The sequence below is a fragment of the Jatropha curcas genome, chromosome 3 (genome assembly GCF_041381405.1).
Source record: "Jatropha curcas cultivar XTBG-Jc1 chromosome 3, XTBG_Jcur_1.0, whole genome shotgun sequence".
Classification (NCBI taxonomy): Eukaryota; Viridiplantae; Streptophyta; class Magnoliopsida; order Malpighiales; family Euphorbiaceae; genus Jatropha; species Jatropha curcas.
The window spans coordinates 7,693,464-7,754,411 of NC_143153.1; the positions used below are offsets into that span (position 1 = coordinate 7,693,464).

The 60,948-nt window shown below is 32.9% G+C and overlaps 1 protein-coding gene, 1 long non-coding RNA gene and 1 pseudogene across 2 annotated transcripts; 1 reads left to right on the forward strand and 2 right to left on the reverse strand.

Moving 5' to 3' along the window:
* Positions 1 to 29,106: 29,106 nt before the first annotated feature.
* LOC149497459 (2-alkenal reductase (NADP(+)-dependent)-like) lies at positions 29,107 to 39,422 on the reverse strand. Its single transcript, XM_089719370.1, has 6 exons — positions 39,119 to 39,422; positions 38,191 to 38,374; positions 37,308 to 37,474; positions 30,498 to 30,580; positions 30,272 to 30,398; positions 29,107 to 29,636 (listed from the first exon to the last, which is right to left on the reverse strand). The coding sequence occupies exons 1-6, from the start codon at positions 39,362 to 39,364 to the stop codon at positions 29,385 to 29,387; spliced, it is 1,059 nt and encodes a 352-aa protein (XP_089575496.1). The 5' UTR covers positions 39,365 to 39,422; the 3' UTR covers positions 29,107 to 29,384.
* On the forward strand, positions 31,812 to 34,090 carry LOC149497460 (uncharacterized). The gene is made up of 3 exons (XR_016320108.1): positions 31,812 to 31,974; positions 32,842 to 33,764; positions 33,851 to 34,090. It is a non-coding gene; the product is annotated as an uncharacterized LOC149497460 (long non-coding RNA).
* A 17,959-nt stretch (positions 39,423 to 57,381) lies between the features above and the next one.
* On the reverse strand, positions 57,382 to 60,252 carry LOC149497461 (uncharacterized; annotated as a pseudogene).
* Positions 60,253 to 60,948: the final 696 nt, after the last annotated feature.

Here is a 60,948-nt window from a genome sequence, read left to right on the forward strand (position 1 = left end):
CAATTAACAAATGGTTTTAAGTATAAATAATGGTGTGCATTTCATTAAAAGTTTCAATGCAACAAGGAAGGTTTTAAACACTATAATTCACCTTTAACTCGAGAATTTAATTCCTCTCGGCACTTATAAATTTCAAATGATTTCGTGGTAATCCTCGACCTATATTCACATTTAACACATATTGCACATTTAGTTTTGTTTCTAGCTCTTTGCTGACATTTAAGGTTCTTTAATATTTTTATTTACCAAATTTGCATTTGAAATTTTAGGGACAAAAATTACGCATATTGAGCTTTATGTTCATAGTCTATTCACATATATTTCAATATGCTCAATTTAGTGCAAGCTAGTGAAACACAATATTTTTTAGCACACCACGAGTCTATATTCATTGGATTTTATATTTACTTTCTCAAATCCATTTGTGCTGAAATTTTATCAAGTTGTTTCCAACATCTCAGGAGACTTCCCTGTAAATTTCTATGAATTTTAGAGTTCATTTAAGTAGTCAAATAGCCTAAATACAATAGTGAAATTTGTTTAGACTGTCACACTAAGTAGGCTACATTCACTCAGTTACAAATTCACTTAATTTCATCTTTTGGACTTGTACTTTTACCATAAATTTTTACACATCCCAAACTAGCTCTCTATAAAATTTCATTAATTTTGAAACTCATTTACATGTTTAATTTAACAAAACACTGTAGCTGATTTTAAGTAGCTTTATTGAGACAATTTTGGAAATTTGAGTTTCTAGCTTCTCTATGTTCAATTTCTTTCAATCCAAACCAATTAATAACATCCTAAATGATTAATTAACATGTTTAGAAGATAAGTTTCAAGTTTTGATTCTTCCTATAAAAGATTTACACTTAGTAAAATATGAAAATCAAACGCAGAATTTTGAATCTATACTTTTCTTTTAGTTTCATTGTTTTCTCTTCTCTTATTTTCTTGTTAGCTTAACTCTTCCTTTAAATCTCTTGTAGAATCTTGATTTTTAGTTGTGGATGAACTTAAGCAAATAGGAGAATGATAGAAAGAAGGACAAGGAAGAAGTTTATGATTTGGGGATGAAGAGGAAGAGGTGGGCTTTGATTGCTTAGTTTTTATCACATTTTTCACTTGTCATTCTTTCCTTTAGTTTGGAGATGAGTCATCTATTTGTTGTATGTGATAAGTATTATTTTGATAGTATTTTTCACATAGTAATTAAGAATTTTAGTAATTTTAATCACTTTAACTAATTTTTATTTTATTTTATTTATGTTTTTGTTCAAAGCTTTCTTGAATCATAATCTACTTGATCTTAAAGAAATTTGCAGGGTTTTGGCACAGAAAAGAGCAAAATAAAGCAGAAAACTCAGGCCTTAGCATGCCCTGCCTGTGCACATTAGTACGCCCGTGCTGATCTTAAGAAAAATCAAGTAGAGACTCAGACTCTAGCACGGCCCGACCGTGCTATCTGGCACTCCCGTGCCTGAAAGGACCTCAGGCCGCGATGCATTTCATAATGGAAGATAGAGGCCTAATACGCCCTAGCCGTGCTATGGGGCACGCCCGTGCCACAGATTCTTCTCTGGACTTGTTGCGCAGCACGGCCCGTGCTGAACCATCCATAACACTTAGGCTCTGGCACGCCCAGACCGTGCAAAACAGCATGCTCGTGCTATGAATTTGATGTTGTCTTGAATCAAGAAAGCCAGCCAGTTGCTATAACTTACATGGGCCCACCTCAGATACTTTCCTGACGTACAAATCAAGACCTAATCCTACTTAGGGAGATGAAAGAGTCCTAATTGAGAAGAACTCCAAAGCCTAAACAGTTTGTGATCTCCAAAAAGATTTCGTACTTTATAAGGATTCTATTTCCTAAACGGAGTCGGATTTTCTCTCAGGAAGTCTATATAAAGAGAGGCGCCATTCATTGTAAGGGATATCTCCGATTTTTGATAATTTGTGCATATTGTTTCTTTTCTCTCTTAAAAACTTCAAGCATTCAAGATTAGTGCCAAGATTCAAGGAAGTCGTCCATGTATCTGTTTCCTAGTTTTTATTTCTAAACTCTTAATCTTGTTTTACTTTTCCTTATTCACATTGATTATGAAGTTTTATTCAAGTATCATTGAGTTTTATTTAATTACTATATCGAACTAAATCCTCATACTAGGGATTTGATGTAGCTTGAATTCTTTTCCAATTTATAATATTAGATTTGTTTTTCTTTGTTCAAAGTATAATTTATTATTGAACTTAATGCTTCTAGGCAAAGTTTTTCCCCCGGATTGATTTATTTCATTAATTACTATCGTGAGAAGGGTTTTTGATATGAAAAAGATAATAAATTACATGATAATAATAACTTGATGCGGAATCTATATGGTTTGACTCATAAGGGAGTTTTCATAAATTAATGACCTTAGGTTATGAATTCATAAAACAAACCACAAAACTTAATGATTTAATTCATGTTTGATTACACTATTGGAAGATAGGTAATTAAATGGAATTAGAATAGCTAACAAAACATCGGGAGAGCTTATTAGTGATTCTATGGTTGTTTCCCCGACTTGAACAATTAAAATTGATTAACAAACTAATAAAATAAATTGGATAGAGTTAAGTGAAATCAAAATCCCTAGTAGTTTTAAAATCCTTGATTTCTTTCCTTCAAATACTATTGCTTGAGTTATTTTTGTTCTCTTTTAAGTATTCATTCTTCTTACAATAATTCTCCCTTATCACTGTCAGTATGAGAAATAGGTCACCATTTACATGGATAAAATGTCCCTTTTATCCTTTTTAGCCTTTTTAGTCTTTTTAGTTTATTGATAGTCTAGGTGGCTAACTTGGTAATTTAGAATGATAGAGAAAATTTTCATTTAGGTTATGGGAGGATGACGTTATAAGCGAATATACAGAATTGGAACACATACATCGATTTACTACTCCACTACTGGTCAATGTGTGACATTTGCTTCATCTCCAACAGTGGAGACAAGTGACTTGTCCCATGCTCAGGCAAAAAGGATAACCGCACTAGAGATATTATTGCAACGATAGCTTGATATGCTTACACAAATTTATCAGCATCTTTAGATGGAGCTGACACAGACCTCCACAGCTCCTCCATCTGATTCCACTTCATCTACTGCTCCTTTGGGTTAGATTCGATCCCATTCCTACTGTTTCTGCTACTGTGATAATTGGGCCTGATGGGTGTTTTGATGCATTTACTGTCACTGGATTCCATGCTGATCGTACTCCAAATAATGCAGAGAATGGTCAATATGAGGGCCTTGATTAGTATCCATCCTAATAAACTAGTATCATCTCTATTTAAATATTTAAAAAATATAACTAAATGTTAGGGGACCTTTTTTTTTGTCCCTTTAGCTTTGTAATTTTAATCCAGTATCTAACATGTTTGCTAAATTGAATTGTGAGATATTATAAATATATTAGAGCTTTATTATAGTATGTGTGTTGAATTAGTATTGTTGATAATTATAGATTTTAATACTGACAGTGCTTTCGCAAGTGTACGAAATCGCTACAAGTAATATATGATGATTAGAGTATCGTTCCCACGAGGATTGTATACCAATTACCAAAATTATATAACCTATTATTATTTAAACGATAAATGAAGAATTTGTTTCAAGAATTTAAATTCAACAAATAAAATAAAAAGAAATCAAGCAAGCAATATTTGATTAAAGAAATCAAGGATTTAAAACTACTAGGGATTTTGATTTCACTTAATTCTATCCAATTTATTTTATTAGTTCATTAATCAATTTTAATTGTTTAAGTAGGGGAAACAACTCTAAAATCACTAACAAGCTCTCCCGATGTATTGTTAGCTATTTTAATTCCGTTTAACTACCTATCTTCCAATAGAACAATCAAACATGAGTTAAATCATTAAGTTTTATAATTGTTTATGAATTCATAAATTAAAGTTGTTAATTCATGAAAACCCTCATGAGTCAAACCATATAGCTTCTGCATCAAGTTGTTATTCTCATGTGATTCATTAACTTTTTCATATTAAAATTCCTTCTTCCGATAGTGATTAATAAAATAAATCAATCCAATGGATAACCTCTGCCTGAAGCATTATGTTTATCAATGAATCATAACTTAAACAAAGAAAAACAAATCTAATATTTTAAATTGGAAAAGAAGTTAAGCTACATCAAATCCCTAGTATGAGAATTTAGTTAGACGTAGTACTTAAATCAAACTCAATAATACTTGATAGATATTCCATAATCAATAAGAATAATGAAAGAAATAAATAAGATTAAGAGTTTAGAAATAAGAACTAGTTAACAATTGTCGAATGGCTTCCTTGAATCTTTGCACAACTTTTGAATATTTGAACCTTTGAAGAAATAAAACTATGTACAAGACTAAGAGAATGAGATGGAATGGAGTAGAATGATATGAGATATGATGGTATGAGATCCTTTCTCTCTTTATATAGACTTCTTGGGAGAGAACTTCTACATTGTTTAGGGAATAAATTCCACCTTGTTTAAGGAATAAAGTTCTCATTAGACCTTAAATTTCTCTCAATCATGTCTCTTCCATGTGCATAGATTAGAACTTGATTTGCATGTCAAGAAAGTATCCAAGGTGAGCTCATGAAAATGATAAGGAATGGTTGGAAATTTTGACTCAAATCAGCACTTGGTATTTAGCACGAGCATGCTAGGAAGCACGGTCTGGGCATGCCAAGTTCTGAGTCTATGGGGAGTTAAGCACGGGCCGTGCTTAGAGGCACGCTTGGATAAGGACTTATGGCACGGGCGTGCTAGGGAGCACGACTTGGGCGTGGTAGGCTCTGAGTCTCCACTTGATTTTCCTTGATTCCAGCACGGGCGTGCTGATGTGCAAGGCTTGGGTGTGCTAGAGCCTGAGTGTTTTGCTTTATTTTGCTCTTCTCTATGCCAAAACCCTACAAATTTCCTTAAGATCAAGTGAATTATGATTCAAGGAAACTTTTATATGAAAACATAAATAAAATTAAGATAAAAACTAAATAAAGTAATTAAAAATACTAAAAACTCTTAATAAAACTATATTGAAAATACTATAAAAATAACACTATCAAAATTCCCCAAACTTAAATCATTGCTTGTCCACAAGTAACAAAATTAAAAGCTAACAAAGCTAGCTTAATATAGTAGGGAATAATTATTCACAATTTCAATAAGTATCAAAAGTCATTAACATTAGAATAGATCATGTGTTTCCTATGCAAATTATATTCTAGCAAAAATTAATTTTCAATAAAAACACATTCCTTAATTTAAACATAAGTTAACAAGATTTTTAACACCAACAATTATTCAACTTATGACAAATAGAGTATGAATTTTCACAAAAATCATTTAACCTTTAAATAAGAGGTTTAAATATAAGTTCATCATTCCCATAGGCAAAATTAGTCATCCCTTCTCCACAATTATAATGCATACAATTTAAAAAATCAAAAGGTCTTTATTTAGGTTGTAGTGGGATTTTAGGGATAACATGGTAGATAAAAGTACAAAGAATGTTTAATATCAGGATTTTCATTTATATTAAAAATGAATTTTGATTTGTAAAGGGAGATTAAATTGAAGTTCCTTACTAGCTCAAAATTAGAGGTAATTTTTGGCAATGTCTCTTCATAGCACTTTTGATAATTTCTCCCTTGCTAAAGTTCCTCAAACTTGAATTCTTGATTAATTGCTTCTCTTATGGGGTGTTTCTTTCTTTTCATTTTTTTTATTTTTTTATTTTTTTATTATTACTTTTTTTTTTTTTTTTGCTTTCCTCATTTGCTAGTATTAATGAAATTTTCTCCCTTTGTTGCTATGTTTTAACAAAAATCAAATCCTTCAATTACACATTATTGCACTTAGGGTAGAAAATTAATTTGGTTTAATGACTAAGTTTAAATATGGGTGAACAATAAATTTTTGATATAGGCTTCAAATTGGTTGCAAGAGTCATATTTTAACTTAGGTGGTCTAGGCTAAATATGAAGTTTTAACAAAGAATGATAAATCATCTCTTTATAAATGTAAGCATTTAAAATTTTTGTCTTGAAGAGAATTTTAATTTGTTCTGGGAATACGAAAGTTAAATAAATTTTGATTAAAACACATCTATATATCATAGAATTCACAAATTAGTGTTTATAATCTTAGAAACAAATAGTTAAATCAAAGAATCATGTTAAGTCAAAAATTAAAATTTAAGCTAAAAAATAATTAACTTGGAAGAACAACTAAATTCATTGCAAGTTAATGAATTATGATAATTTTTAAACTTGCTCACAATTATTCCTACCATATTAAACTAATGAAATAAACAAACAAAAAAAAAATAAAATTTTAACTAAAATTTTCCTTTCCCAACTTAATCTAGCACATTGTCCCCAATGTGTGCAAAAATAAGACAAATTCCCTAAACTTATCATAAATCATCAATGCAAGGTAAGAAAACAAAAAGAAAGTGGAAAACACCTTACCACCATTGTATTGACAAATACAATAAAAGACAAGGAAACAAAGGGCATGGTTCTAATGGCTAAATTCTTAAAATGGGAAAGAACAACATAAACTAATAATAATAATAATAATAATAATAATAATAATAATAATATAGACCTAATTTTTAGGGAAAGGGAAACAAATAATAAAAAAATGGAAAAAAATTCTATAAAAATAATTAAAAGCAAATAATTAAAAAAAAGTGAACGTAAGAAAAAAAAAGAAAGAAAGAAAGAAAGAAAGTAAAAATAGGTAGAGTAGGACAAAAGAAAGAAAGTAAGAAAGAGAAAGAAAAAAAAAATAGAGTAGGAAAAAAAAAGTTGCACAGCCAAAGTAAAAAAATAGAGTAGGAAAAAAATAGGTAGAGTAGGACAAAAGAAAGAAAGTAAGAAAGAGAAAGAAAAAAAAATAGAGTAGGAAAAAAAAGTTGCACAGCCAAAGTAATGAGGTGCACCTGACCGTGCTGCCTGGGAGTGCTAGGTAGCATGGGGGTGCTGAGAAGCACGCCCTGACCGTGCTAGAGTCTAAGTATGGACGTATTTTTCTCTAAAAACAGCACGGGGGTGCTAGGCAGCACGCCCCACCCGTGCTAGAGCCTGACCTTGGCACTTCCAATCAATTTTGCAGTCTCTTTAATTCGTTTTTGACCTGCAATATGAGTACAAAACACTAAAATAAAAGAAAATAATGATTTAAAGATGGGAGAACAAAACGAAAAATACAAGTAATAATAAAATAAAATAAAATAAAGATTGCAAAGGAAGAGAAAGAAAATGATGGGGTGCCTTCCATTAGCATTTTGTTTAAAGTCTTTAAACTCGACTTTCGATAACTTTATCAAATAACGGCATTCGCCCATAGTATGTATCATGTAGTATCACACATGGGTCTTGGTTGAAAATGCCCTCAAGATTGGCTAGTTTGAGAAAATTTTTGCTCGTCTTATCAACAACATCTCGCTTTGAATGATGAACTTGGGGAAAAACCTGTATTAGATCATGGAGAACACAATTTATTAAATGTGATATTATTGGAAATAAAGGATCTTCCGGTGGTGTATATAAAAAGACCATTGACGAGCTCAAATCAATAGTCTCAATTATTTTTTCATTCACCAATATTGTTTTCTGCTTTTTTTCATTTGAACTCTTACCCAAAGTCCCTTCCAACTGTACCTCACTGTTTTTATGGTCATTAATAATCATGTCTGGAAACAAGAAATTGAGATTTAATCTGTCTTCAAAGGAATAGGATTTTTCACATGTAGGCTTTACTTCTTCTAAATATGCAATTTCCCATGAAGTTTCCTCAGAATTCACCTTGCACTCATCATCCTGATATCCATTAATTGCCATGGTTATCAATTCCGTTGCTTGTACCTCTAAATTCTTTATTGCTGATTGATGGATCTTAAAACTCTCCCGAGTTTCATTTATAAATTCAATGTGAGAATTAGTAAGGGCAACAATCAAATCCTCTAAATTCTTTTGCTTTTGTTCTTCATACTCAAAATTTTGAGGATATTGGTGATTCCAACCCTGCAGTGAATGATCCAATGCCAACGGTAGTCAAAATCTGTCATATCATTTAACATGTAAAGTACATCTTCATAGCTGCTTTCCAGAAGGTGAATACCGGTTGCAGAAAATCCATTATCTACCCAATTTCTAGTTTTTTCATTTAATCCACAATAGAATATGTAAGTGAGATATTTATTTGTAAAATTATGACAAGGAAATCTCTCCAATAATTCATTAAATCTTGCCCAAACTGCATAAAATGGCTCTAAATGTTGTTGAATAATTTGCGACTACTTGTTGATGAAACATCTCAAAATACTTCGCAAGAAAGATAAAAAAAATCGATAAAATAAAGAAAAACTACAAATAATATAAACAGATAACCAACAAAAAAATGTCTAAATTAATAATAGATTAATTAATATTGATATTGGTAACGCCATTCCCCGGCAACGGCGCCAAAAACTTGACAGTACTTTCGCAAGTGTACGAAATTGCTACAAGTAATATATGATGAGTAGAGTATCATTCCCACGAGAATTGTATACCAATTACCAAAATTATATTAACCTATTATTATTTAAACGATAAATGAAGAATTTGTTTCAAGAATTTAAATTCAACAAATAAAATAAAAAGAAATCAAGCAAGCAATATTTGATTAAAGAAATCAAGGATTTAAAACTACTAGGGATTTTGATTTCACTTAATTCTATCCAATTTATTTTATTAGTTTATTAATCAATTTTAATTGTTCAAGTAGGGAAAACAACTCTAAAATCACTAACAAGCACTCCCGATGTATTGTTAGCTATTTTAATTCCGTTTAACTACCTATTTTCCAATAGCACAATCAAACATGAGTTAAATCATTAAGTTTTGTAGTTGTTTATGTATTCATAAATTAAAGTTGTTAATTCATGAAAACCCCCATGAGTCAAACCATATAGCTTTCGCATCAAGTTGTTATTCTCATGTGATTCATTAACTTTTTCATATTAAAAATCCTTCTTCCGATAGTGATTAATAAAATAAATCAATCCAAGGGATAACCTCTACCTGAAGCATTAGGTTTATCAATGAATCATAACTTAAACAAAGAAAAACAAATCTAATATTATAAATTAGAAAAGAAGTTAAACTACATCAAATCTCTAGTATGAGAATTTAGTTAGACATAGTACTTAAATCAAACTCAATAATACTTGATAGATATTCCATAATCAATAAGAATAATGAAAGAAATAAATAAGATTAAGAGTTTAGAAATAAGAACTAGTTAACAATTGGCATTGGATGGCTTCCTTGAATCTTTGCAAAACTCTTGAATACTTGAACTTTTGAAGAAATAAAACTATGTACAAGACTAAGAGAATGAGATGGAATGGAGTAGAATGATATGAGATATGATGGTATGAGATCCTTCCTCTCTTTATATAGACTTCTTGGGAGAGAACTTCTACATTGTTTAGGGAATAAATCCATATTGTTTAGGGCATTAATTCCACCTTATTTAGGGAATAAAGTTCTCATTAGACCTTAAATTTCTCTCAATCATGTCTCTTCCTTGTGCATAGATTAGAACTTGATTTGCATGTCAAGAAAGTATCCAAGGTGAGCTCATGAAAATGATAAAGAATGGTTGGAAATTTTGACTCAAATCAGCACTTGGTATTTAGCACAGGCGTGCTGGGAAGCATAGTCTGGGTGTGCCAAGTTCTGAGTCCATGGAGAGTTCAGCACGGGCCGTGCTTAGAGGCACGCTTGGATAAGGACTTGTGGCACGGGCGTGCTAGGGAGCACGGTTTGGGCGTGCTAGGCTCTGAGTCTCCACTTGATTTTCCTTGATTCCAGCACGGGCGTGTTGATGTGCACAGCTTGGGTGTGCTAGAGCCTGAGTGTTTTGCTTTATTTTGCTCTTTTCTGTGCCAAAAACCTACAAATTTCATTAAGATAAAGTGAATTATGATTCAAGAAAACTTTTATATGAAAACATAAATAAAATTAAGATAAAACTAAATAAAGTAATTAAAAATACTAAAAACTCCTAATAAAACTATATTGAAAATACTATAAAAATAACACTATCAAATACCACATTAAAGCAAGTTAATTATGCAAATTTAGGCAAAACTTTTTAAGTTTTTTTATGGAATTACCTACAAAATGGCATTAAGTTAGCAACGAAGTAAATTTATTTTATTGAAATATATATTAAATTTGATGAAGAAATAATGATAATTTAACATAAAAATAAATTTATTTTATTAAAATTTATATAAATTTTAATGAAAACAACAATAATTTACCAACAAAACAGTGACAAAATAACAAAAATAGCAATAAAATTAATAAAAAAATTCAAAAAAAAACACTGATAAAATTTATCTAATTTTTATAATAAAATTACCACCACACGAAACTAATTTACCGATAAAATTTTTTTTTTTTTTGGCTAAAAAAAATAGCGACAAATATTTTACTAACAAAACTTGTTTATCGATATTTTGTAGGTAATACTGAAATAGCAATAAAATTTTTTTTTGCTAATTTCTTTTTTTCTTGTGGTGTAGATAACAAGTTAATATGTGTAATATTGAGTTTTTAAGATGAGTGTATGAGGTTAGGCATGGCCACGGTTCCGGAACCGGCGGTTCCGGTTCCAGAAAAGCTGGAACCGGAACCGAACCGAAATTGGCCGGTTCCGGTTCCGGTTTGGAACCGTCCGGTTCCGGTTCCGGTTCCGGTTCCGATCCGATTACAAAACCGACGGTTCCGATTGGTTTTCCGGCGAATCGCATAATTTGAAATTTTAAATTTTTAATACCGGTTTAAAAAAAAAAATTATATTAACATAAAAAATTTAAAAATACTGTTAAAAAATTTTAAAATATCAAGACCAACTAAAAAAAAAATTATTTGAACATAAAAAATTTAAAAATACACCTAAAAAATTTCAAATTTTTAAGACCGGTTTAAAAAAAAATTTGAACTGATTTTTTTTTTTTTTAAGTTTGAACATAATGATTTTTTTTAAAAAAAAATTTGAATTGATTTTTTTTTTTTAAGTTTGAACATAATGATTTTTTTTAAAAAAAATTTGAACTGAATTTTTTTTTTTTTTAAGTTTGAACATAATTTGAAAAAAAAAAAAAATGGGCTTGAACTTAATTTTTTAAAAAAAAAAAAAAAATTAAGTTGCCTACGTATCCTCTTGGGGTTTAGAGGAATCAAAGCCCACGTAGTTCTTACTTACCTTATATCAATATCACCCCTTTTACCTTAATCGCTATTTGCACCACCGGTTGATGTTCCCGTTGAGGACCCATCGTATAAATCAAATAAATCTTCATTTTCGTTTGGATTTTCTTGGGCTCTTAGTTCGGCTTTGGTCCAATCATCCACGCACGCTTGTGCTTCTAATGAATCGGGTGTCATACGAGATCGTGTTTCATCAAGTATGTTACCTCCTTGACTAAAAGCTTGTTCAACCGCAACAGTGGAGACCGGAGCTGCTAAAATTTGTTTTGCAAGTAAAGAAAGAATTGGAAAAGTATTTGCGTGACGACTCCACCAATCTAAAATTGGAAAATCTGCATCTGCATAATCATCACCAAACTCAAAAGAAGTTGTTAGATAATTATCAAATTCTGAAATAGAATTGGATTCCCTTGTTCTTTTTTGTCTTTGCAATAAAACTTGTTGGGCAACACCAACACCACTTACCCTTTGTGTTGAAAATTGTGGAATATTAGATTGAGAAGAAGTAGAAATAGAAGTAGATGTAGATGAACTAGAAACTTGAATAAATTCATTATATAATTGCATAATATTTTGTTTAACTTCATGCATTACTACATTTATATTAACATTATCTTCTACATCAAGATTTAATACATCATAATAAATAGTCAAATAATCACATAATACATCCATTCTACATCTAGGATCAAATACAATAGCAACAAGATAAAGAGGTGGTATATTTTTAAAATAAGATAACCATTTTTTTTTCATTGAAAAAATACAATCTTTTAATAAATCATCATTTTGAAATTCTTGGAGTGCAGTAACAATATTAATACACATAGGTAAAAATAAATTAGATGTGGGATAATAAACCCCACTAAATTTATAGGTAGCATCATTAAAAATTTTTAAAATATCTAAAATTTTTGCACAAATCTCCGAATTTTGTGGATATAAATTAATATCCTCAATATTATTAGTAACAAAAAAACATAATAATTCTTTATAAGAAAAAGACTCGTTTAGTAATTCATATGTTGAATTCCAACGAGTTGGGACATCCCTTGGAAAACGTTTTGGTCTTTTATTATTTTCTTTACAAAATTTAGCCCAACTTTTCATTACTTGGGGATGTGTCCATAAATATGAAATAGCTTTTTTAATTGGAGAAATAAAACAATCAATAATTTTTAAACCATCTTGTACACATAAATTTAAAACATGGCATGCACATCTTATATGAAAAAATTTACCACCAATATTTGGTTCACAAATTCTTTTAACTTCAATAATAGACCTAGTATTTGCAGAAGCATTATCAAATGAAATTGAAAAAATTTTTTTTTTCAACTTATATTCATCTAAAATTGAAACAATTATTCTATAAATATTATTTGCAGTATGTTTATCATCAAAAACACGAAAACCAATAATTCTTTTTTGAATTTTCCAATCATCATCAATCCAATGACATGTAATACCCATATAAGAATGCATTTGCCAATGATCACTCTAAACATCACAACAAATTGAAACACGAATTTTCAATTGAGAAAATAAAAGCTCTAATTCTTTTTTTCCTTTATTATACAAAGAAATAATAGTTCGTTTTACTGTATTTCTTGGTACTCTTTTAGCACAAGGATTTAAAGCTTTTTGACAATAATTATTAAAACCTACTTTTTCACCAAAACTAAAAGATAAATGTTCCATAGAAATCATTTTTGCTAATTCTTCTTTTTGTATTTTTTCAGAATATTTAAATAAAGAAAGGTTAGAAGTGTACCCGGAAATTTGTTGTTGAGACCGATCAACTCCTATTTTTGTTGGATGTTTTGCCTCCAAATGCTTCCAAAATGATCCATAGCCGCCCGCTTGTTTAAATTTATAAGATTTTCCACAATAATTGCAAATTACATCATACATTTTCTCACCTTTGAATTTTTTTGTGAAATGAATGGAGAATATGTCGGAACTTTGTCTTGCTCTTGTAACAATTTTTGCTCGTTGCTCTTGCTCTTGCTCTTCATCTTCTTGAAATTGCTCATTAAATTCGGATTCTTGAGTTGGAATATCCAAATTTTCATTTGGAAAACCCTCAAAATTAAATTGGTCGGGAATCATATCATAGATGTCGTTTGTAGGGATAGATGATTCTCCAATTTTTCCCTTGCCCTTACCCGAATTTGAGTTTCCTCCACTTGCCATTATATGATAATAAAATATAATTTGGAAAATTGAATAAAAAAAATTAGAGAGAATAATTACCTTAATAAGAGATAAATGTTGAGTAGAGAAAAATAAATGAATAATATAGAGTAGAGTGTAGTATATTGTAGAGAGAGTAAGTAGAGAGTGTAGTATATTGTAGAGAGAGTAAGTAGAGAGGGTTGAGATTTTTTTGTAATGAATTTGTAAATAAAATGAGGTATTTATAATAAATCCAAAAATTCATTTTTCCAAAAATACCCTTCAAACTAGCTGTTATGTAGCCGTTTATGACAGTTGGGAGGGGTAATTAAGACATTTAACAACAAATTAAAAAAAAAAAAAAAAAAAAAAAAAAACAAAAATCTGACAGTTACAACGGCTAGAACCGCCGGTTCGAACCGGTTCGAACCGGCGGTTCTAACCGGCCGGAGAACCGGCGGTTCCATTCCGGTTCCGACCGGTTCTATGGAACCGCCGGTTCTGGTTCCACATTTGCTGGAACCGGAACCGAACCGGAATTTTCCGGTTCCAGTTCCGGTTCGTCCCGGTTCCGGTTCTCACCGGTTCCGGTTGCGGTTCCGGGCCGGTTCGAACCGACGGTTCCGGTTCCCGGAACCGCAATATGGCCATGCCTGTATGAGGTGGACCGCTGGTATGGATTAATCTAATTAGATTTTTAATGTTAGGCTTCTGTTGTAATTTTTTTAAGTAGTAACATTTCATTATTCAAAAATTAATTTTTTACTCATTCCATTCTTAAATACTTGTTACATTTGAAAAAAAAAATATTATATATGTTCCCAAATATTTTTAGAGGTGTATTTCTGCATTAGTGAGTGTTTGAGTTTGTAAATGTGAATTTCTATGCAAAATACGGAAGGAAATAAATGTAGAATTTATTCCTTAGATCCCATTTTTTGTTTCTTGGTGTTGTTATTCGAGGAATAAGAAGGGTTTTTATTTGAGGAAGAGTAACGTAGAAAGTGAGTTATTCTGATTATATTTATTCTCTGGACTCCTTTTGAATTAATTTGTTATTTTTTATTATTTTATGTCAAATAAGTTATTTTATTGGGCTAAAAAAATTTAGAATTGTCATGTTTATGACAATTACCGGTACATTAGAGCTTTTTTTCCAGCTCATGGCGAGTACAACTCACGTGTGTAATGTTAGCCCAGTGAAATATGTAATATATACAAAATAAAAAAAGTATAAGGTTATAATGGGTCATTAGCAAATTATAGGGGGCCACAAGGTTTTTTTAACGAAAGTACAAAGAGAGCAAATTATGCAGCTGGCCATTGTTTTTCTTTTTTATTATTTATTAAACTTTTGGAAAATCTTGTTTCCTCCTAAAATGCAATGAACTTTTCTAAATTTTCATATATTAATTTTTTTTACATGACACTAAATTAATATGAGATATTTCTATTCATGTGAAAGTGGATGATTAAAACATGATTTTAATATAAATGGTAGGATACTTAAAATTATTTTATATGTATAAATAATATAATTTGTAATTAAATCTGATATGAAAAGAAGTTTTGAAGTTATATTTTTAAAGCAATTGATGGTTTTTATGAATTTTATAATAAATTTCTAAAAAGCATAAATATTAAATTTTAAATTAAAAATTAATGGGAGTAGTGCAAATTCAATTAGTAATCATTATAGTATTGAGATAATGCAATTATTATTAATGTGTTCGATTAATGTTAATATTGTTTTGAAATCTAATAGATCGATAAAGTTGTTTTTATATAAAGTCAAGTTTATTATAGATAAATTCAAAAAAGATTAAGTTTTAAATTATTTTTCATAGATCACAAATAGAGTTGAAGTCAAATAATTTAAATTACATAAACTATAAAATAATTTTAATAAAAAAAAGTTGAGTTATGTATATATTATAACTAATAATGTAGGAGTATATGAAAACTAAATTATGAAGTATATTATGATCATAACTCAGCAAACTTAAAATATTATTTACGTAATGATCTTATAAGGTACATATATATTTTTTAATTTCATTTTAAAAGGTAAATATTAGCTCAATAATTTTTTTTAAATTAAATAAACATTTATTTTAATTATTTATGAAAAGAATATAGAATATTTGATAATTTGTTGCTGAACTTCTCACATTGATGTCTTTAGATTGGTAAAATAGGTTTTATTATAAAATAATAAATATAATTAAATAATAAATGAATAAGGAATTACTGATTTTATAAGTAGCAAATTATTAGATATTTTTAGATCTAATGACTCATATTTAAATAGTTTAAATCGAATAAAAGATAACTAACTATTTTTACTGATCTATACAGAATTTCTTGTTTCGATACAGAAGGTTTATCCATTTTTTATAATTAAAATTAATTGTTGTCGAAAATAAATGATAAAATTATTTAATTTATTTTTCAAAAGAAAATGATGAATTTATTATTTAAATTAAATAATCATTTACTCTTACATAAATTAAATTAAATTTACGGTTTTTCTAACAGGTGCATCCTTCCACTCGTTGACTCTCCTTACTCAATAAATCCCAGGTGAAACTGCAATTTTAGATACAGAATATTATTTTGAAGGAAGAGCCATGTTGTCTAAATTTAAAAAAAAATCTCCGCCTTCTATTCTTCTTCTTCTGTTTTTTTTTTTTTTTTTTTTTTTTTTTTTTTGAAATTTTGAAACCGCCCTTCTCTTCTTCATCTCCTCTTTCTCTCTTCAATGAAAATTAATCATAGCTGTGTACGCAGAACCAAAAGAAAACATTCGGCTAATCACTCTCTCATCTTCTTTTATTTTCCTTCTTTTACCTTCGACAAAAGAAAAAAAAAAAGGAAAAAAAACAAATCTGGCCTCTATCACCAACGCTCGGTCTCTTTCTCCAGTTTATTCACCGACGAAAATCATCAAGTGTTAGGAAGCGAGCTAAGTGAAGCTCCTCGACTAGCCATCAGAAAGGCCGTGAATAACCGCCATATCTGACTTCTTTTCCAAAATAAAGTATACATTTGAGACTAATTTCTTCAAACTGGTAAGAACTTTCCCTTTTGATCAAATACTTGTAGTTTTGCTATTATTAGCTGAAAATTTGTATGTAAATTAGTCGCCGTTTGGCTATTTTACCTGAATTTGCTTTTGCATGTGCTGCTTATGTTTGCCGTTTTGTTTCTCTTCTTCTTTAGATTTTGCGAATTTAATGTTTGTTGAGGCGGAGGTGCAAACTTGGTTTAAGCTATGTAGACAATGTCATGTTGTTTAGAATATAACAAAACTATATATTATTTTTAAATGTATCATCTAATTTTTCATAAACAAAATTGAAGCTTGGATATCAACTTGAACTGTATTAGCACACCATATCTCAATTAAAATAAATAAGTAAATGAAAGTACTTAGTGATTCATAATTCACTTGAGGTTCAAAGGACCGATAACCTCGGAGGCAAGAGATTCATGACGCTATTTATAAATTTACAATTAATTATTATTGTAAATTGATTGTATTGGTTTGATTATGATATAAATAAAAAAATATAAAAAAGCTTATTCATACACAAATAACTAAACAGCTAAGTTATTAGGATAATTGAAACTTGAATTTTCAATGTTGCACTGACTATTTTTATGTACGGCATCTCAACATAACGATAGTGGCTATCTATGTTTCTCAAAAAATCTGAAAGGTATTTTTTTTTTTTTTTCACCAAAGGTCACCGGTGGTCACCATTTTTCCTTTTTTTCAAACAATTCTCAAATTTTTATACAGATTTGAGTTATTGTTATCCAAATATTAGAATTTATTATAGCTCATATTTTGAAATTTTGTTTTCAAATCTAGTTTTGAGTTATTGTTATCACTATTATGATGATTTTGTGTAGCGTCTTTTATTATTTGGATAGTTATATAGAAAAAAGTGTGGGTTTCCTCTCCAATAGAAGTAAGAAATTTAAAGGTAATCAGATTAGACTTGTAGAAAGACTATGGAGTCTAACAGTATCCATGAATAGCCACTAAATAGAGTAAGCGATTGCCGATGACACAAATATTATGATTTGTCAACTCAATCAGATATTTGTATAAATGATTTATTATTAGACTTTCTATAAAAAAAATATAAAAATATATTGATCTGTTTATTAATGAAATTTCTAATTTGATTTCTTCTAAGAAAAAACTAAACACGTAAGTTAAACAAAAAGTAGAATCTCAACTAAAATAGAAAGTTAATACATTCCTAAACTTATAAAAATACTTAACCTAATACAAAAGTAATTTTTAATAACCCATCAGCTACAGAATGTTGACAAAATAAATAACTGCGGTTTTAACCAGAACCAAACGTGATGCTCCTGCAATTTGTATCAATGATATTTTTGTGAATCGGCAAGACTAATAAAGGTATTTTAGAAACTCAATATTAGAGACTCGCAAGCTGAAAGGAAATCGACATCAAGAGTATCTAGTGCAATGGAAGAACCTACCGCCGTCAGAGAACACCTGAGAGAAAGAAGAAGACTTTCACCAATTTCGATATATGAGTACCATCAAGGTACCATTTCCTATAGAAGAACGCTTCAAAAGCTAGATTCTTAGTGACAAGTCGACGAGGGCGTCGACCGTTTGGGTGGGGGAGAATGTAGGGGAGTAACGAGTGGTCAAAGTCACTTGGATGTTAGAGTCCTTGTCCTGGCCCTTCATAGGTGCCCCTATGCCTATGAAAGGTGCCATTGGTTGCCTTGATATAATATTTGATATATAAATAAGAATTACCATTTTGCTCCTATGTGTGATGTTGTACTATGTTTTGCTATGTGTTCCTCGATGATGCTTGAATTGTTCTTAGATCCGAACCCATATGATTAGATATTGGTATTATGTTGTTCTAACGCCCATTATTGGCTTGTAGATAACTAATTGATATTCTTGGCTAGCTTGTTTGAGGGTGTGCCAAGCAAGCGCCACACGGTCCGGTCTTGGTGCGTGATATGGGACCATGACATTTCCTCATCAGTACTTTTATATATAGTGTAAATTGTAAAAATATAATATCTATAAAAATTTAATTTTATTGGTTAAAAAAATAAGGAAGTTATATATTTAAGGAAGAATAATTGTTCCTATGGTAAAGTAAAAAAAAAATAATAATAATGTTTCCTTAATATTATAAAATGAAAAATAAATTGTGATAAAAAAATTTATTTAGAGGAAATCAATGGAATTTCTTTCATCGAAATTTGTGATGGTTATATATAGCCCAATGGACCACAATAACATTTTGAGCTGCACAATAGGGGTAACATTCCATTTTGAATAACCTTCACTGTAGAAAACACTCCAATTCAAAATATCACACTCCATATATATTCTACAAGACGTAAGAAAACCAACCTGATTAATTAATTGCATCAGTTTATTAATTTGGGCCTAAGATATTTTTTCATCCATTCTATTGCAATTTAACTTTAATTTAATCTTTATACAAATTTCACCTTGAATTTTGACATTCTGTTGTAAATTTCGAAATAATTTAAAATATAAAAAACAAAGCTGCTATGGTTGACTCATAAACTATTAGAAATTGTTAACATTTTTTTTGTCAAGATAGAATACAATATTACAATTTATAACAGTAGCATGAAAAAAAAAATTATTTGTTCAAGACAACAATTAAATTTAATAAATTTGACTTAACGGGGAAGTTCAGATTAAATTAATGCAAAGTCAAGAGTGAATCTCATACTATATGTTTTATTTGCGATTTAAGTTTTAATTACAATTTAGGGTATTATTTTGCGATAGAATATCAAAATTTAGAGAACAATTGACATAAAAAGAAAAATAGAATGAAATTATAACACTACAAAAAAAACTTCAAATTGCGACCGATTTTTGCGACCGACAAAAGTCGGTCGCAATATGGATACCAATTTGCGACTGATTGGTAAACAGTCGCAGATTTTAGCGCGGAAAACTCGCGCGGGATTGCCTTTCAGTTTGCGACTGAATTACTGCGGATTTGCGACCGATTTTGTTTCCGCTTTGCGACCAACTTTGTTTCTGTCGCAAAAATGGGCGCGTCAAAAAAAGGGACACAATCTGAGACCGAAATGAGATAAAATTGCGACCGATTTTTTTGCGACCGCATATTTCAGTCGCAGATCGGTCGCAATTTTGGTGCATATTAAAACGACGTCGGACAATTAAAATTTGCGACCGATTTAAATGACATTTGCGACCGATTCGTCGGTCGCAAATATTAGGGCTTTAAACGCGCCCTCTTCTTTTCCTTTTTTCTTCTTTCTCTCTTCTCCTTCTCCTCTCCTCTCTTCTCCTCCGTCCGCAGCGCGCCTCCAGCCCTCCTGAGAACGCTCCAGCCACTGTGACGCCGCCACCGACGCTCCAGTCACTCCTCTACGGCGTTCGCCACCGTTTGGACAGCATTTGAGGTAAGCCGGTGACCATTTTATTTTTTTCCAATTTTTTTTTTTTTTTTGCGATTTTTGTGTTTTTTTCAATTTATTATTATTGTTACTGTTATTACTGTTAATATTATTAATATTGTTAATATTGTTAATGTTGTTACTGTTATTATTTTTTTCGAAATTTTTTTTTTCGATTTTTGTGTTTTTTTTCAATTTATTATTATTGTTACTGTTATTATTGTTAATATTATTAATATTGTTAATATTGTTAATGTTGTTACTGTTATTATTTTTCAATTTATTATTATTGTTAATATTATTATTTCGATTTATTATTATTGTTACTGTGACTGTTTATTATAATTAATAACATTAATCAAATAATGGATTTATAATAATAAGATTAACTAATAAAATAAAATATAATTTCATTTCATTAAGATTAATTGCATTATCATTAAATCTTTATATATGTCCTGTAATTATAAAAAAAATTAATAAGGATTTGAATTGAATATATGAGAATTTCAAAATGAAAAAAAATAAATAATTATGTCAGTTGAATTAAAATAATTTAATTACAATAATAAATATTTCAATTTATTTGGCAGAAAAATGATCATATTTAAGTAATGATCATATAATATCATCTTTTGTTATTTAATGAAAACATATAAGTAAATTATTTAAATTAAAAAATACAAATTTAAATCGGCATTCATTTAAATTTATTAAAAATATATATATAATTATATCAATAATTATACATGAATAATTTATCTATGAAATTAGAATAAACCATCAATAATAGAGGGATGGAGTTGGTAAAAAATCATACGTACAAAGATTCCAAATAACATTAAAAAAGAATTCTTTAAAATATTTAAATAAAATTAATTAATTATAGAAATATAAAATTATAGTAATAAACAAACAACAAAAGATTCCCAAACGTAATTGGTTACCTGGATGAGGAAAGTATTGATTTTTGGGGGATTCTATTAGCATATTTACATCAATATGATAAATATTTTTTATTATTAATTTTTAATAATTGTTAAATTATGAAATAATGTGGCACCAACTCTTATTTAATAATTATGTCACTTTCAGAAATTATTTCGCAAGTCTAACCATCTTACGTCAAATATAAGATAAAAATACGTTGAACACAACAAATATATATATAATTTATTTGTCATTCTCAATAATAAACTTACTTGTCATTGTTGTTACAGTTGCATTGACAAAAGTGGTGTTTTGTTAATTTATTTTTTAATAATTTCCACCGTTTCTAATGGATAACGACAACTTGTTTGAAAATGCTTTCATTATATTTCAATTAAAATATTTTATAAAATAATTTTAACATTATAAGTTAAATAAAAAAAGAAAAAGTTAAACGGCTAGTTAACAAGAAAAGATAGAGGTGGGCTCATTGGGGCCCAATTTAATAAGGCGATGGTTTAAAGGGCCCAAAGAATTATGGGCTTTTATAAATACGCGTTGTTTAGTTATAGTAATTATCAACATGTACTTGCTCCACTACTGCCTAAGTTAAAATTAAAAAGAAACCCTCACTAGAATTGAATTTTGCGTTTTAGGTTAATTGAAATTGAATTTGAATCAGGGTTGTGATAATTGTAATGAGTGCTGCAGTTTTTTATCCTAACGTGCAACTTTGTTGTGATAATTGTTGTTTGAGCAAGTCCTGTTAATGATGAGTTTGGATTGGAGGCCTAGTAGTGGCCATTTTGCCTTTGGAGAATGTTGATATGTTATAGAAGTGTTTATTGAAGTGTCTTTCTATTTGAGATTTGATAGTGTTGTGCCGAAATGCTGCCGAATTTTTTTCAATAAATTCAATATGTAGAATAGTACACTTACCTTTATATATATATATATATTTATATATATATATATATATATATATATATATATATATATAACCTTTGTATTGAATAAATGAACTTAGTTATTTTACATTTATCTATAGTTCCCCCTTATTATAGAAATAACCTTAGTTAGTTATAAGTGTAACTTGAACATTACATTAGTGGCATGTTTTAAGGCTAGATCAGACTAATGCAATTACATATAATTTACCCTTGATAAACACATTGTTAATTAGGTAACAAAAATGCAAAATAATCGAGATTGGATGTACTGGAGGTTCGAGGTCAATGGGATATTAAGACAAGAGTTCCTGCACGGATTGGAGGCGTTTATACAGTTTGCAGTTGGTAATCCCAGTTTTATGGATGGGAATAAGTTGAGGTGTCCATGTAATCACAAGAAGTGTCGAAATCGAGCCTTCTTAGACATCGATACAGTGAAACTTCATTTGTGCAAAAATGGGTTCGTGGAAAATTATTACGAATGGATACATCATGGTGAAGCTCGAGTTGCCAGTGGGTCAGGCCACTCCCTTCCGGTAAGTTTAGAAGTTCAGCCTTATCAATTTCTGTATGGTAATCAATGCAATGATATGGTAATCGATGCGAGTAGAGTACAATTTGATTGGGATAATATGGAGGAATCGCCAAATGTAGCAGCACAACAATTGTTTGACATGCTAAGTGCAGCTAACATTGAACTGTGGCCTGGATGCAAGAATCATTCAGTTCTGTCTGTTGTTGCACGATTACTACACATGAAAGCAGAGCACCATTTTTCAGAAAGGTGTTACGATGATTTTGTTCAGTTAGCAAAAGAAATGTTGCCTGAAGGCCATTCAATGGTTGATAATTTTTATCAGACAAAAAAATTAGTTCGGGGATTGGGACTACCGGTAGAAAAGATTGATTGCTGCCGTAATAATTGTATGATATTCTGGGGTGTTGACTCGGAATTCAGAGAATGCAAGTTTTGTAATCTTCCAAGATATCAACGGCGCGGTCAAGGGACTGGTAGAGTACAAAGGGAGAAGGCTTTCAAGAAGATGTATTATTTCCCTCTTGTTCCTCGCCTTCAAAGGTTATATGCATCAAAGGCGACAGCTGAACACATGACATGGCATGCTTTGCATGAATATGAGGATGGTATAATGACTCATCCGTCAGACTCTGAAGCGTGGAAACATTTTGATAACATTCATCCTCTGTTTGTTGCTGAAATAAGAAACGTGAGATTGGGGCTTTGTACTGATGGGTTTCAGCCGTTTGGCCAATCAGGACAACAATATTCATCATGGCCTATCATTGTCACACCATATAATCTACCACCGACAATGTGTATGAAAGATGAATATATGTTTTTGTGTGTTATTGTTCCTGGGCCTACTAATCCAAAACATAAAATTGATGTGTTTCTGTAGCCTTTGATGGCCGAACTTAATTATTTATGGGAATATAGGGTTCAAACATTCGATATTTCGACCAATCAGAATTTCATAATGCGAGCTGCTTTGCTTTGGACCATCAGTGATTTTCCAGCATTTGGAATGTTATCTGGGTGGAGTACCGCTGGCAAATTGGCTTGTCCTCATTGCATGGAAAACACTAATGCATTTACACTAAAGAATGGAGGTAAACAATGTTGGTTTGATTGTCATCGCAAATTCTTACCAGAATCTCACCCTTGGAGGAGAAATCGACAATGCTTTAGAAAGAACACGACTATTGTTGAACCCCCTCCACCTGTGAAGTCTGGAGCAGAAATATTACAAGAAATTGAAGATTTGGGGCTTATGAAAGTTACTGAGTTGGGTGCAGATGAGGTAAATAAAATAATTGGCAGGAATAGCGGGTGGAAAAAGCGAAGCATCTTCTGGGATTTGCCATACTGGAGTTCACTTCTTATTCGTCATAACCTTGATGTCATGCACATAGAAAAAAATGTGTTTGAAAATCTGTTCAACACTGTCATGAACATTGAAGGGAAAATCAAGGATAATGCAAAAGCAAGAGCGGACATGAAGGAAATTTGTCGTCGACCAGAACTCGAGCAAACTGTACTTACTGGTAAGTTTCCGAAGGCATGTTATTGTTTAGATAAACCCCAAAGGCAATTATTGTGCGAATGGTTACGATCATTAAGGTTTCCAGATGGCTACTGTTCAAATATGGGTAGATGTGTGGACATGAGGAAGTACAGATTGTTTGGCATGAAAAGCCATGACTGCCATGTTTTCATGCAAAGATTGATTCCTGTGGCATTCCGAGAATTATTACCAGGAAAAATTTGGGAAGCAATGACAGAATTGAGTCTGTTTTTCAAGGAATTGACGATGACTGTTATCCGATGCGATGATATGGACCAATTAGCGCGAGAAATCCCAATTGTGATGTGCAAGTTGGAGCGAATTTTTCCACCCGGCTTCTTTGATTCTATGGAACATCTGCCGGTTCATTTGCCCTATGAATGTCGTTTAGCAGGACCGGTACAATATCGATGGATGTATCCATTTGAGAGGTGATTCACTAACATCTCATTCTAATGATTACATCATTTATTTGAACTTATACTTACATATTGGCATTGTACAATCACAGACACCTGCAGAAAATTAAAAAGAATGTGCGCAATAAGGCAAAGGTCGAGGGATCCATTTGCAATGCATATTTGGTTGAAGAAGCTTCCACATTCTGTTCGCACTACTTTGACCAACATGTTTTCACCAAGCATCGGAGAGTGCCACGTAACGATGACGGAGGAGATCGCGTTCAATCTGAGTTTGAAGGAAATCTAAAAATTTTCACCTACCCTGGGCGTACGATTGGTAAATCAAAAAATAGACGATTGACTGATGCAGAGATACAAGCGGCTCAAACCTATATTTTATTGAATTGCGAAGAGATCACACCATATGTACAGTAAGTATAAATAATGTAAACATTCTAGACTTGATGTTGGCCGTTGTTAAAGTATACTTATGCTAATATGGTTCGTTCATAAATAGGGAATATATCAATCTTCTGCGGCTTCAAAATCTCAATTTGACTGATACTGCAGTTGATGCAAAGCTGGACACGGAATTTGCAGAATGGTTCAAATATTATGTAAGTTACTTTCAATGTACACAACACGGAATGTACATTTATTAAATTTGACTCATGTCATTACTATTTCCCATAGGCTCGAAGCTCGGGAAGCGATATTCGTAACAGATTTATTACGGATCTGGCAAAGGGGCCATTATCGGTTGCTAATGCCTACTCTGGCTACTTTGTAAACGGTTACAAGTTTCACACTGAGGGTTATGGGAGAAGCAGAAAGACAATGAACAGCGGTGTGTGCATAAAGGGATCAAACTACAGTGACGTGTCAAACGATTTTTATGGGAAATTGGTTGAGGTTTTGGAGTTAGAATATCCAGGCCTACCAATGAAGTGCACAATCTTATTCAAATGTGAATGGTTTGATCCTACGCCAAACATTGGCACGAAGGTTCATCCTAAGTATAATCTGGTTGATATTAATCAAAGAAGAAGATATACAAAGTATGAACCGTTTGTTTTGGCAATGCAAGCTGCACAAGTGTACTATGTCCCATATCCATCGTTTAAACGAGATAGATGCGATTGGATGGCAGTGTGTAAAATCAAGGCTAGATCAGTTGTTCATGCACTTGAAATGAAACAGTCTTCTTCACTCGCAGTATCGGAGGCATTTCAAGAAGTTAGGGTTGAAACGCAACCGATGCAAGTTGTTGAAGATTTAACAGATAGGTTGGATGATGAAAGCCGATCTTATGTTGAAATAGGAGCATCAGATGATGAAGAGGAAGAAGATCAAATCATCATGGGTACCTCAGAAGACGAATATGAAGAAGAGGAAGCTGATGAAGAGGAGGAGGAAGCAGATGATATTGAAGACACTTAAAACTTAGAGCAATTTTACTGTTAGAAATTGATAAATGTATATGCAATTAATATTATTAATGAAGAATTTCAATGGTATTCACTTTGTTTACTCGTATTTACCACATGTTCTACAATTCATATAATTGTATAAATTCATTTTATCTAGGTTCTGATATCTGCAGTACAGATGGCTAGAGGCAGAGCGTTTGATTCTGACGCGTCCGGCAGTGGTTCGCGTGGAGGTCGTGTACCTGGACGCAGTGCCCGTGGACGAGTAGGGTCGATCCCTCGTCCTTCGTCAGGTACGTCTGGGGCTTCGTCATCTGCTCAGCGACCGGTACTGCCGCCATCACATCCTTCTTCAGGTACGTCTGGGGCTTCATCCTCTGCTCAGCGTCCAGTACTGCCGCCATCACAGCCTTCTGCTCCTTCCTCTTCTACCCCCGTTTCTGGACCATTACAGACTCCAGCAGCTGCATAGTCACCCACTGTGCAAGGTAATCATAAATGTCATAACTGTCATTTTAATTATATATTAATTATCTAGAAATGTATAACATTTGTCATTTATTTTGCAGCTTCATCAGATCCACGTATCACCCTCAGTTTGGTAGCGGGACAGTAAGTACTTATTCAGATTTTCTGTAGGCATATTTTGTAATTATATTTTGTACTTGTTCATCTCTGTGATGCTTTCGTGTAATTATATTTCACTTCTGTTTTTTTTTTTTTCAGCATATATCCATCTTCTCGAGCAGCGAGGCAAATTTTGAAGATAATCAAGCTACAGCTGCATAAAGAAGGATACACATGGGATGCCGTACCACAAGAGGCGAGAGACTTTTATTGGGAGGAGTTCCAGGTACTCTTTGGTTTAAGTTATATCATCATTCAATGTTTACAATTCAAGATAAATCCTTAGTGTTTAAACGCTATATTTCATTTTTTTGCAGAAACATTTCATATGGGACGAGGCCATTACAGCTATGTTGAAAGTAGCCTGGGAGAAGATATGCGCCGATCGATACGCTGACTTCACGTATAGGATGAGAAAAAGCGGTAAGAAGCAGCAGTGCGTGTCTCAGGAGATATGGGAGAGCTGGCAAAAGGCTTGGGAGGATCCTGCATTCAAGAGAAAGTGGGAGATATTTGCACAAAACAGGCGCAGTGAGACTGGCGGTGATGGAGCAGGACCTTCGCGACACACAGGCGGATCTATATCTGCTATAGAGACAGCTCGATTATTAGTAAGTGACCTAGTCCATTTACAATACACTGATGTTTAATGAAAGTACATTATATATATTAATATATCATGAATAAAAATTTATTACAGGCTAAAGAATTAGGTCGTGAGCCCACACCGATGGAGGTGTTTACATACACTCACACGAAGGACCACGATCGTAATACCTTTGTCGACAGACGTGCGCTGAGCGTCAATGTAAGTAACAATGAATAATATTTACATTTACCCTCTAATCATTGCGAAGATGTACAAAGTTCAATATAATAAAGCTTGCAATTGCATTGATTAATTAATTTTTTATTTTCAGGAGAACTATACTACAGCTCGGGAGCGTATTGTTACTTCTCAGACCGATGAATCCGAAGCTGAGTCAAGAATTGACGAGGTAGCGCTTTATCTCGAGGCTGTAGGGGGCGAGAAGAAGAGGAAGGTATACGGCATCGGGTCTCAGGCATCACAGTTTTACACTGGCTCAGCAGCTCACGCTTCTACAGCCAGCGCAGCACCGCAGCCGGAGCACACTGGCTCGCACTATGATGATGATATACGGGCTCAGCTTGCTAATCAGCAGAGACAGATTGCAGAGCTTAGAGCGCATGTGCTGCGGCTGTCCGGTGAGGACCGTGCTGGTACTTCTTCCTCTGATCCTGCGCCTGCTACAGACCGACATGTTTCGACGTCTCAGCAGCAGCCACTATCGGCTCCTGATCCCGATGCTGCAGGCGATACCTTGCTCACCCCTCTTGGCGCTACATCACATCCAGCAGGTACTCCTCCCGGCGGTCCGACATCGGATCCTGCAGATGAGCAGCAGCATATATAGATTTGATTTCCGACCTTTTATTTTTTCATTTGTATTTTCATTTTTTAATTTGTTCAGAACAATAAAAATTACATTTTTATACTGTTCTTGAATTGCGTGTGTGTATATATGCATTTATGTCAACTTTCACAGGTGTAGAAAAATTTTGGTTTCAAAATAATATTTAATTTTTTTTATTCCCTTTTTCATTTTTGCGACCGATTTGATACCAAAAAAAAATTTTTTGAATTTATAATTTGCGACCGATTTTAAAAAATTGCGATCGATATTCTGCGACCAAAGTTGCGACTGAATTTCCAATTAAACCACGACCAAAATTTGCGACCGCTTTTTCAATTTTGCGACCGACTTATCAGTCTCTAATTTGCGACCGATTTTCTCATCGGTCGCAATTAACATTTGCGACCAGTGATTTTGCGACCGACGTTTGTCGGTCGCAAAGTATAAATAGCGACCGATTTTTGCCATTTTGCGACCGATTTGTCGGTCGCAAAATGGCGTTTTTTTTTGTAGTGTAATACGATACAAAGTTGAAAGTAAAAATTGAAAGTGAAATAATGTATTAAATCAATACCCTAATTCTATATTTTAGTTGAAATGTCATCCACACTACTAATATATAATTACATACTATTTGTATTAACACTTCATTATCAATTTATTATTTTTACTTTTTCATTACACAAATTAGGGATAGAAATTAGTACCCGTAAATAAATTGATTCGTGTTTTTTTTTTTTTTTTAGTCTTGGAGAAGGAAAATTTGAATCAGGATCTATTATCGGGCCATATATACCCTTATTCTTAGATTATGCTTTAGTGTGCAAATAGATTGATCCATTTGAAGAGGGGTTAATGGGATTTTTCATTTCTTATACTCGATTAAGAATTTATTTTGTAAATGATATCCTGTTCGTTTTATTAAATTAGCATAATTTTGAAATGCACAAACGAGGAAATTGATGAAAAGTGGAAGGTGGACAATGGTGTAGTTCAGACTTCATATAACACATTATTCCAATTTTCAAAAGATAGTATTGAAGTGGGATTCTTGATTCATATTTGAGCATAAATTAATTCGATCAAATTTTATCAAATTTATTTTTCCATATTTTATATTACCTATGTTGCATGGAAACAGAAGTAGAGAAATATAGAAATGTGGAAACGATACAAGAAAATAAAAACGGTATTTTATACACCGAGATATTTTCAAACTGCAGAGATGTACATGATTAGGAATTTCCGCGCATCATAATAAATAATTATATTATTTGAACTATTATGAAATTCAGTTTATCTAATTTTTAACTCCAATAGTCCTTAACAAGGAATTTGAAAATATACAAAAAGTAAATCTTCTAACACCCATCAATTAGTGCATAATTTTAGTTATAATTCAAACCTAACACAGTTATAAAAATAGAAATATAACCATACAAATAGTAAAAATTATTGCAGAATAGTTATTACTTAGGAGATTAATTAATTAAGAGAGCTTAATTAGGTCTTATTCTTCTATTGATGATGGTTTTATTTTAGTTGAATGATAACTTTACCAAGATTATTGCTTGAGAAGAGAGAGCCCAAACTCTCTAAAAAGGTGTCAATCCCATTGTATATCTTGTGCTTGGAACAAATTTTTCCTTGAACAACATAATCTTCCATCTCCTTTGCAAAATCAGCAAAACGGTCTAAATATGAACCCAACATAAACCCTTGCATCCTCACATTCTTACCTACCATATTTAACAGATTCCTCACACCATCTCTCTCTGTCCAAACCTGCATCAAAATGTAATAATAATAGTAATTTTTATTGGTTAAATATAATTCACACATCATACACATACCTAGAGGGTATAAATGAGCTGAGCCAGCTCGTGAGCTTCTCAAGCTTAGCTAGAGAAAAGTTAAAAAAAGTTTGGTTCAAATTGAGCTCGAGCCAACTCATTAGCAAGCAAGCAGAGTTCGAGTTCAAGCTGATTCATCAGTAAACAAGTCGAGCTCAAGCCTAATGATATTCAGCTTAAAAACTTGTCGAGTCTTATCAAGCTTTTATATGTACGTATATATAATATTTATTTTATGCTTATTCGAGCATCGAGCCAAACTTGAGTTTAAAATTTTTCGAGTTGAATTCGAGCCTCAAGTTGAGCTCAAGTTTGCGCAAATCTAAAATTTTCAGGCTCGTTGAGTTTCGAGCCAAACTAAATTCTATCAATCGAGCTTCGAGCTTGGCAAGTTGGAACTTAGCTCGACTCATTACATGTACATACAGATAAGAGATAGAAGTCATCTGACATACTTCATCACAAAACTGTAGTGATTTTGCAAAAATATGCTAACTTATATAATCTACATATATATACTTTCCACAATAAATGTAAGATCTCGAAGGACCAGGATGAATTGCTAACCTTATTATATTCAGATATCATACCACATAGAGGTATTTTTGCATTATAATTGACATGGTTAAGGACAGCCTCCAACATTTTACCACCAACATTGTCAAGATATAGATCAATGCCATTTGGAAAATACCTATAAAATAAGCCAATTGGGTCATTTATGTGATAGCATGTATTTATAATTCTTGATGTATCCATTTTGAGAGAAATTTTAATTTAGAGAGCAAATTACTTGGTCAAAGCAGCATCATAATCTTTTTCCTTTTTGTAGTTGAATGCATCATCATATCCAAGTTCGTCCTTTAAGTACTTTACCTGAATAAACATAATTAACCCAAAAAAAAAGTTCTATTAAAAAATAGAAAATGCACAAATTTACAAAGTAGCAGTCTTACTAAAATTTACACAAATATTGCTAAAATTTACAAGTCCAAGTGTGCGATAAATCATTTGCAAAGTTCAAGATGCCACAAGATTAAAGTTGCAAAATTTAAGAGTGAATTAATGTATTTAGTCTAAATTTAACTGATATCTTAAATATAAACCATTCAGAAACCACCAAAACGATGACAGATCTAAATAAAATCTAAAATTAGTCTCTGGTTGTTTTGATGGTTTGTCAATTATTTTTGTTTAACATATGTGTTAAATTTGATAAGGGCAATTTAGTAAATGTAATATCATAAAACATATTCCCTCTGTTCCTAAGAGATAGTCCACTTTCTATTTTCACACAGATTAAGAAATATGATTAAAGTATAATTTTAGTCATATAACTTTTTTATTATGCGCATATTAAATAATACATGATTAATTATTATATTAGAATAATAACTAAAAATTAATAAGAGTTATTGAAAATAAGGTAAAATTTAATTAGGGGATAATAGACAATTCAAGGATTAACTATAATATAAAAAACGAAAGTGAATTATATTTTTGAAACAAACCAAAAAGAAAAGATGAACTATCTTTTTGAGACGGATGAAATATTTTGGTCTATTATTAACAAAAACTACCCTGCAAATAACGATATCCGTTCATTTGTATTTTACAATACACCAGAATCAAAATCATCTTACATTTCAAATAGCTAAAATAACATAAAAGAGATTATGTACTTAAATTTTTTACAATTTTAGTTATTTTTTTTAATTATATCAATCCATACTTTGCACTAATATTTTAACATTTGTCTCACTTCAAATGTTTAGGTGGGCTCCACATGCGCTTAGTCATTTTCGCTGACCGAATTTTTCACTACGTAAAACTTCAATAATTTTTTAGGAAAAAAAAAAGAGTTTGAACTTTGACATTTTTTTAATGGAATATTAATTATTTAGTTTCTGAAGTATAATGAAATTATTTAAATAGTACATTCATTTTGGACAAATATTAAACATGTGACTTAAGGTTTGCTTCTATCAATCTAAGTAGTCCCTCTGCCTAATTTTCTCGTTTTGTCCGTTAAGTGATATGGAAAGGATGAAAACACCCTTTTATCATATCAACTGTCATTCTCGTTTGAAGTGGAGGGAAACCGATGCGTCACTGTTTCGTTTGAGACATGACATTTCACCAAACAACTCCATTTCTCTTCTAGTTTCTCCATTGAAAGGTTCTGACAGATTTTCTTTGAGTTGGGTTGAATCGGTGGATGGTTTTTATGGCTGTGGATCAAAGACTCACTTTTGAGAGTGGTTTCAAAGGTAAGAACTTCTAAAGACCAAAACTTTTCGCATTTTTTGTACTCTATTTCAATGATACATGCTTGGGTTTCAAATTTTTTTTCTTCTTTAAAATATTTTTACGGAAAAGTTCGTCATTTTGCATCGTTTTCATATAAGTTAGAAACTTTGTTGTAGAAGAATGGTAAGTTCTTAGGGTTTTTCCATAGACAAATAAAGGTGCTCCGTTTTAGTGTGAATAGCTTTTCATTGGATTCTGAAACTTTTTAACATTAGTTAGTATGCATTAGAATGATAAAATTTGCTATCTAGGGTTTCTCATTTAGTTTATTATATCATTACAACTTATGGTCTGATTTTATGTTATTCTTATTCAAGTACATGATATGGCACTTTTTGAGTGGTATATAATAGAGGTTAAATATGGAGATGAAGAAGGGTTCATATAAAATGTTGACTCTAAGAAGCTTTTTTACTTGGAACTTATGAACTATGTCTGCAAATTGTTTAGACTGGGAACAGCTGCAATGCAACTTATAGCTAGGGTGGGTATTACCATAGGAATGATGATGATATACATGTATAATGTTCCAAATGTTTAAAGATACTGCGGTTGTACCTTTGGAAATCACGAGAGTTGTGACCCACTGAATATGATAATGCCCCCTGAGATTGGAAGTCAGGTGGCAGTAGTTCAAAATGAATGCTTTGCTACCTGGAGCTTCTTCTTAGACTGTCTCAGGTAGGGGACTTGGGACCCAAGAGAAATCATGGACTTTTATGTCAGACAAGACAGAAGGTCACTTATCTAACTTTCCACACTTATTTTTCCAACTTATTCATCTATATGAATTGAGAAGTAATAAAGCTCATGCTTGTTCTTTAAAGGGATTGCTGGAGGCAGTAAGGACTCACTTTGAGAATGCAAATCATTCTTTTTGTTGCCAACACCTTCTTATGAATTTCAAGAAGCAGTTCCCAGGTGTGATGTGAAGGCAAGAATTTTGGTTGGTTGCCAAGGCTCGTCACGTATATGCATTCATGGTGCATATGTAAAATGTTGTATCCAAGAATGAAGGTAAACCAGTTGAGTGATTAATGAGCATCCCACTTTCCAATTGGTCAAGACATGCATTCTGGCCAGAAGCCAAAAGTGATCGTGTTACTAACAACATGACTGAGAGTTTTAACAGTTGGGTAGGTAACCTCCTTAACAAGCCTATTGTTGAATTTACAAACAAGATTAGGCAAAAATGTACGGTGAGGTTACATAAGACTATACTAGGGCTGTTGGTTGGGAAGGAAGGGTGACACCTAGTTGCAGGAAAGCATTGACCAAACTAATTAAGGAAAGTAGATTTTGCAAGATGCTTCCAAGTAATGAAAATGAGTTTGAGGTTAGGGAGGGACCAGTTGCATTTGCAGTACACTTAGGGAACAAGACTTGCACTTGTAATTTGTGGTCAATTTCTAGGATTCCTTGTAAGCATGCTTGCCTAGCTTTAAGATATAAGAGGGCAAACATTGAGGATTATGTCCATGATTATTACACAGTTTCAACCTACTTGAAAGCTTATAATGGAGTAATTCATCCAATTCCTAACTATGAATTTCAAATTGAGACCGACTTTCCACAACTCCTACCACCACATCTTAAAAGAAAAGTGCATAGACCAAGGGAGAGAAGAACAAGGCAAGAAGGTGAAGAAGTAGCAAGAGCAAAGAGATCATGTACAGTGAGATGCATGATCTGCAAGCAGCTTGGGCACAATAAGAGAACCTGTGAAAAGGCCCCAACACCCAGTTCACAGGTAAGATAAACTCCTTTGTATCATCCTTCTTGTTTTATAATTTTAGATAATGCAATGAGGGTTTATTCTATAATTTTGTTATGTAGAGGAGGAAGAGTAGTATGCAAAGAGGGGGTAAAACAAACAAGGGTAAAGACCCATAAGGTAGTAGCAGTGGTGCTGTCTAGAAGCAAAGTAAGAAACAATCAACTTTTTGAGGATATTTTGACTCAAGATAGATGAAAAAGGAGGCATTTTTTGTGGATATTTTCAAGTTTTTGTGTATGATTAGAAGCAAGATCAAATTGATTGTATTTTTTGTAGTAGACAAGTAAGGAGATCCATTGAAGGGCAATCTGAGTTGTGTTACAACTAACATTCAATCTAAGTTTTTTGTGGTCTTGAGTTCTTTTTGTAATGCAAATGCCCACATTATGACAAATGTAATTATTCCTTTAACATTATTCAACATGTGTCCTTTTTAATGCATCTATTTTAGCCATTCCTTTCAACATGTGTCATTTCTTTTGCATGATCTTTGGGTTTTTTATTCTTTATACAATAAACACAAATTAATAAACGAAAAATCACATTAATTGTTCCACATAAAATTACACAGCTTACATAGCATCAACAAAAGTTAAAGTGGACAAAAAAAATTCTAACCTCCCATCTCATACAACCGACATCACCCCACCCTGAGACCATATAAAAAAATCCTTATAAAAATTGCTCATACCAACTCCTACCCCAATAGTAAGCCCTAACCCTCACATTAATTTGCCTACCAAAACATCAACAAAGATGAAATTCATCAAAATTAACATAAAGCATATGCCAATCAATTTCCTTTGGTTCCTCATCTCTGCAATAAGTAGCTCATTCTTCCCTCCAATATATAATATTTGGGTATTCAACTTCATAATCTCCTCTGTTAGCTTCAAGAACTCATCCTTCGACTCCATCTTCTCATTTTTCTTTTCATGCAGTTTTTTAGGTGGGTTTCTTTGCCTAACTTCATGCTCACTGTGGACTTTACTCAAACTTCTTTCTCTTGAATCCATTGCCTTACACCAACCCAAAAATGATCCACACTCATTGTCAATGCAATAGTAATACAACCTATCCTATTCTTTGTTGTCTCGCTAATCCTAATCCTAGCCTTGTTCCCGCATTTGTAATATGCATTTAGATTCCTACCTTCCATTACTGCCTTTGTTGTGCTAGAAGAAGCCATTCTCCTACCTAAAACCCTAGAAGCTTCTAATTTCCAGCGTTATGGGGCTATGTGGGATGTATTACTTATCAACACACTCATTAAGGGTAGGTCTTTCATTTTTAAAGTTGTCTCTCACCTCTCAGTACTCTTTTCTTATGACTTAATGGAAAAAACGATGGAAATTGGATGGAGGGACTACTTAGACTGACGAAAAAAACTCTTACTGACGAAAAAAACTTTAATGACGTGCTGAATATTTGTCCAAAATGAATGTACTACTTAGATAATTTTATCATACCTCAGGGACTAAATAATTAATTTTCCTTTTTTAATTGTGACCAATATTTTTAGTTTCATCAATTGGTACCATTATTTTTTTTTTCTCAATGATTACAATTTTTGTCATTTTGTTGTCCAATATAGTGTAATTAATATGATTGCTAAATTGAACATGTAGGTATCCTTGTTTGGATACGTTAATTAAGTGGATTTTCCTCTTAAACAATCCATTGAAAATGCCCAAACATGAGAATATCATTTCATGACAGGGCGTTCAAAAATTTTTCTATAATTTCAAAGTATTGTTGTAAAACTTATGAGTTATGGTTTAGTTGATAGCATTCACCAAGCTCTATTTTTCCATAGTTGATAATCTACTGATTTTCTCTCATTCTTTTTTTTTTATTATTATTTTATTTAACTAGATCAGTCGCCAAAGAGAGAAACAATTTCTCATAATTATTAAGAAAAAAAATTCCAAATATCAACTGATAAAATTAAAAAAATTGACCATAATTATAAAAAAAAGAAAGTCGAAGTTTAGATTTTTTTTTTTTTTTTTTTCTGAATGGTCAAAGTTCTATACAGCGAAAAATCTAAATAGTGGATGAGTAAGTGTGCTTGGAGCCCAACGGCCACATCAGCAGAACTTTGTCCTTAAATTTTATTTCAAAACTCATAAAAATGTAACCAAAACAATGAAGTTTTTTCAATGCCATAATTGAATTCATAGAAATGAAGAGCAAATCTTTCGTTGAATGATAAATGAGAGAGAAAAAAAAAATGATTAAAGAAAAGAGAAATATTAGAAAATTTTATCAAGCAAGATAAAACCAAAAGCTAAAATATTAGAGAGTGTCCTTCTCTTAAGGACATGTCACATCAACCTCAAATAAATATATTTTTCATAATTGCAAAATGATATATTTAACAAATTAGACTTGTCTGGACCGGTCAACGGTCTCAATCATAGACCAAACCAATAAAAATAAGATTTTTTTTTTTAAAAAAAAAAATTTATTCTCATTTTTATTTTTTTTTCCCACTAAATAGTCGAAAGCATTTTTGTTTCAATAAAAAATTATTTTTCATTAGTTTGATTTATGAGCAAATTTATAAACGAAGTCTAGATAAGTCATTCCATACTTAACTATGAGGTTGTTGAATTCTCACACCAAACAGAATCATTAATCAAACAAGAATATAAAATCTGATCCATGAATTTTATATTGGCAAAATACATCAATTCTTTCGTGTAATTTACAAAAAAATTTGTGACATTCTAAACTTTATGTTGAATCAATTGTGTCCTTAAACTTATGATTTTAATAATGTTGCATAATTCTTTGCACTAGTAATAGTACTTTTGTATGTTTGGCTTTATATGCAAATAATTAGTTTGATTTGTAGTTATTATAACTTTTGCAACAATAATTTTATATTTTTAAACTATCAAATAAATATTTAATTAGTCTAATTTACGAGTTGAGATGTTTAAATAGAAACAAATTAAAATATTCAAATATATGCTAATGGATCAAAATAAAAGTTGAAAGTTCCATAAAATTTTTTATGTAAAATACAAGAATGAATTTATGCATTTGGGGAGTTTATATTACATTCCAACTTTTAAATATTACCAAACATGGTCCCTTTGTACTCTAATGCTGATTGATAATAAGTCCTTGAGATTTAATCAAATTGATTATTTCATGTCTATTATTTGGGATATTTTATGCATTCCACCCAGTTATTAAATTACCCGCAATTTACTAAAATTATACTTATTATGAAAGCTTTCATTCATATAAAATATAAATATAAAAATAAAAATTTCGTAAAATTCATTTATATCAAAAAGCAAGTGAAGAAATCTTTTGAAACTCGCTGTATGTAAATTATATAATAATGTTTAATAGATTTAATTTTTCTAAATATCCTGCAACTAATAATTCTTTAAATTGAGGAGAAAATATATAACACCTTAAGGAAGAGTTATTAACTTCTGAAAGTCAATATAACCAATTTAGATTGATATATTTATTCGATATATGAGAAAAAATTACCTTATCATCAGTGCCAGTGCTTCCAATAACTCGACAACCCCTGAGATTGGCCAATTGGCCAGCAAGCATTCCAACTCCGCCAGCTGCAGCTGAGATAAAAACATTTAACCCTGCCTTTGCCTCTCCTATTGCTACTATGCCCACCCAAGCTGCAAACCCAGGTATTCCTGTAACATATTTTCACCTTCAATGTCATAATTGAGACATGAGTAATTTTAGAAAGAAGTAGATAGAGTTAGGGATGAATATTGGGTCGGTTTCGATGTTCGTACTAGTAATTTAAACCGTTTTGGTTTGATTTAAATTTTTGGGTTAAATTAGTCAGGCTTTCAGGATTTTTTTGGTTTTCAGTTTTATATATAAAACTAAATTGAACTAAAAAAATTTTGATCTTTTATTAAAATTGAAATCAAACTGAATGTTGATTCGATTAATTTTGCCGAATTCTACCAACTCTAACCGGAGTTTAAATTCTTAACATGTTACACTGGCTACATCATATAATAACTGAATGATTAACTGCAGATCTATTCGGTAAAATTAACTGTTTTAACAGTGTTTACCTATTTAAAGAGCTTTTTAATAAAACGCTAAAAAATCTAAATGTTATAAGTTAACCTATTATAAAACGCTATCTTAACCGTTAAAAATTAATTCAAAACGCTATATTACTCGTTAGTCAAAACATTAAAAGCTACTTAAAAATTAATTCAAAACGCTATATTACTGATTAATCAAAATATTAAAAACTACTTAAAAAATTATTGTCGATTACAGCCTTAACCTTACCAAACGAGCTTCAAACAAAAATTATAACATACAAAAACTAACGGCTGAAACAAAAAAAGAAAAAATTGAAGTGAACGGTGGCCAAATTATTTACCTAGAGAAGAGAGATAATCTGGTAGTGTAATTCCTGGTTTATTTTCAATCTTTCTAATTAGAGGATCTGATGGCATGACAATGTACTCAGCAACTGGGAAGAAAGGACAAAGGACAATATCCCCCTCTTTGTATGCCCTGTCCTTTGACTTTATTATCCTTCCTATTCCTAATGCCTTCACCACCTGAAATTTACATTCAAAATAGATTTCAATATAATTGATTTAATCCCTTTCAAAAATTTACTACATACATATCCATCTTACAAGTTAAGTACAAGAAATAAAATTCAAAATTTAAGAGGTAAAATCAAAAATACTTTTTGTTTACTGAAATTTAATGGGCAATTTTAAAGAATTCCTTTAAGGTACACCAGCCTCCGCCACCCGTGGCGGAAGTAGGGAGCCAAGGGTTGCCCGTCCCTCATTCAAACATATTTTTTTTCCTAATTTGCTATGTTTAAGAAGTAGCGAAAGAAAATTTTTTTTCTTTATCTTTTTATAATATGTTTAAGAAGTAATAGAAATTGGGTTGGGTATAGATGTGTGAATAAAAGGAGCGGGCTCGCAAATTGTTCCTATTTGCCTTGAATAAGTTAAAAAAGTTCAACTTGAATCTATCCATATTTGATTCTTATCTAGCCCTTTTATATATGCATCTATAATATTTATTTTAAATTTATTCGACTATTAAGCTTTTAACGAAGCTCAAATTTAAAATTATTAGAGTGAGTTCAAGTTTAAAATTTTTAGATTCATTGAATTTAAAAAGGAGACTAAGCCCAGCTGGTTCGACCTTGATCGGCTGGTTTACATCCCCTCTTAGGTATATCATGACATAAAAAGAAAAAAAAAAAAAAAAAAAAAAAAAGAAAAGAAGAGAAAGAATGCCATGCTTGGACATTATAGAAAGGGAAAGACTCAAACAACCTGATTGAGTTCGATTTGGGGCATATAAAGTCCGTCTAGGCGACCTGTCATCTGAGAACGAAGATAAGGATCAATGGAGATCCACAGCATCTCAACGGCAACGTGGCAATCAGGGAAGGAATCATCTGCTAGTGATATATTTACAGTCCGGATTTTGAGATGATGAGGGCCTGGAACTCCTTCAGCTGCATACTCCGCCATGTACCATTCCTTGCTTTCTAGTATTATTGCCTTCTCCTTGGCCATTTTTTTTTAATTTTCTTTCCTTTTTTTGTGTGTCCGTGATCACTGGCTGAATTGATGCTGTCTGCCTTTTATATAGCATTTGAGAATTTATTGAGTCGCCTCAAATAATTACATTCATGTTATACTATGCACTTTTTTGTTTTTTTCTTTCTTTTCTATTTTTTTATACTTTTAAATTACTCTTTTTTTATGCACTTTTAAATTACTTTATTCTTAAATAATTACATAAAATTCACGGTACTTTAGTCATTTAAAATCATTTTTCTTCTATAATCTAAAATTTTAAAAGCTCTCTTTTTATTTACTATTTCCATTATCTAAAATTTTAAAATTTAGTTTTTCTTTTTTCAGTGTGGCCACAAGAGATCACCTTTTCCTTTATTTATTTATTTTTTTTATAAATAATCATCATATTTGAGTTAAACTATAAAAAAAATCCTTTAAAAACTTTCTTTTTATATATGCACCGACAGCTGGCATTGTACATTAACTTTCGTATATTATATTAAGTTTAATCTTTTTTTTTTTCAATCCCATTAAAAGCAAAAAACTCTACACTGAAATAATGGAATATCAGGTGCTGTTTGTTTTAAATTAAGTTTTTTCTTTATTTTTTAGAAAATTTTTTTTTAAAAAAAAAATAAATTTTATGAAACCACAAAAAATGGTTTTTGTAATTGTACTTTCATTTTTTATTTTTATATTTCTCTTTTTTTTTCATTTTTTATAAGACTTGGCCTCATAAGTTGTATTATTATTATTATTATTATTATTATTATTATTATTATTATTTAAACTATTCATATAAATCTAATGTCATTTATTTATCCAAAATACATAAGCATTAGTTTTATTATCTCTATTAAAATTCTATGTTTTTTCCCATCTATTCTCTATTTAGTATTATTTTCTCTATTTATATAAATCTAATATCATTTAGTATTATTTATTTATTTTAATACTTGGATATTATATTTTTATTCAATTGATTGTATACACAATAATCAATAGTTAATTTAACTTTGAATTTAAAAATTAAAGGTGAAATATTTTTAATTATTTTGTCTTAAATTTTATACTTTTAGATTTTTTATTATTAACTAAAATCTTTAATGACTCAATAAGGGATAGATTTGATAATTGAAAGAATTTTTCAAGTCATGAACTAAAAGAAAGGAAAAAAATAATTTTAGGAAAAAAAAATTATTTTGAGGAAATAAGTAATCAAAAACTAGAATCAGCTCTCTATTTCTAATAAATAAAAAAATAAAAACAAACAACTGTAATAAACAGGGCTTTATTTTCCTTTTCTTCTAATCTTATCTCGAATGATTTTTTTTTTTTAGAGTTAGAATGATATTTGAAATTTACTATTTTATCTTTATTTATATGTTTCTTTTTCAATAATTATAAAAAATTAAATTATTACATTATCGTTAATTAATTCTTCATATACATATTAACATGTTGAGAGTGAGTTCTGGTACTAACATGTTGTGCTCGGACAATATCCTCTTCCTATATATTATTGCCTAGTTTATTGAATAAATAATTGTAGTTTGATGCATTTCAATATCAATTTAATATACATCATTTAATGTTAATGGAATACTAATATAAAGATATTATATTAGTAAAAAATAAAGTTAAAAAATATAGTTTAACTACTAACTAAATTTTATTATTTTAGGTGTGAATCAACTCGGTATAAATTTCGTATTTATAATTTGTACCCAAAAATTGAATCTAATTTTTATTGATTGCAGTAGAAGAACTAAAATACTGAAAAGTGAAAAGCATATCGAGGAAAATCTCATGAATTTTTTTAATGAATTGAAAATTCTTCTCTAAATAAAAGAAATGTTAATTAATTTTAGAAATTGGTAGTTAATTTAATAAATTTTTTCAAGCTACTATAAAAATTGTAGAAGGAATATGTTACTACATTACATTACGTACTCATTAATTTACCGTAATTGTTAATTACATAGAAGTTGTTATTCGGTAGTTCAACCATCTTTGACGAACCGTTAGATGCAAGCCTTTGTATTTTGAAAAACAACTGCAGAGGTGGAACCAACCCCAACGAGTTTCAACCATTGCTTTTAAAAATATCCGACCAAACTGACAAATCAGACCGATTAAGATTGAGAATTGACATGATTTGATGAAAAAATTGGACGACGAGAAAGTTACAATTTAAAATTACGAGGACAAACTTTTAAATATTTAAATTAGGAAAAAATACGATATAATTAGTCCGTTTTTATATAATATTTTAATATCTTTCATTTAATTTAAATGTTTTTTATTGACTTTATAGAAAAAATATTAAAAAAAAAAGATAAAAGAATCTAATAATATAACAGAAGTAAAATATAGAAATAAATTAATATATTTTAAAAAAAAAAATAATAAACTAATTATATTTCACAAACCGGAACGTAATATATTTTTTCCTTTAAATTAACAGGAGCAATGGTTAAAGTATAGAGGCTATTGAGTTTGATCCCACGCCCACCCTAACAAAAAAATTTTTCACATCAATTTTTAAAATTGTTTCTTTCATAACTTGATTATTTATTTCAAAAATTACTTGGATTTTTTTTTTTTTTTTGTCAAAAAGAGTTATGACTTCTGCTCGGTCAAAAAGAGTGGTTTGAAAATAAATAGATAATAAGAAGTTAAGGGTATCTTAGTTATGACTTGCAGTTTATTTTAAATACTCCCTTTATTTTTTGTTTGAATATCCCAAAATATTTATAAAATTTCTAAATTTAAATATACAAATAATTATTTTTTTTAATAATTTTTATAATTATTTATTAAATGAACGATTTTTATTAATATTTTAATGAGTTAAAGATAAAAAAGGATAAAAATAACTTTTGTTGACTAAATTCTTAATATCCGTATTTTATTAAATGGAAAGAAAGGAGTAAATTGTTTTTACTTATAACTCAAACCAAACATCATTCTATTTGTGACTTTTTACTTATGCGTAACTTTGATTGATTTAAATGCCAAACCAAACACCATCTTAATGTATGATCGTAAAAATAGCACCAATATTGTAAAATGAAAAAAAAAAAAATCCATATTCAATTTTGAGCAACACCTAGAAAATAAATTAAACATGTCCCTTTCAGACGGACCAAATAAAACGAACATAAACTATAGAGAAACGTTGAAATGATGGAAGTTTTCGAATGCTGTGGTTGCAACAAATCAAAATTGTCGTCAACAAGTATCGAATATATGTAAAATATGGCTAGGAGCTATTCCACGATTGTGATTTCCTACTCACCTTGCATAATGGAGTTTTGTTTATATGATTTGTCGTCTTCTTTATCTTTATATGTGCTCTCAAATATTCACTTTCCACCACAAATCTCTATCGATAGGCTTTTATTTTATTTTATTTTATTTTTCTCTCGTTGGGAGGCTCAAAGAACATTATGAGAGTACACAATGGGATTAATTCTTCTTTTTAATCATTAAATTAACGAAAATTTTAATAGTTAAAAGGTTTCGAATCTAATGAGGGTATATTGGATTAGGATTGTGCAAGATTTTAAAAAAATTATTGAGTTTAGAATTGAAGGATTTCCTAAGATTTTTACAGATTCCACTATAATTATACATAGAATTTTATGGAATTGATTAGACTTTTTTTATAGATTTTGATTAACTTTGATGGAATCACAATGACTTTTATATATCCAATCAAAATTCATTTCAAAACCTAATTAAACAAATTAAAAGATTTTAGAGTCAAATGAAAAATAAAAAACAATGAGAGACTAACAAGCAAAATGCGTCATCTTCTCCAAAATCATTATTTTTTTCGTTGAAAATTTATCGCCACTCACAGTGAAAGGCCTGCAATGACCAGCGTCGGTGGCAGCCATCCCGCTTCCATTAACCGCTATATTAAACGGGTTCGATGGTGAGTACCCAATTCATTATTAACAAAAAAGGTATTAAAATAAGTTCACAATTTGGATAGTAAAAATTCACTGATATGCTATCTATTTAAGAGGTACTTTCAATGGGTTTTTGGACAAATATAGATAGTAAATATTTAAACGGGTTCGAATATGGATACTTAAATAGGTATTTAAAGAGGTTTAGAACAGATACAGATAATAAAATTTTAAACGGATACCTATACGAGTAGTTTAAAATTTGCGGATACCCGCTTCGCTTTCGTTCTATTAAGGGGTGTATTAGATCATGAGTCTGTTAGATTTTAAAAGATTTTTGAAATCTTTGGGTTGGAGGATGAATTTCTAAATGGCTCTCTTACTCATACATAACACTCTAAAATCCAATAAAATCAATAGTTTTGTGAATCCTTCCAAATCAGCAATTTTGAATACCATCAAATTTGTATAGACTTTTAAAAAGTCATAATTGAATACCATCAGATTTTAATAGATTTTATCGGAGTCTGAATTGAATACCATTGAAATTTTAAAATCTTTTAAAATGTAACAAACTCTTAATCCAATACACCCTCCTAAGACTTTCTATTCCCCACAAAAGTGAGAAGACTTTTATTTTATGATCAGTATTATTAAATTTTTTTTTTTGAAAACTTAATAATTCATTAATAATGAATATAAGTTGAGTACATTATAATATTCTAATAGGAATAAGAAATACAAATATAGAAAATTGAAATTTTCTGTTTGAAGATGTTATCGATCTTGGCAGAAGAGGTTAATCTTCCTGATAAAAACTGGTTTATTTTCAAATAGGACGACAAAAGAAACCTTCTATAATAGTGTCCCGAATATTGTTTTTTCAGAAACTTGTTATAACTAACTCTCATAGATAAGTTCAATATTCCAAACTTTAATGGAGGAACAGGTCGCACTACCAGACTCTATTAATAAAAAAAACTTACCCAACTTAAAGATCTGAAGTCTCCAACCACAACCAATGAATATTTCATCTTGTCTTTCAAACTACCTAAGAAATATCCACATAAGAACTCCTCAACAACGAATAATAACCCCATAAAAAGAAAGAAATTAATAACCCCACTAAGAGGGTAGCAAAAGTTCTCAAGATCTGTAGATCTGAGAGACTAAATCCAAATTTTATTCCAAACAACTATAAATTTGAAAATTATTAGAAAGAAAACTAAATAAAATAAAGAAAAACGATAGAGATGGATGAAAAGAAACCACCACCGACTAAAGAAGACGGCCGGTGGTGTTTTAGAAATAAAATCTAAAAGAACACAAGAAAGAGAAAGACAGAGAGAGACGGGCTAGGTGTACGTATTTAGTTTACAAGACATTATTAAAAACATTATTAATATTATATATTGATTCATTATTTGTTTATTTTATTTTATTTAATGATAAGATATACTTATTAGTTTTTATTGGTAAGTCAAGAAATTTGAAATCTGGAGTTGTTACTGTTAAAATGAGTTTATCTTAATATAATTTCCAACCTGAATATGAAAATATGTGAAAAAAAAAAAAAAGAGAAGATATAAATATATTGCTGATGTGAATTATTAAAACTTATACAATTTGTGCATGCGATAATAGATTTGATTTATTAGTCGATCGATAAGGTTAGCTATCTAGGAAAATTAATTAGTGAATCATATCTTAAAAATCTGTTTATTGGAAAGTTTTTTTTTTTTCATTATTGAAAAGATTCATGCATATTCATGGGCTTGAAAACTTATTTTGTAACCATCAAACCTTTTCATTTTCTGAATTATAAGCATTTCATCAAATTGAGGATTCATAATTTAATTGGGATAAACGCTAATTAAATTTCTGATGGATTAAGGAAAAAACTCAACGCAATTACTCTCTCTCTCCCAAAAGATAACCGTTTAAAGTTTTTATACAAGGATTAAGAAAATAATTAATTCTCCTAAATTATAACAAACTCAAGGGTAATTTGACCAAATTATCCTTTATCTCAAAATCAATAGTTGCTTGTGAAGTATTTGTCATATTTTGTAAATAAGGGCAACATTGAAAAAATATCGTTTATTATTTCTTGAAATACATAAACAACTTATATTTTGGGATAAAATAACAAATAAAAAAAACTTATATTTTGAAATAAAGAGAGTAATAAATGGTTACGTGAGTCTCGCAATAATGACATAACTAATAATTATGTCAAATGTTTATAAAATAAAAATAAATAAATAAATTTCCACGTGTCTCTCTCTTGAAGATCGTGACCACCAGCTCTCTCTAGCTTCATTTTCATTTTCTTTTATTCACTAAAGTAGTAATTAGTATTAATTATTGATCTAAACTGAAGTATGGTTGTTAGTTAGGGATGGAAGCCGCTGGGTATTTTAGGGTATCCATTCCATTTTGATCTATTTAATGAAGATATGTTACTTATAAATAGACAAAACATAAACTGAAAGCACTAAAAATAGAACACTAATAATTAAGGGATCCACTAAAGCACTACAACATCCACTAAGAAAATGCTATCTTGACTTGGTGCTTGATGCTTGATGCTTCTTCTTTCTACCATGACCGAACCGTTGGTACCACTGCAAGGGCTTGCTAACATTACTCCCGCGCTCCTAAACGCACTTGTCCTCAAGTGCAAAGTTTGGAAATTGAATCTTGAATAAGTTTATTAGTTCTCATGAAGAGTTAGCTGAAGATGAGTGTTGCTAATGAACCAAATGCTCTTGTCTGCCAACACAAGTACGGGTATCAAGAATAGCCAGTGGTTTGTGAACCAAGGTATCTATTAAAGCAGGTAGTAAGTGAGAACGAGAAGAATCAGTTCCTCTATGATATGGCTTAAGAAAAGAGACATGAAAAATGGGATGGATTTTGGAAGATGAGGGAAAATCTCATTCATAAGCCAAATTACTAATACGATGTAAGACTATAAAAGGCCCGTAAAATCTGGCCAACAATTTTTGGTGATGCCTATTAGCAAGGGAGGCTTGTCTATACGGTTGAAGTCGAAGTAAAACCTTGTCTATACGGTTGAAGCTTTCATTTTATGTTATGCCTTCATTAAATTGCCCCGTATGGAACTAAGAACTTCATCATGAGTTTGAAAGGCCTGGTCAACAACGCCAATTACTGAACTACAAGGAGTGTAAGAAAGTAAACAAGGTGGCGATCTGCCATAAACCACTTCAAAAGGTGTAGCATGTAAGGCAGAATGATAACTAGTATTATAGCAGTATTCTGCTTATGATAACCAATCAAACCATCTTATTGGATGCTCACTAGTGAAATAACAGAGATACATCTCCATAATCCGGTTGACAACTTCAGTTTAGCCATCGGACTAAGGGTGTTAATCTAAACTAAAAGATAACGTTGTGCCACTCAAATGAAAAAGTTCAATCCAAAATGAACTAGTGAAAGTAACATCTCGGTCATTGACAACTGTTTGAAGCAATCCATGTAACTTGAATATGTGATCAAAGAATAAATGAGCTACATATATAGCAATATATGGATGTAATAAGGGCAGGAAGTGAGCAAATTTAGAGAACCGGTCCACCACAACTAATATAACATTTGTCCCTCTTGAAGTAGGAAGTCCTTCCACAAAATCTAAAGAGATGCCAGCCCATATTTAATTAGGAATAGGAAGGGGCTGAAGATGACCCACAGGTTGCAATACTTCTATTTTGTGTTGTTGACATATACCACATGCTTGAACAAAATTTCGGACTTGAGTCTTCATGCCTGGCCAAAAGAAATCTTTGGTCATATGAAATTAAGTTTTTTTATAACCTTCATGGCCTTGATTATGGAGTGGTGTCATGACCATTTAAATGAAAGGAGAATCTTTTGGCAAAAATATTTTGGTTTTGTAGAAGAGAAGGCCTTGCTTTTAATCCCAAGTCGGAGCTGCTGTTCCATCATGAACCTGTGAGATTAGATGTTGAACTGTAGGAGAATTTTGTTACTCATGCCAAATCTCATCAAAGATAATTAAGTGAGGCATGAAGATGGCCATTAGGATGGAGTTATCAACATCTCTCCTTGAAGGGCATCGGCCATAGTGTTAAGACGACTTGCCTTATATTCTACAGAAGAAGAATAACCCAAGAGTTTACTGGACCAGTGTTGTTAAGAGGGAGATAGTACCTTTTTCTCCAAAAGAAATTTGAGACTGTAATGGTCGATGTGGACTATGAAATTGCAACCCCATAAGTAAGATTGCTAGTGTTTTATTGCTTTTACTAACCCACAACTGTAAAGGTCGGTGTAGTAGTCATCAGTTTCTTGAGTTGGTTAAAGGCATGCACTGCTGCATCTGTCCATTGGAAGGAATTCTTGCATAACATGGCGGTGAGAGGTGCTGCAATAATGCCACAGTTTTGAACAAACTTGCGGTAATAGCAGTTTAGACCAAAGAATCCCCACAGACCACAAATCGTAGTTCGACAAGGCCAATCAAGAACAGCTAAAATTTTTTATTCATCCGCCTACGCCACCTCTTGTGTGATTACGTGTCCCAGATAAGCAATTCAGGACTTGGCAACAATATTTGGATTTCTTGAGAAAAAGCTTGTTAGAAGTAAGGATTTGAAAGACCAGTCACATATGATGCAAAATACTTCACCCAAGTTCTGCCGTAAATAAGAATATCATCAAAAAACACTAGAACAAATTTTTGTAAGTGGTCTCAAAGTATGTGACATCCTACCGAGTCGAGTCTTAGCATAGAGTCGAGTAGTCGAGTTGAGTCGAGTTGAATCAAACCCGGTTGGGGTAGAATGGGTTATTAAGTGGAGTTACTTGATTGAGAGAAAAAGATCAAAGCATATGGGTGAGGATTGATTTGCATTAAAAGATTCAGCTTGGGTCTTTAGTAGTAACCTGTTTACAATTGAGGTACCATTTAGAACTTTTACACACAAAGTCATGGATCTTTTAGAGCCTACCCGTGCATACCCATTTCACTTTCCCATTTTCATGTTTATCTTCATCTTCTTCATTTTCTTCCTTTCCTCTTCCACCTTCCTTTCAATTTTAATGGTAGTTAAGCCTTAACTTCAATTTTTCTTCTATCCAAGTAAGTAACCTTCTTGAAGTTCATAATTGAATCATTTGGTGTTATTATTTTAGACTTCATAAGAATTCTTATTTATAGGTGAAGGGAGTTCTAAGAGTGTAGAGAAAAGAAGTTAAAGAGGAGCTTAAGCTTTTGGAGTAAAGGTTTGATATCTCTTGTTATTTTCCATTTTCTTTGTATGAGAATTGTATGGTGTGTTGCTAGTGAGACAATATATTGCTTTATGTTGAGTGGGAGGACTGGTAATGGTGAGAAACAGGGGAGAACATGGGAGGTATTGAATAAATGAAGTAAAGAGTGAGTTTATGTTGAAACAGGGCTTGCTGGAAATTTTACCAGTAACTTTATCTTGATTTTGACCCCATTTAATGATGGAATTAGGAAGTGTCATAGAAGATTTATTTGTTACTCTATGTGTTAGCTTTACATGGGTTTTTGAATCATTCAAATCGGAGTTGTATATTGAGAGATATGACCAAAAGAGTATAGAGAGTGCAGGCTGGAAGCGCGCGCGCGAATTGCATGACGAGTTCGCGTTGCCTTCTCGCGCTCGCGAATTTGAACTACGCGCTCGCGACTTTCACATGAAACTCTCTGACTCTCATTTGGCACATCTCGCGCTCGCGACTTTCAAGTGCGCGCTCGCGACTTGTGCTCGCAAACTCACTGTCTCTCATTTGGCACATCTCGCGCTCGCGACTTTGAAGTGCGCGCTCGCGTACTTGGCCCTTGGCCTGTAAGCGCTCGCGAATTTGGCCTGGGAACTCACTGTCTCTCATTTGGCACTTCTCGCGCTCACGACTTTCAAGTACGCGCTCGCGACTTGTGCCCGATAACTCACTGTCTCTCATCTAGTGCATTACGCGCTCGCGACCTTGCAAGGCGCGCTCGCGACTTGTGCCCGATAACTCACTGTCTCTCATCTAGTGCATTACGCGCTCGCGACCTTGCAAGGTGCGCTCGCGACTTGTGTTTTCATGCACTTTTGGACTTCTTTTTCAATGCAATTGTATTCCTTTGCTTCACTTATATGCCTCCAATCATTTTGACATCAAATATAACATTTGAACATGTATCAAAACAACATTCAAGCATGCAAATGATGTGAAATCAAATATACATTATGAATTATGAAGTTATGAACTATTAATATGATGTTGTGTTATATTATTGACATACCAACATTATGCTCCATTGAGGTTAGGTAGAAACCATGTAGATAAGGCTATGTCGCGACATAGGATAGCAGATCTGCACCTCATACAGTTTGATACTCCGGCTACAGGCCGTTGAGTGGATATGATTATATATGGGCCATAGCAGCCAAGCATACAGTATTCATCCAGTTTCATACAGTTTTTCTTATCACTTCGGTTTCACTATAACCTTATGGAGCCATATAGATATCTTGATATAACATTTCATGAATTTTACAGTATTATAAACAGTACAAAAGATAATCAAGGTATCATGAAAGTATCATGATATGTGTGCTTATATGTGCCATATGTGTTTACATGTGTCTTTCTATACATGTATGTGTGTAATTGTTTCTTTATATGTTGAGATATCCACTGAGTTTTATTTGCTCAGCGAGTTACTTGTTTAACTCGCAGGTTCTGAGTTTGGACCGTAGAGAGTCGGCTTACAACTGCTGCAGTTCATCTGTAGAAGACTCAGTCTTCAGGGTAGCTACTCATTTGGATGTGTATTTTTGTCTACCCTTTTTATGGCATGTACAGGGCACTCAGTTGGGCCCATTTCATTTTGACATTAGTATCATGTTTTGTAAATATAAATTACATTATTTTTGTATACAACATCAGCATGCTATTAAATATACATTATGACTTCAGCATGTCAGGCCATACAGTCAACCAGTTTGTAACGTCTCGACTCGGTTTATTCGGGTTTACGGGTGGACCGGGAAGAGATGTTACAAATTTTGGTATCAGAGCCCTAGGTTTAGTTTCCCCGGGCTTGCATGCATAAGTCAGTATAGTGTACATGCCATGTCTACCCTGATGAACTAAGCAGTTGTTGTTCTTTTAGGAGGATGTCACATGAAGGTGAGAGCGAGTCACATGCCTCCAGGCCAGTGGAGGGTGAGGCTCCAGTAGCACCAGGTCAAGAGGTGTTGTTAAAGCAACTTGCAGATACTTTTCGACAGATTGCAGGGGTGATGCCTCAAGCACCAATAGTAGTAGAAAGAGAAAGAAAGCCCCCACTAGAGAAGCTTCGGAAATATGGGGCGAAAGAATTCAGTGCTAACAAGGATGATAGTCCAGAAAGAGCTGAGTATTGGTTAGATGGGACATCGAGAGTTCTGGAACAATTACAATGTACACCAGAGGATAAGTTGGTTTGTGCCACATCATTGCTCATAGATGAAGCATATACATGGTGGACTACTGTTCAGCAGCGGGTATCAGCAGAGCAGCGTACATGGCAATTCTTCTTGGATGAATTCAAGAAAAAGTTCATCACAGAGGCTTACCTAGATGCGAGAAGGAAAGAATTCTTATACCTGAGGCAGAACAGAATGTCAGTTGCCGAATATGAGCGAGAGTTTACCAGACTCAGCAGGTATGGTAAGGGGATAGTGGCTACAGAAGCCGAGAGGTGTAAAAAGTTTCAGGAAGGCCTGAACGATGAGATTCAAATGGGAGTGGTAGCTTCCAGATTCAGAGAGTTCTCAGCTTTGGTAGAGGCAGCTCAGGAGATAGAGCGAATTCAGGCTAGTCAACGTACCAGACGCCAGCGGTCTCAGCAGAGGAGAGACCAGACTCAGAGTGCACCCAGTACCTATCAGTCAGAAAGCAAGAGATTCAGAGGTGCTAGTAGTTCAGGTAGTGCTAGACCTTCCTTTAGCCAAGGCTCAGCTAGGGGTGCTAACGCGCCAGCGGTATCAGTTGTGGCTAGTTCTGCTGGAGGTAGTCGAGGTTCAGGCAGAGGAATTGGTAGAGGCACCAGTAGAGGTGCAGAGTCAGCCGGTTATACTTTTCCACCTTGTGAGCATTGTGGCAGACGGCATGGTGGAGATTGTTGGTTGGTGACTGGTAAATGTTGGATATGCGGAGCATCAGACCATCAGAAGAAGGATTATCCGAAGAGGGCAAAAGTTCCTACACAGTTCATAGCAGGCAGAGGTAGAGGTGAGAGCTCCGAAGGGCAGAGACAGCAGTCAGAGACTGTGGACAGACCTGATACAAGAGGTCCAGCCAGGGTCTATGCTATGCGAACCAGGGAAGATGAGGAAGCTCCAGATGTAATAGTTGGTGAGTTTTCCTTATGTGATCATACAGTTTATGCTTTAATTGATCCTGGCTCATCTCATTCATACATTAGTGTACCTAAACCTTGGGTTAAAGGGTTAGAAGTTGCATATGTGAATCAGGGTATGTTAGTTACTAATCCATTAGGAGATGTAGTAAAAACTCATACAGTGGTCGAAGGATGTCCAATTGTTATTCATGGAAAAGAGTTTCCAGGAGATCTTATGGAGTTGCCATTTGGAGAATTTGATGCTATTCTGGGTATGGATTGGCTATCCAGACATCAGGCTATAGTTGATTGTGCAAAGAAAAGGGTGACATTATATACAACAGCAGGGGAAGAGATTACAGTAGTCGGGAAGCGGCGAGATTTTCTGGGTAATGTGATATCAGCCATGGCAGCAAAGAGATTAATTCAGAAGGGTTGTGAAGCATACTTGGTATGTGCATTACAAGCAGAGAAAGAACAGTCCAAAGTGCAAGATATACCAACAGTGTGTGATTATCCAGATGTATTCCCAGAAGAGTTACCAGGGTTACCACCAAGGAGGGAAGTGGAGTTTACCATAGATGTCTATCCTGGAGCAGCACCAGTATCAATTGCACCTTACAGAATGGCACCAGCAGAGCTAAAAGAGTTAAAGATTCAGCTACAGGAGTTATTGGATAAAGGCTTTATCAGACCCAGTGTATCACCTTGGGGAGCACCGGTATTATTTGTAAAGAAGAAAGATGGATCATTCAGACTGTGCATTGACTACAGACAACTGAACAAACTGACAATCAAGAATAAGTATCCTTTGCCTCGAATCGATGATTTGTTTGATCAATTAAAAGGTGCAGGTATGTTTTCTAAGATCGACCTTAGGTCGGGATACCATCAGTTGCAGATAAAGGAAGAAGATATCGCTAAGACTGCATTCAGGACCCGATATGGTCACTATGAATTTTTAGTCATGCCATTCGGTCTCACAAATGCACCAGCGGTTTTCATGGATCTCATGAACCGCGTGTTTCATTCATATCTGGATCAGTTTGTGGTGGTGTTTATAGATGACATTTTGGTCTACTCCAGAGACAAGGTCGAACATGATAAACATTTGCGGATTGTACTTCAGACACTGAGGGATAAACAGCTGTATGCCAAGCTCAGTAAGTGTGAGTTTTGGCTGGAAGAAGTTTCTTTCTTAGGACATGTGGTGTCATCGGAGGGTATCAGAGTGGATCCTCATAAGATTGAAGCTATTGTTGATTGGAGACCACCCAGAAACGTCACAGAAGTTCGAAGTTTTCTGGGTTTAGCCGGCTATTACAGAAGGTTCGTAAAGGGATTCTCCATCATTGCATCACCCTTAACAAGATTATTGAAGAAAGAGGTTGTATTCCAATGGGATGATAGATGTCAGCAGAGTTTTGACACTTTGAAGAAAAAGTTGACTGAAGCACCATTGTTGACTCAGCCAGTGTCAGGTAAAGACTTTGAGATTTACAGTGATGCCTCTCATATTGGGTTAGGATGTGTACTCATGCAAGACAGAAAAGTGGTAGCTTATGTCTCCAGACAATTGAAGCCACATGAATTGAATTATCCAACCCATGATTTAGAATTGGCAGCCATTGTTCTAGCATTCAAAGTATGGCGGCATTATCTGTATGGTGAAAAGTGTTACATTTACACAGATCATCAAAGTTTAAAGTATTTACCGACACAGAAGGACTTAAATTCAAGACAACGGAAGTGGATGCAGATTTTGGCTAATTATGATTATGTCATTAATTACCATCCGGGCAAAGCTATCGTGGTAGCTGATGCCCTTAGCCGGAAATCATTATTTGCTTTGAAAGCAATGAGAATTAGCATGGAGTTGCAACAGCAGGGAGTTATTCTAGCACAGATGCAAGTACAGCCATCTTGGGTTCAGGAAGTTGCAGAGGCACAGAAGAAAGATGCACAAACAGCACTATGGGTGAAACAAGTACAGGAAGATCATGGTGGAAAATTCAGATTGGATAACAGTGGAGTCTTATTCTATGAAGACAGAGTTGTTGTACAACAGATAGGGGAGCTTAGACAAAAGATTCTGCATGAAGCTCATAACAGTCCATATACAATGCATCCAGGTAGTACCAAGATGTATCAGGATTTGAAGAAAGGCTATTGGTGGCCGGGCATGAAGAAAGATATCGGACATGTTGTAACAAGATGTTTAACATGTCAACAAGTAAAAGCAGAACATCAACTGCCAGTTGGATTGCTTCATCCAATAACAGTGCCAACATGGAAGTGGGATCAGATCACGATGGATTTTGTTACTGGATTACCTCAGACGCAGCGGAAGCATGATGCAGTATGGGTGATCGTGGACAGATTAACTAAGTCTGCACACTTTTTACCAGTCAGGATGGACTATTCTCTGGACAAGTTAGCAGACATTTATGCTAGCGAAATAGTTCGACTACATGGAGTTCCATCATCCATTATATCGGATCGTGATCCAAGGTTTACATCGAAATTTTGGGGTAAACTGCAGGAAGCATTAGGGACGAGATTGCATTTCAGTACTGCATTTCATCCTCAAACAGATGGCCAATCAGAGAGAGTAATTCAGATCCTGGAAGACATGATGAGATCATGTGTCATAGAATTTGAAGGCAGTTGGGACAGATATGTACCTCTCATGGAGTTTGCCTACAACAACAGCTACCAATCAAGCATTAAGATGGCACCATATGAAGCATTGTATGGTAGACCATGTAGGACACCTGTGTGTTGGACAGAACTGAGTGAGAAGAAGATTTTGGGTCCAGATTTGGTTAGAGAAACGGAAGAGAAAGTGGAAATCATCAGAAAACGGCTGAAAGAAGCAAGTGATCGACAGAAGTCTTATGCTGATTTAAAGAGAAAGGATATTGAGTACTCGGTGGGTGATAAGGTATTTCTAAAAGTTTCACCATGGAAAAAGATCCTAAGGTTTGGACGAAATGGTAAGCTTAGCCCTAGGTTCATTGGTCCATACGAGATTGTTGAACGTGTAGGACCATTAGCCTATCGCCTAGCGTTACCTTCAACCTTAGATCGAATTCATAATGTCTTTCACGTATCCATGTTAAGGAGATACAGATCAGACCCATCACATGTGTTATCAGCAGAAGAGATTGAAATTCAGCCGGATCTCACCTATGAAGAAGAACCAGTTCAGATCTTAGCCAGAGAAACTAAGGAATTACGGAATAAGAAGATAGCATTGGTGAAAGTTCTTTGGAGGAATCATAAGACAGAAGAAGCAACTTGGGAATCTGAAGACACCATGCGACAACAGTATCCGCAGTTGTTCACAACAGGTAAACTTCGGGACGAAGTTTTTATTTAGGAGGGGAGAATTGTGACATCCTACCGAGTCGAGTCTTAGCATAGAGTCGAGTAGTCGAGTTGAGTCGAGTTGAATCAAACCCGATTGGGGTAGAATGGGTTATTAAGTGGAGTTACTTGATTGAGAGAAAAAGATCAAAGCATATGGGTGAGGATTGATTTGCATTAAAAGATTCAGCTTGGGTCTTTAGTAGTAACCTGTTTACAATTGAGGTACCATTTAGAACTTTTACACACAAAGTCATGGATCTTTTAGAGCCTACCCGTGCATACCCATTTCACTTTCCCATTTTCATGTTTATCTTCATCTTCTTCATTCTCTTCCTTTCCTCTTCCACCTTCCTTTCAATTTTAATGGTAGTTAAGCCTTAACTTCAATTTTTCTTCTATCCAAGTAAGTAACCTTCTTGAAGTTCATAATTGAATCATTTGGTGTTATTATTTTAGACTTCATAAGAATTCTTATTTATAGGTGAAGGGAGTTCTAAGAGTGTAGAGAAAAGAAGTTAAAGAGGAGCTCAAGCTTTTGGAGTAAAGGTTTGATATCTCTTGTTATTTTCCATTTTCTTTGTATGAGAATTGTGTGGTGTGTTGCTAGTGAGACAATATATTGCTTTATGTTGAGTGGGAGGACTGGTAATGGTGAGAAACAGGGGAGAACAGGGGAGGTATTGAATAAATGAAGTAAAGAGTGAGTTTATGTTGAAACAGGGCTTGCTGGAAATTTTACCAATAACTTCATCTTGATTTTGACCCCATTTAATGTTGGAATTAGGAAGTGTCATAGAAGAGTTATTTGTTACTCTATGTGTTAGCTTTACATGGGTTTTGAATCATTCAAATCGGAGTTGTATATTGAGAGATATGACCAAAAGAGTACAGACAGTGCAGGCTGGAAGCGCGCGCGCGAATTGCATGACGAGTTCGCGTTGCCTTCTCGCACTCGCGAATTTGAACTACGCGCTCGTGACTTTCACCTGAAACTCTCTGACTCTCATTTGGCACATCTCGCGCTCGCGACTTTCAAGTGCGCGCTCGCGACTTGTGCTCGCAAACTCACTATCTCTCATTTGGCACATCTCGCGCTCGCGACTTTGAAGTGCGCGCTCGCGTACTTGGCCCTTGGCCTGTAAGCGCTCGCGACCTTCATCGCGCGCTCGCGAATTTGGCCTAGGAACTCACTGTCTCTCATTTGGCACTTCTCGCGCTCGCGAATTTCAAGTACGCGCTCGCGACTTGTGCCCGATAACTCACTGTCTCTCATCTAGTGCATTACGCGCTCGCGACCTTGCAAGGCGCGCTCGCGACTTGTGCCCGATAACTCACTGTCTCTCATCTAGTGCATTACGCGCTCGCGACCTTGCAAGGCGCGCTCGCGACTTGTGTTTTCATGCACTTTTGGACTTCTTTTTCAATGCAATTGTATTCCTTTGCTTCACTTATATGCCTCCAATCATTTTGACATCAAATATAACATTTGAACATGTATCAAAACAACATTCAAGCATGCAAATGATGTGAAATCAAATATACATTATGAATTATGAAGTTATGAACTATTAATATGATGTTGTGTTATATTATTGACATACCAACATTATGCTCCATTGAGGTTAGGTAGAAACCATGTAGATAAGGCTATGTCGCGACATAGGATAGCAGATCTGCACCTCATACAGTTTGATACTCCGGCTACAGGCCGTTGAGTGGATATGATTATATATGGGCCATAGCAGCCAAGCATACAGTATTCATCCAGTTTCATACAGTTTTTCTTATCACTTCGGTTTCACTATAACCTTATGGAGCCATACAGATATCTTGATATAACATTTCATGAATTTTACAGTATTATAAACAGTACAAAAGATAATCAAGGTATCATGAAAGTATCATGATATTTGTGCTTATATGTGCCATATGTGTTTACATGTGTCTTTCTATACATGTATGTGTGTAATTGTTTCTTTATATGTTGAGATATCCACTGAGCTTTATTTGCTCAGCGAGTTACTTGTTTAACTCGCAGGTTCTGAGTTTGGACCGTAGAGAGTCGGCTTACAACTGCTGCAATTCATCTGTAGAAGACTCAGTCTTCAGGGTAGCTACTCATTTGGATGTGTATTTTTGTCTACCCTTTTTATGGCATGTACAGGGCACTCAGTTGGGCCCATTTCATTTTGACATTAGTATCATGTTTTGTAAATATAAATTACATTATTTTTGTATACAACATCAGCATGCTATTAAATATACATTATGACTTCAGCATGTCAGGCCATACAGTCAACCAGTTTGTAACGTCTCGACTCGGTTTATTCGGGTTTACGGGTGGACCGGGAAGGGGTGTTACAAAGTACCTCATTCATTAATGACTAAAAAGTTGATGGAGCATTAGTAAGGCCAAAAGGCATCACCAGGAATTCAAAACGTCCATGGCGAGTGTGGAAAGCAGTTTTCTCGATATCAGAGAAGAATATGCACACTTGGTGATAGCCTGAACGCAAATCCAACTTGGTGAAATATTTCGCCCCTCCCAATTCTTCCAATAATTCATCAATAACCGGAATGGGAAAATTGTCTTTGATTGTTTTGGCATTCAATTCCCTGTAATCCACATATAGCCACCAAGAACAATCAAACTTGGGCACTAAAATTACTGGTGAAGAGAAGGAAGAGTGGCTGAGTCAAATAATTCCTTGTTTCAATATACTGCGCGTTGTCGTTCTATATCATCTTTCAGGGAGTGAGGGTATCGATATGGTCGAACCACTACTGGTCCTATTCCAGGTTCAAGGAAAATTCTATGATCACAAGTGTGTTTTGGTGGTAAATCGGTAGGTTCAGAAAATAAGCTTGAAAAGTCGAGCAAAAGGTGTTGCAATTGTGTTTCACAATCTAGAGAAGTGTTTATATGGTTGAATTCTGTTGGTGGAAAAGGATAGTGTTTTGAAGCCCATGTAATTCGATTTTCTGCCCATTTTGAGTGAAAGACATCTGCATACGATAAAAATCCCAAAGGATTTGGACTAAAGTGTGAAGCCAATTAAGACTTAGTACCACATCAATTCCACTTAATGGAAGCACAAACAGATTACAAGTGATGGGATTGGGCCCCAATTTTAATGAGACTCCTCAACAAATTCCTAGGCTGCGCACTTGCTCCCTATCAGCAACTTTGACACTTAACCCATCTTTTCTATCAACAGATGCTTGAACCTGTGTGACAATGTTTGTAGCAACAAAACTATGAGTGCTTCTCGAATCAAATAAAATAAGGACTTGTTTACCATTCCATTCTCCTTCCAGTCACATGGTTTGAGGATTGCTTATACTAGTGATAGCATTCAGTGAAATCTCTGGAAATTGATCCTTATTAGGATCACTCTCTTAACCATCATCATCTATTAACTCAATCCATAATAATTGCATTTATGTCCACGAGTGAGGGCTCATCACAATTAAAACAAAGGCCTTTACTACGTCAGTCTCCTCATGATTCAAATGTTTGATCATTCAAGAATTTGCCTGTGAAGGAGGTCAAGTTATCAAATTACCAAAGGAATGTTGAACTCCGCTCTTCCTCTTATAAAGTCTACACATACTCATAGCAATTACCAAATTTGCTAGTTGATGTAGTTCAACCTCCACTATTATATAATCCCACAACCTGTTGAAATAGAGTTGTATTTTTTTATCCTCGGTTAAGGGAGTTGCACGAGAGACCAACACCTCAAACTGAGATTAGTAGGCAGCCACAATGCCTGTTTATTCTAATTTTGTGAATTCTCCCAATTTGTTACTTTGAATGGGTGGTCTAAAGCGAAGGTTGCACTGGTGTTTGAACTCTTCCCAGGTTGGAGTAGGAGTGTCATTCGTCAATTGTAAAAACCATAGTTGTGGGACACCCTCCAGGTGAAAAGATACCAAACTGATTTTCTCATCATCGCATGTTTGTTGATGGCAAAAAAAAAAATGTTCACATCGACTCAACCATCCCAATGGATCTTCTTGACCATTAAACCTTGGAAAATCAAGCTTGGTAAATTTTGGAACAGTATGTATTGCTTCCAGCAGTGTCAGAACCTGACCCCATTAGTCTTTTGGCCTTTGGAGCATGAGAATGGTCAGTGCCCTCCTGTGTAGAATTGGCAGAATTACTGCTAAGAGCTTCAAACTTGGTGTTTATGACGTCTCAATGAGCCTCATTGGCAGTCTGCTCTAAGGAACAAGCCAAGGAGTCGATCAAGCTGTTGTTGGATTGATTCAGCCATAACTCTTGGCTCTGATACTAGAATGTTAAGGTCCTGAGAAATAGATCTAGTTATGGGTCTGTGGGTTAAAGTATCAGGTTGAAGGGACGGTGTTGTGGTGTTTTCTTTTTGCGAGCTATGGTGAAAATTGAATCAGATTCATTAGAGGGAACATGGACCTCTTGAGTTGAGTACTTAAAGACTCTTTAGAAGTGTTCTCATATCTTCTTTTATTAACTTGTTGTCTTTAAATACAAATGGAGATGTAACAACCTCCATCAAACAAGAAAATAGGGAAATCATGGAGGATAACCCTCCTACAACTTAGGAATGGGAAATATTTGAAATCCTAACTAAACATAAAACATAAACAGAAACCACTAAAAATATGAAAGCGATAATTAAGGGATCCACTAAAGCACTACAACATCCACTAAGAAAATGCTATCTTGACTTGGTGCTTGATGCTTCTTCTTTCTACCATGACCGAACCGTTGGTACTGCTGCAAGGGCTTGCTAACAGTTTTTCACTTAGTGTCTTTATATAGTTTCCTGTTTGTATATGAATACAGAGCATGAATAGAGGATCAATGGATTTTCTGATTCCATGCACTTATTTCTCTGTCTCAAAGCATTTGTCTTATTTCATATTTGTTTGATTTATAAACGCATCCCAAATCTCCTTTACACTAATCTTCATGTATACTTTTTTGTACTTAAATTCATTAAGAGCACGAAATAGAATATAGATTGTTTAATCACTGAGAGCAACTTTCTTCCTCCATGGTCATTCCACTCTATTTTTGGCTTAACAGTACTAGTGCCTTATATAATTTGGCAAGTACAAATGGATCCTCTTCAACTATATCCCATAAATCTATATTCTTTTATCCAAGGAAGTAATACCTTCTTTTTTAAAATATTGGTAGTCATTATATCAACTAAGCGAGGTCTAATTATTGATTAACCTTCTTATACTTGTTGATGCGGGCTACTATTGATTTTTACTCCAAGATGGTTAAATCTTTTAAGTGTTGAAATAAGGCTCTAACACCATTTGTTTTCTCGTGTAGGCAATCCGAAAAAGAGGTGAATTGGGTTATTACAAAATTTGGATTTTTTGCTCTTAGAAGAAATAAGTTTATGAATAAAAATGAGAAAGGAATGAGCAAGGAAAAGATACAACGATATATAATTATTTCACCAATAAAAAATAAATGAGATTATGAGATTACGAGATTAACTTTCACAAAAGAACACAACTTGAATTTTCAAAAAAAATCTCATAACTAAAAATATTATAGCACATTTCAATAATTATTTTTACTAATTGTATGGTTCTTCCTCCAAATTCAAAATCGCATGGCAAACACCATAATTGCAAAGCTGTCAGCTAGTTTGATAGATTTGTCATGCTGTCTTCAAAATTCAATTCCTTCACTTAGAAAAATTGAAACTTTATAAGAATAATTCTGTCTGAAGCTAGAACTTGTCTTCTTTCCGCAATATAAATTTTTTTTTTTATCCCATTCAGCTATAGTAATTCAAAACAATTTTTTTAATATTCGGTGCTCAAATATTTAGGATAATTGTAACACTCCGTAGTAAAGTTGTGATATCTCTTAATAT

Excerpts from the sequence above, each read along its gene's own strand:
- LOC149497459 (XM_089719370.1), bottom strand. The coding sequence starts at position 39,364 with ATGGCCAAGGAGAAGGCAATAATACTAGAAAGCAAGGAATGGTACATG. Across the intron at positions 37,475-38,190 it reads AGATTATCTCTCTTCTCTAG|GAATACCTGGGTTTGCAGCT; the intron begins GTAAATAATTTG and ends AATATGTTACAG. Across the intron at positions 30,399-30,497 it reads TATGATGCTGCTTTGACCAA|GTATTTTCCAAATGGCATTG; the intron begins GTAATTTGCTCT and ends CTTATTTTATAG.